The 72,089-nt window shown below is 39.3% G+C and overlaps 1 protein-coding gene and 1 long non-coding RNA gene across 2 annotated transcripts; both read left to right on the top strand.

Moving 5' to 3' along the window:
• The first annotated feature begins 29,055 nt into the window (after positions 1 to 29,055).
• LOC138905796 (uncharacterized) lies at positions 29,056 to 55,842 on the top strand. The gene is made up of 3 exons (XM_070194313.1): positions 29,056 to 29,536; positions 29,639 to 29,769; positions 55,558 to 55,842. The coding sequence occupies exons 1-3, from the start codon at positions 29,056 to 29,058 to the stop codon at positions 55,840 to 55,842; spliced, it is 897 nt and encodes a 298-aa protein (XP_070050414.1).
• A 13,151-nt stretch (positions 55,843 to 68,993) lies between these two features.
• On the top strand, positions 68,994 to 70,837 carry LOC117275951 (uncharacterized). Its single transcript, XR_004506173.2, has 2 exons — positions 68,994 to 69,096; positions 70,599 to 70,837. It is a non-coding gene; the product is annotated as an uncharacterized lncRNA (long non-coding RNA).
• Positions 70,838 to 72,089: the final 1,252 nt, after the last annotated feature.

The following is a 72,089-nucleotide window of genomic DNA, read 5'->3' as shown; positions in this document are numbered from 1 at the left end:
CTCCATCATTTGTTTGAACATATTTTCAATATATCCCATCTCATTGTTGGAAGAATTAGAACCTTGAGACGGATAAGGAGGCGGGTTTTTTAGTTGTTGATACATCGGGGGCCTTTGAGAGCCCGACCCCCGATTCCCTTAGTTACCGTTCCAACCCCCTTGGTTGTTGCCTCCCTAATATCCTTTATTGTTTTCACCCCAATTGCCTTAGTTTCTTTGATTGTTCCAATTGCCTTGATTAGTGTTATTATTCCAATTACCTTGATTGTTGGTACCACCACTCCAATTGCCTTGGTGGTTTTGATTGTTCTAATTTCTTTGAGATCGCCATTATTGTTGATTCGGGCCATGAGAGTTGTTCCTTTGACCTTGCTAGTTATTCATATATTGCATTTCTTCCTCTTGCTCATTGTATGATTCGTCTTGGTCGAACCCACTATCATCTTGCACAAATTGTTCCACACGGTTTTGCACTTGTTGACCCTTTTGCTTTCGCTTGTTCACCATCATATTGACACCTTCCATTACATTTACTTGCTTAGGACCTTGAACCTGTTAAAGTTGAGCTTTGGCCAATTGATTCATTGTAGTGGTCAACTCGGCAATTGCTTGCACATGATCATGCAATTCTGTGTAGGTGAATCACATCGGATTACCTTGAGGAACATTTGCTCTAGTTTGCCATGTCGATAAAGTATCTGCCATTTCATTTAAGATTTCACAAGCTTCGGCATATGGTGTTGTCATGAAATTTTCACCGGCAAGTTGGTTGACCACGCATTTATTGGTAGTATTGATCCCCCTGTAGAAGGTTTGTTGTATCATAGCCTCGGTCATGTCATTATTCGGGTATTCTTTCACTATAGTGCGGTACCTCTCCCATATCTCGTGCAAAGGCTCATTGGATTCTTGTTTGAATGTCAGAATCTCGTCTCTAAGAGTGGCCATATGCCCGGGAGAAAATAACTTGGCAATGAATTTTTCTGCCAATTCATCCCATGTATGGATAGAATGGTTTGGCAATCTTTCTAACCAGTCCAAGGCTTTCCCCCATAGAGAAAAGGGAAATAGTCTCAACCTTAAAGCATCCTCGGAAATTTTGGTCTATTTACTCCCCAGCAAGTGTCCACAAATCCTTTCAAGTACTTGTACGCATCTTGATTCGGAGCCCCGGTGAAGAATCCCCGTTGCTCAAGTAATGTAAGAATAACATTTGTGATTTGAAAGTTGCCCGCCCTAATATGGGGTGGGACTATGGCACTTGCGTACCCTTCATTCGGCAACACCCGGTGTGGAGCCGCTCTTTGTGGATTTAGGGGAGGAACGAGAATGTTGTCTTGAGATTCAAGAGGAACCTCTTCAACTGGGTCATCTTTCATGTCCACATCCCCCAAAGGCATGTTTCCGAGAGGATCATTGTTGAGAGCCATTTTTGTACCTACTATTGATTCACAAAAAGGTTAGTAACCCGAAAGCAAAAGAAGACAAGTCACACACAAAACCAAATATATAGCTAAATCCGTTTTCCTCCACGGCAACAGCGCCAAAAATTAATATCGCGCAAACTCACACCACTAATTTAGGTTGCGAGGCGGTCGATACAATAATAAAAACCCAACGCGAGTCGGGGTCGATTCTACAGGGAGCTTGATGTGGGATTAGGTATATACCTAGTGTGAATGTATGACGTGCCTAAGATTACACTTCCACAGTTTCAATTGTTGTTTCAACTTCTACTTTTACGCTAATGCTTGTAATTGTAAAGCTAAGAGACAATGTTTTTGGTTTTGGTTGTTTTTAAAGTTATAAAAGATCTAGGGTTGCGACTTCCGCCTAGTTGGTTACCTAACGAATTTAAAGCTTTAGGGCATGCTTGGTTGATCGGGATACAATATAGCAATCACACACAATTACTCACTCTATACCTCTCGGTAGTTTGAATAATTTTTCCCAATTTGGCTTTCTCAAGTTCAAATGGATATCTCACGAAACAAGTAATAAATGCTCAAGTCGGGTCTTACTATCTCTAGATTCGACCCTTTAATTGGGCTATTAATTTCTTCAGTTCATTCCAATTTCTTGTTAGCCAAGTTTTCCTAGACTTAGTCTCACTTTCTCAAGTATAGACTAAGTCAATTAGGCATCAATCAATGTTTGTAACCATCAATTCTCAAATTCAAGCAATAACTAGGCTAAATATCATATACTCAATCATAAATAAGCCCTAAATCAATCACCCATTAAGTACCCATACTGGGGTTGGATCACAACCCTAGCTAAGGGTTTAGCTACTCATAAAAAATGAAAAAATTAAAGAAGAAACTTAGATAAAAAAAATGCATAATAATTGATAAAGGAAAGAAAATTTAATGTTCAAATGCTAAACTAGTAAAAGGTTACCCAACACAGTAAATAAAAACGGCTCTAAGTGTTCAGGTGCACCAAACTTAACCTAAAAATGACAAAAAAGATCTACTTATACCCACCTAAAAATATCTGACAAAATTGCCCCTACGAAGGTTGTGCGGTCCGCACTTTGAGGCTGACTGATCAGGTTAGCTTTCTGCGGTCGCATAAAAGTGAGATGCGGCCGCACTTCCTCTAATTGTGCGGATCGCACATTTCTGAGTGCGGCTGCACTCTTGCTCTTAGACTGGATCTGGGCTTCATTCTGCAGACCGCACATTTATGAGTGCGGCCGCATTTTGGGCATCTTGCGGCCACACAATAATAGTGCCGTCCGCACATCTTCAAGCTCCTAAACTACAAGTCTCTGAATCTAGTCTTCTGCGGCCGCACAATAATTGTGCAGTCCACACTCTGTGAACAAATTCTATCAGTGCATCTTCAGAGTTTGCGGCCGCACACAGTATTGTGCAGTCCACACTGTAGCCCTTTTTACCTTGTTTTGGTTCTTGTCTAATTTTACTCCTTTTTGAGTTGATTTTCACTTCTTTGGCTCGTTTCCCAATATTCATGCAAGAAAACACATTTCATTATTTCTCGAGAATACCCTTAAGCGTTTTTGAGCTAAAACGTAAGTAAAAGAGCAAATAAGCGGTCAAAATCCTTACTTATCAGGGCACCAAACTGTTTACCCGTAAAATGGTACAATTGAATTTATACGTGGTTTATAGACAAGTGAATCGATTTAATCCAAAAATAATAGATAAATTAGAAAAAATATAAGACTTACCCTTGAAATAAATGGCTGATATCTTAGTCCCGGACGCAGAGCTATCGGAGGCAGTAAGAATAGTATAAATAAGCAAAGTAAAATATTATTTGAGCTTTTAATAGAATATAGTGTATGCTTGCCAGAAAATTCGTGTGTCTTACAATGATGGTAGAGTTTACTATTCATAGCTACACCTAAGGAACAAGGTTCTAGGATCAAACTCATCTTAAATGAAAATTATGAGGACCATTGAAGAATACTCAACGGTGGTTAGTGAATGCCATATTCTCTGTAACGGATCATGCACTTAATGTTGTAGAATATTCTTTATTGAATGTTACCGGATGATAGTCATTTATTTTGTCTTTATGAATATCATTCTCTCCGATGACAAACGAGATCATTGCCTTCGGGTTCGATTATCTTCTGTCTTCGGCTCCACGTGTCGCTTTTTCATGCCATCATTAAATATGAACATATTTTAACCCATAGTGTTTACATGAAATCAATATATACACACAAATTATTACTTAACTATTGCTAAATAATGTGCATTATTACATTGTAAAATTATTAAGATTTAATTATTTAATTTTGTGTAAACAATAAGTAAATATTTACCTTGTTGATGGAGCTAACAACCAAATCTAATCAATCATATTGTGTATCAATTGCTTCAAAGTCAGTTCCCTGGAAGAAAGAGCAGCAGATTTTGAGTATGTTGCCATCCTGTCTAGGCAGTTTTCTTGACTCGACCTGTTTTAAATATTTCATTTTCTTATAATTCAATTTCCTCATCTGATCAATCTAATGTATAATTCTCAATTTATAAATTATAGTGCTGCTTAAAATTGAGTTTGAATCGAATTAGCTCACACATCGATGTTAACTATGGTCACATCTAATTAGCAATTTATTAAGTTAATAAAAGAAAAGACAGTTTTTGAAAGTACTAAATAATGTAGAGAAAAGAAAACTTAAGCATATGAACATGACATTTGAACAAGGTATTACAAAAAAAATAATTTAGAATAGATAGAAATCGTGTTATTCCCATGCGCATTCATTGAGCCTCTAACCATAATATTTAAAAACTTGTTTATATGTCTGTTTCCAACATCGAATTCACAAAATACATTTCTACTTGTTCCTCACTCCACGATGTGTACTGGTACTTAATTGTCAACCTTTATTGGTACTTGTTTGACCAAGAAACATAATCTCCGATTAAACTATTAAATTTATACAATGAATGATCAAATCTAGTTAAGGATAATGATTCTAAATATTAAGCGTAGGGATGCACGCTAGATGAGACTGAGTTCGCATATAATTGATGACAATAAATATGAAATACTTTTGCAACAAGAACATTAAATGAAATATATCTAGCAATAAATACAAATAAATGGCATTTATCTAAATAAAAAGAATGGTTCACCCGATAACGAATGGACAGGGTAAATATTCTGCCTGACAACGGTGAATGACAGATAGATCCAAGATTTGCATGAACAATCCTTGTATCTGGTGGAAAAGTGAAGAATAATATGAACGAGAATCTTTATGAAAAGGTAGCCTTTGTGTTTTTATCCGAAGGGGAGTCTTCTTCTCAAAAATCTTCTTATCAGAAAAATATTATATGCCCTTATCATTGTCTCTCCTTTATATATATATGGGCCTATTTTCTTAGAAAACCTTAATAGTATATAAATACCAGGAATATTCACTAGAATATTCCTCTTTTTAATACCATATTCTGACAAATTAGCCGTTACAAGTTTTATCTCTAATAATCGATCACGACCTAGACCCTTGTTGACATTTTGACTGCGATCTCTATTGATATCTCGACCACGGCTTATATCGACACCGCGGCCATTAATCTCGCTATGGCTTAGGCGAGATTGACCGATGAGATTCATTAATGCCATTTTATGCTAAATATTCCAAAGGTAAATTTTTGGCCTATACAGTTAGTCCGTGCGCTTATGAAGGCCGAGTTCGGGTGACCTTGGTGAGCGGACTCCATTTGTCGTTGTTGATGAAATCAGGCGAGCAAGTAGGGTAGCGGTGCTTTAGGCGGGGTGGCAACCTGACTTTTCGTAAGTTACAAGCTTTGGGGATGTGTCTTTTCAAAATGACGTCATGACATCATGCGTCATCATGACACGTTTTCCCGACGCTCTGCATCATTTTTTGTGCCTCTGACGTTTCGATATCTGCACTAGATAATGATGGCTTGATTTCTTGGTTTTGGTGCTCGAACTCTTATAAATAGGTATATGAGGCCATTTGTGTTTGTTTTTCTTTTATCTGATATCAAATCCCCTGCGTTTCTCTCTTTCGTTTTCCATATTGAATCCTAGTCTCTATTCTGCTACGTCGTTGCGTGCCCATTCCTCTGGTTCTAGTGGCTGTTGCTTCCAACTTCTGTGCTTTAGACATCGTCCTTCAAGACCATGGTTAACTAAACTTCTTGCTCCAGTGCGGTGTCTAATCCTGCTCCCCTGGCGGTGCGTGTGCCTCCCCACGGCGACAGCGCTTCTGTTACCCTCGAGGATGAATGGTTCCCTATGGTGAAGGAAATAATTCCTCGTAGTGAAAAGCCTAGAGCTGATTTCTCGAAGTTACCCGAGGACGACCCTGAGGCCTCGGAATCGGTGATGAATGTGGTTGCTTTTGCTGATTTCAGGGCGAAGTTCAAAATTCCGGCCCACATCGATTTGGTCCCGGCGGGGCGCGACGTGGTACAGAGTCATCGGCCCGGATACTGCGCATTCTACGCATATCCGTTCTACGTAGGCTACTCCTTTCTCCTTCTCCCATTGGTGGAGGAATTTTGCCACTACTACGGTGTCTGCCTGGCCCAACTTTCACCTTACATCTACAAACTTATCCGCATGTTGATGAAATACGCGGAATTGACTAGCTTTGGGATCTTTCTGCGCCACCTAATGCACCTCTTCGTACCTAATTTATATAGAGGGATGATATTGCATCTTTGCCATCGAGGAAGTAAGAGTTTGGTAGTGAAGATGGACGATAAAGCAAATTGTCGATTCTGGCTCAGCTACTTCTATGTCAAGACCGAGGACGTGGTGCCCAACGCGAATGGATTTCCTGAGGCATGAAATTATACTCGTAAGTATCTTTTGCTAAGTGCTTAATTTGACCGCTTTGATTGTAGCCTAACATTCTGCCTTTTCCTCGTTCAGCTGAGACTTTGTCCCCTCATTTGGTTTCGAATATTCATGACTGGGTTAGCCAGGTCTTGCTTCATAAGAGGGGATACGTGAATGGCCGGCCTTTATCAAGAAGTTTGGGCCCAAGCTTTCAGTGACCGGTGAGTCTGTCCATCCGTATTCATCTATACAGTGATCTTTTACATATGCCGTTCTAACCTTGTGTTCGCTTGCTCATTACGACTTTAAGTAAGAGTTGATGTTCTAATCTCTTTTGTAGCCCAAGGGTCTTCGAGGAGGCAGAAGGATCCTACTCCGGCATTCCGCAAGAGGAAAACTATTTCTATTCTTTCTGCTACAGTAAGGCCTGCTCGGTCGTCGACTACTTCCGCAGTGGGGCTTTTGACTTCCCCTCTGCATTATCTAATTGACGAGGACGATGAGGAAGGATCGTCGCCGAATGGTGATAATTTGCTTCCCCACAAGAAGCAATCTGTAGATATTGACGAGGGAGTTATTCGTGTGGGGAGTTCGGCGATGGAGGATTTCGTCGTCAGAGAAACGACGACCATAGACCTCAGAGATGATGCCGATCTACTGCCCACAATTTCGCCGTCGTCGGGGGCCGAGGGATGTACATTGCTCCCTGAGGCTGAAACGGATTTTGAAGGGCCGTCAGCGAGAGTCCCTGATGCCCTACAAGGGGGTGAGCCATTGACCTCGTTACCAGCCGAGGATCCTTCCTCTCGGGTTGAAAGGGAAGAAGTGTAACCGAAGAGGGTTATGAGAAGCGCTTCGATATGGACGCTAAGTAGGTTAGGATGATGGGAGAAGGACTCATCCGGCTCGAGGTGAGATTGGAGGGGACAACGCGGACTATTGTGATCCCTCTGGACCGGGATCTGCTAGTTAATACGGAGGATGTGGTCACTTCTCTTGGTCCCCTCTGTTCCGATATGGAGGGTAAGACCCTCGAGAAACTAAAGGACTCCACTTTGTCGAAGAGCATAGCCGGCCTTTCTCTTAGGATAAGTTTGGTATTTTATCTTTATGTTTGTTTTTCATGTCGAACACGATTATTTTCTTACTCACTTTGACTTTCTTTTCAGACCGTGATCTTGGAGATCGAAATTTCCCGCCGAGAGGAGAGGCGTAAGACCATTTTCCAAAAGATGGAGCGAAAATATCGCGAGTATCGTGATAAATACCACGAGCTTTGCAGGCAGCTTGATGGAAGTATCAACTTCTGGGCTCTCCGAAATGAGCTAAAGGAGAAGGATGACGAATTGGTAAAGGTCATCAGAAAATGTAGTGAGCTCGAGGGTGCGTTGAAGGACAAAGAAGAGGAGCTCGAGGTGAACAGGGGAGTCGAGGCCCAATGCGCCAACCTTCAGGCCCAAGTGGTCTCATTGTGCGCCGAGCTGGAGGAGTGTCAACTCCGAGTCTTCTCTTTGAGTAGCGAGGTCGCTGAGAAGGTGGCGGGTTTGGAGAAGGTAGAGGCGACCGAGTTATCAGCTGCGAGAAAAGCAGAAGCTTTAGAGGACATGATCCGCGTTCTTCGTTCTGAGCGAGATTGTGCTTTGGAGACGGCTAGTCTTAGAGAGGAGCGATTTGATGAGCGGATATGGTAGTTAGAAAAAGAGGTTGCGAGCCTTAGTGATCAAGTTGTTGCCCTCAAGGCCGAAAAGGCACAGTTATTGGCTCAGCCGTCCTCATCCCGCACTTCTGCTTTTCCTGATGTTCCTCGAGATCTGTACGAGGAATAGATTCACACCGAGGCCCAGCTGGATATATTCAGAGATCTGATGGGGGCGGGGGCTGTTTCAGATGCCGACTTTGAGAATGCACGTGCTAAGGCACGTAAATCTCGGTTTGCTTGTGGCTATGATCCCGCTACACCGAAAGTTGGCGATGACGAGGAGGGTACGGGCATGGACAGAATTGACCAAGATGCCTGGTACGGGGATGAATATCCTATTGGTGATGGCGATGAGGTGGGTGAAGACGGTCTTAATGATCAAGCGGGTGACGCTGCTGAGCCGGGTGGTGATTAGTTCTTATTTTTCTTAGCCGCGGGCATGTGAACTTTTTGTAGGCGTGCAACCTTTGTAAAAACTATTCTTAATGAAGTGTTGGTTTTGTTGTTCGTACCTGACTTCTTTTCTTTGTTCGGATTTGTGCGCTTTTCTGATTTTATTGCTTGATTGCCTTTGTCGTAACATACTTGAGTGGGTTGAACGGTGTTGAAGTTAGCCTTTATTTGGTTAAGGTCATGGGCCGAGTAGGTAGTAATTCGAAAAGAGGTCAAATGTACTTTAATTAATTGAGGCCGTGGGCCAAATAAGTGTTAATTCAAACGAAGTAGAATGTAACCTTTAATTAATTGAGGTCGTGGGCCGAATAGGTGTTAACTCGAACGAGGTCGAATGTAACCTTAAATTAATTGAGGTCGTGGGCCGAATAGGTGTCAATTCGAACGAGGTCGAATGTAGCCATTAATTAATTGAGGTTGTGAGCCGAATATGTGTTAATTCGAACGAGGTCGAATGTAACCTTTAATTAATTGAGATCGTGGGCCGAATAGGTGTTAATTCGAATAAGGTCGAATGTAACCTTTAATTAATTGAGGTTGTGGGCCTAATAAGTGTTAATTCAAATGAGGTCGAATGTAACCTTTAATTAATTGAGGCAGTGGGTCGAATAGGTGTTAATTCGGACGAGGTTGAATTTAGCCTTCACTTGGAGAGTAGAGATAAACTTTCATGTACTCGTGCTTTATTCATACTTTTGGAGAGATTTACATATTTTCCGAGCACTGGCCGGTAGTTCAGTCCCAGTGCCGATCTATCTAGTCCCTTCATTGGTCGAGCTGGAAAGATAGTGAGAGATTGAGCAATGAACTGATCGTCCGGTGCTTTCCATCTGTGCACTTCAATTCTAAAGTAACCCCGTCATCTCCTCGCTAAAAACCTCCTCGAGAAAACCCAATTGGGACAAAACTCGAGCGAGGGAAAAAGAGTACGACTTTGGGGACCTCGTCCTTTTAAAAGTTCAAGTACTTGAGGTGTGTAATGTTCCAGTTGTCTGGTAGTCGCTTTCCTTCCATTGTTTCTAGTATGAATGACCCTTTTCTTGCTGTTGCCGTGATTTTGTAGGGGATGTCCCAGTTTTTTCCCAGTTTGCCTTCTCGCGTGTCTTTGCTTGCTTGTGTTTTGGCTTTAAGCACGTAGTCCCCGACTTTAAGTGGCCTGATTTCCCCTCTTGTTATAGTAGCGTTCTGCTTGTTGTTTTGGGCGACCACTCTTACGTAAGCCATATCTCTTCGTTCCTCGACTTCGTCGAGTTCTTTCCTTCTACTGTCATCGTTTTGGGATCTGCTCTCATAGAAGTACCTTAGACTGGGCTCCCTACCTCGACTGATATTACTGCATCAGTCCCATAGACAAACGAGTATGACGTTTCCCCGGTGCTCGCTTTTGGCGTTGTTCGGTAGGACCATAGTACTTCTGGTAATACCTCCGGCCACAGTCCCTTAGCGTCTTCAAGTTTCTTTTTCATGATGTTCAGTATTTACTTGTTGGAGGATTCCGCTTGCAAGTTACCTGCGGGGTGGTAAGGCGTTGACAGTATTATTTTGATGTGCCATTTTTCAAAACATTCGGCGACCTTCTTTCCTGCAAATTAAGGTCCGTTGTCGTAGCTGATTTCTTTGGGGAGACCGAAGTGGCATATGATGTTTTTCCATATGAAGGAGATTACTTCATGTTCACGTATCTGGGCGAATACTCCTGCTTCCACCAATTTAGAGAAATAATCAGTTAAAACCAAGAGAAATCGTACATTACCTCGTCCGGCAGGGAGGGGGCCCACGATATCCATTCCCCATTTGATGAACGGCCAAGGGGAAGTCACTAAGTGTAGTTGTTCGTCCGCTTGGTGGATCATTGGGGCATACTTCTGGCATTGCTCACATATTTTCACGAAATCTACGACTTCGTTTTTCATGGTGGGCTAATAGTATCCTGTTCGTATGAGGCAGCTGACAAATACTCGATTGCCGGAGTGAGCTCCAGTGGACTTCGTGGACTTCTTCAAGGACGCGCCGCGTCTGATTTGGGCCCAAGAATTTCGCTAGGGGGCCGCTATATGTCCTTTTGTACAGGTCGTTGTGAGCGATGCTATACCTGGATGCTTGCATCCGCAGTTTCTTGGCCTCTTTTTTATCATTGGGGAGTATACTGTCCTGCAAATATATAGCAATACGGTTGCGCTAGTCCCAAGTTAGGTTTACGGTTCTTACCTCAATTTGGTCTATCGATGAATTGAGGAGGTGGACCACACTTTGATCTCCGGTTGTGATGTTTTTGGTGGCTGCCGCCAATTTGGTCAAGCTGACATTCGTCGAACTCGGGTAGTAGTTTGCAGATTTTGGTCTGGTATTTTTGTAACCCCTGCTCCTTGATTTGGAAAGTCCCTGTGACTTGGTTGACCACGAGTTGAGAATCACAGCGCAGCCTTAGCCGTTTCGCCTCGTATTTGAGTGCTAGTCTTAGTCCTGCAACTACGACCTCATACTCGGCCTCATTGTTAGTCATGTTCGGGCACCTTATGGACTAGCGAATCACGCATTAGATGCGCCATCGGTGTATAGGACCCATAGGTCGTGTGTTTGAGAAGTGTGTAGGACTTCCTTTTCGACTTCGGGCAGTATGTGCTCACTGAAGTCGGCGAGGACCTCAGACTTTATCACCGTTCGCGGTCGATATGTGATATCATGCTCGCTTAGTTCGATGGCCCATTTGTCCAATCTTCACAAAAGTTCAGGTTTGTGTAAAATGCTTCTTAAGGGGAAAGTCGTGACGGCCGAGATGGGATGGCATTGGAAATACGGTCTAAGCTTTCGTGAAGCTACGACTAAGGCCAGAGCCAGTTTTTCAAGGTGGGGTACCTCGTCTCGGCGTCGACTAGTGTCTTGCTAATGTAATAGATGGGATATTGGTGTACCTTTGCTTTCTTGGACTAGGACTGCGCTCACAGCTACTTCGGATACAGCAAGATAGACGAGGAGATGCTGTCCTGGTTCCTGTTTTGAGAGCAACGGTGGCGAGGATAGGTATACCTTCAACTCCTTCAATGCTTGGACACATTCATGGGTCCATAAGAGGTCGTTTTTCTTTTAAAGTGCGCCAAAGAATTTATGGCGCCTATCGGAGGATCGCGAGATGAACCTTGACAGGGCGGCGATACGGTCGGTTAGCTTCTAGACTTGTATTTTTGTGGTCAAGTGCTTTTTTATACCCTCGATGGCCTTGATTTGGTCGGGATTGACCTCGATACCCTGCTACGACACTAAGAAACCCAAGAATTTTCCTGAGGCCACGCCAAATGTGCACTTTTCGGGGTTCAACTTCATGTCGTTTTGCCTGAGTATGCTGAAGGCTTATCTTAAATGATCAATGTTATCTTCTTTCTATTTGGATTTGACCAGCATGTCGTCGATGTATACCTCCATCGTCTTTCCGAGTTGTTCCTTGAACATTTTCGTACCAGTCTCTGGTAAGTTGCCCCTGCATTTTTCAGTCCGAAAGGCATGACCCTGTAGCAGTACGTCCCCTGGTGGGTGATGAAGGTGGTCTTTTCCTAGTCTGCTTCCTCCATAAGGATCTGGTTGTAGCCCGAGTAGGCATCCAGGAAACTCAACAAATCATGTCTGGCTATCGCATTGATGAGTTGGTTGATATGAGGCAGTGGAAACGAATCCTTGGGGCAAGCTTTGTTCAGGTCTGTGAAATCCACGCACATATGCCACTTGCCATTTTTCTTTTTTACCATGACCACGTTGGCGACCCATTGGGGGTACTTCGACTATTTGATAGAGCCATTTTCCAATAATTTTTCCACTTCTTCGTGCACCGCGTCATTGATTGCTGAATTAAACTTGCGTCGAACCTTCCTTACCGGGGGGATAGAGTGGATCGACGTTCAATCTGTGTGTGGCAATCTCTTTTGGGATACCTGGAATATCTACATGACTAAAAGCAAACAAGTCAGCATTAGCAATTAAGAATTTGCGAAACTTACCTGGCTCTTGGAGTTTGTAGCCGATGTAAGCTTTCTTACTGAGATCGTTGACATCTAGCTGAACGGGGTCGAGGTCCTCTATAGTCGATTCTGCGGCCTCGGCCACATCGGGGTCTTTGATGACGTCTTTGATGTCGTTGTCTACCGACCTCGACCCTGTTGATTTCTATGGTTCCTTCTCTTTGTCTTTCATTTGTTGAGTGGTCGTGCAGTCTAGGGCGATGCGGTAGCATTCTTGAGATGTACATTGTTCCCCGCGTATGGTGAATATCCCCCATGGGGTTGGAAATTTGATGACTTGGTAAAAGGTGGAGGGTATAGCTCTCATGGTGTGTATCCACAGTCGCCCTATTATAGCGTTGTATGTCGTGTCCTAATCTATGATATGGAATATGGTCTCCAGAGTGACGCCACCCGCTAGGACGGGGAGTGTGATCTCGCCAAATGTTCATTCAACTGCATTTTTAAAACTCGTTAGTGTGATGCAATATGGTACTATCTTGTCCTTGAGTTTCATTTGTATGAGTACTCAGGGATGGATAATACACGCGCCACTTCCGTCATCTACCATAGTCCGTCTTACATCGGTATCTAAAATTTGTAAAGTAATAACAAGAGCGTCATAGTGAGGGAATGCCAAACCGTTGGTAACTGACTTATCGAAGATGATACTTTCTTTGAGTTCGTCATACCGTTCGTGGGTGATCGACCGTTTGAGCTTGTGGTTCGTGGTGAACTTTACGCTGTAATGGAAGCGTCGTCTTCACTACCGATGATCATGTGGCTGGTGAGGGCGGCTTTGGTAGTCCTTGATATTGTTCGCGCCCCCTGGCAAAGTTAGTTCTTCCCCAATCGCTCAGCAGTTCTTTGAGGTGCCTCTGTCACAGCATATTTACGACCTCCTATCTTAGGGCGATGCAATCTTTGGTTTTGTGTCCTCGCTCTTGATGGAACTCACAGGGAGCGTCTGATTTTCTGGTACTGGGTCTAACCTCATCTTTTGCGGCCACTTCACCTTTGACCCGAGCTTCTCCGGGGCGTAGACGATCTCTGTAGGTGACACACAAAAATTGTGAGCGGATAATAAAGGGGGCATACCTCTTTCATTCCGGTGAGTCCCTGTCCTTGACCCGGGTGGGCCTTCTTCATGGAGGGATGAGGGTATAGCGGTAGTTCTGACATATGGAAGATGTCGGTCCTAGTTTGGCCGTGAGGTTGCCAGATCTCTTCTGATATCACTTCTCCGATCTTTTCTAGATTCTGCTTGTACTGAGGTCAGTCGATGAGTTGGCCCATTGAGGTCATCTTCGTCTGCTCGAACTTCGGCACAATATGCATTATGTATTTCATCCCAAGTTGTTTGGGGGTATTTCATAAGCCGGCTCAGTAATTTTCTTGTCGCTCGAACCATTTCTGTTCAGTCCGTTTTGAAAAGCGGCCACCGCCATTCCTTCTGATACATTGGGCAAAGTCATTCTCGCTCAGTTGAAAAGAGCGAGGAAATCCCTAAGTCCTTCTCCTGGTGAATGTTTGATAGCAACTATATCATTCACTCTTGCCTCGGCCTTTTTGGCTCCGACGTGGGCCGTCACGAATTTATCGGCCATTTCCTCGAAAGTTTCGATGGAACGGGCTGGTTAGTTGTAAGTACCAGGTTAGTGCTCCTTCTGTAAGGCTTTCGCCAAACTTCTTTAGCAGAACGGAGGGTACTTGTTCCTTTGTGAGGTCGTTGCCTTTCACGACGGTGACGTAGTGGGTCACATGATCTTCGGGGTCGGTCATGCCATCATATATTTTCAAGTAAGAAGGAATTTTAAAAGTCTTCGGTATGGCGTACGGGGCAGCGCCGTCATTGTACGGCTGCTCGACGAACCGACCGGTATCTCTCTTCGGTAATAACTTAGGAGCGCCCGGTATTTTTTCGACCCTTTCTTGGTGCTCTCTCATTTGCTCCCGAAGTGCCTTGTTCTCGTTTTCAATTCCTTCTATCCTTTTCAAAATGGTTGTGAGGGCGTCATTACCTGCATTATTAACAACATTGTGAGTGATACTTGTTGTTGCGGGGGAGGGAGGGGGAGGGAGTTGATCATGTTGCTCGTTCTATGGTGGCGTAGCACAGGTTCTCGCAGTCGCTGCGGTCGCGCCCTGAATGGACTTATAGAGGATGTTGGTCAGTGTATCAGTTATCCAGGCTTCAAGGAGATTCTTTATCGCTGGCGGTGCCTCATCTCCCATGGTTGTGGAGGCTGTCTTGCCAAGGGATTTTGTGATGCTGCAGTGGGGAGGGGATGATCCACCTCACATAGGAGAGGCATTGGGCGTTGTGTTCTCGTCCACTACTTTTGAGCTCTCGTGGATGATGTCCATGAGGTTGGTTGGGAGGTCACTCATAATTCTTACTCTTTCTTCTCTGTTACCTGCCATGTTAGATCTATGCAAGCGGAGAGAAAAAGGTTTTTTTTACATCAGCAATCAGTGCCGGTTGTAGATCTAGAAGAAACTAAAAAGCTTAGCTAGAAAATTCCCATAGACGGCGCCAAATTGTTTGACCAAAAAATATAATTTTCGGTTAAACTATTAAATTTATATAATGAAGGGTCAAATCTAGTTAAGGATAATGAATCTAGATATTGAGCGCAAGGATGCACGATAGATGGGACTGAGTTCGCATATGATTGATGACAATAAATATGAAATACTCTTGCAACAAGAACATTAAATGAGATATATCTAGTAATAAATGTCAATAAATGGCATTTATGTAAATAAAAAGAATGGTTCACCCGATAACGAATGGATAAGGTGAATATTCTGTCTGACAACGGTGAATGACAAATAGATTCAAGATTTGCACGAACAATCTTTGGATCTGGTGAAAAAGTGGGGAATAATACGAATGAGAATCTTTATAAAAAGGTAGTCTTGTGTTTTTATCCGAATGGGAGTCTTCTTCTCAAAAGTCTTCTTATCAGAAAAATATTACATGCCCTTATCATTATCTCTTCTTTCTATATATATGAGCTCATTTTCGTAGAGAACTCTAATAGTACAAACACCAGGAATATTCACTAGAATATTCTTTTTTTTAATACCCTATTCTGACAAATTAGTCATTACAAGTCTTATCACTAATAATCGATCTCGACCTCGACCCTTGTTGACATTTTGACCGCAATCTCTATTGATATCTCGACCACGGCTTATATTGACACCGCAACCATTAATCTCACTATGGCTTAGGCGAGCTCGACCGATGAAATACATTAATGCCATTTTATGCTAAATATTCCAAGAGCAGATTTTTGGCCTATACAATATAACTTATATATGCGGAGAAGGTGAAAAGTTTTTGTAATATATATATATATATATATATATATATATATATATATATATATATATATATAAGGACAAATACTTGTATGAACCTTTTAAGAGATGATAGTATAAGCTCCTATCATAATATGGTTCTTTGGGTTTATCCAGCGAACCTCCAAATAGACCTTTCTTTTAATCTTGATGTCTTAATTACAACGGCACAAAAAATTGTTATGATGTATATACTATGGGCTAACTTTTAGCTTCTTGATAGCCTGTTTGGCAAAGCTGAAAAAATCAGTTTATTTTGAAAATTATTTTTTTTTAAATTTGAAAAAAGTACTTTTGGAGAGAAGCAATTTGTGTTTGACTAATCAATCTCTAATCAATCTGAAAAGTACTTTTAAGAAGTAATTTAAATTTCGCCGATCTTTTCAAAAAGTGTGTTTAAATATCAAATTACGAATAAAGAAATAAAGAGATTTACTTCAAATAACTACTTTTGGTGCTATCCTATTATCGATTGCTGGAACTTATAGCCTGTTTGGCCAAGCTACAAAAATCAGCTTATTTTAAGAAGTAATTTTTCTTAAAAATATTTTTCTCAAAAGTACTTTTGGTGAGAAGCAGTTTGTTTGGCTAATTAATTTGAAAAACACTTCTGAGTAGGAATTAGTGTTTGGCCAAACTTTTAAAAATTGCTTCTAAGTGTATTTTTCTCAAAAGTGATTTTCAAAAAAGTGCTTTTTAAGAGAAGCTACTTTTTTCTACTCCTCAAAAATACTTTTTTTTCTTCCAAAAGTTTGGCCAAACACTTCAACTTTGAAAAAAAGTATTTTTTTTAATTAAAAAGTACTTCTTAAATTGGAGAAGCTTGGTCAAACAAGCTATTAGTTAGAGTAGACTAAGGCTGTCCGACGGGACGGGCCGTCCCGTCCCGGTCCTGTCTTGCATTCCGTCCCGTCCCGTCTCACTTAATTCTAAACGGGATGGGCCCATATTAAACGGGACATGGGATGGGACGGGATGGCCATTTCGTCCCGTTTGTCCCGTCCCGTCCCGTGTCCTATATTTTTGTGCATTATATACAAGAAACTTATAATCCTGCTTTTCAAGGTTTTCTTAAGACCACAGTTAGAAATGATGTTTTAAAATTTCAAACCGAATATCTTCAGTATATTCGTTATGTGTTTTTTTACTTAGATTGTAACGTGTCTATCACATCTGATATAGATCATAGTCCTAATGATTGTGATTATTTAACTGTTACATGTCATTGGGTTGATCATCACTAGAACATGCAAAAACGTATTATTGGTTATAAATTTGTTGATTCAAAACGCACTGGAGCATATATTGCAACTACTGTTCTACAAATTGTTAATTTTTATGGACTCATTGATAAAATTTTAACTATCACCTTAGATAATGCTTCTGCTAAGTGCTAACACAACTGCAACAACTAGCTTAATGAAATGATTGCAAAATTAATCCAACTTATGCACCGGCCATTAATAAAATAATTGCAAAATTTAAAAAGTATTTTTTTCCTATTCCCCAAGTTTATTTAATTTCTACTATACTTAACCCATCTTTAAAATTAAGTGGTGTAAATGGACTTGTTTGTAGAATTTATGAGAATTTAGCAATTCAGGAAAATGAACAACCATCTCTCGATGACTGCCAAGCTAACAATATTCTTATGTTAGATTAATGTTTGATAAATATAAATTTATGAAAATAACAGGTGGTGAAACTAGGGAAGAAGAAGAATACAATGAGATACTTAGCAGTGGGAGCTATGACGGCATGGAACTCATGGAACATCAATCAACATTGCCAATTCCAGAACAATGTCCGAGAGAAATTATAGATAAGTTACAACGAAGTTATATAGGAGCTTACAAATATTAGTATGATAATTTATAATTGGCTACTAAGAGGCCTAGTTCAAACAGAACCCTTCCTAGAAGGTGGCTGCGTAGATTATGTGCTATTCAAAAGAATTATATTTGTATGTGAGATTTGAAAGTTCTATTAATAAAATTTAAGGCTCTAAGCGTTGAATGTTTTTATGAATTGTCTTACACTCTTACTTAGTTACTTAATGGTGTAAAATTATAATAAATAAATTGTAACTCTATTATAAATTTATAATTATTAGAATATTTCATTACAAGTCTTTTGTTTTAATATTTTATAATTCTTTACTTAGTTTCCTAATTTTCGTTTAATTTTTAAGTTTATTAAATAAGTCAAAAAACTAGCTGTTGCAAATTTTAAAAACTTAGTCATTGCCAAAAGAATAGCCGTTGCCAAACTCAATGCTTAAATAATATTTTTTTTTAAAACGGCACTTAAGGCCCGAGAACCCGTTCCGTCCCATCCCGTTTGTTAGCGGGACGGGATGGGTCTACCGTTTGTCCCGTCCCGTCTCGTCCCGTTTGTTAGCAGGACGGGATGGGCCTACCGTTTCATCCCGTTTGTTCCGTCCCGTTTCGTCCCGTCCCGCCACCGTTCCGATTAAATGTCGTCCAGTCCCATTAATTTTGTCCCGTCCCGTTGGAGAGTAGACTACAATTATTTGGGAATTCCAGCGGATAGTAATCAATTATGGACAAGTTCTGCATGTGCATACCAATATCCTTTACGCGACGATTTTGTTTTTTTGGTACGATTAACAAATATTGTATAAATTGTGTAAAATTCTTTACTAAAATGACTTTTCTTAATGCGGTAAACCAAATCAATTATGGACAAGGAGTGGGGGGACCATATGCTTGGTGTTATAGAATGTTAACGCTTTTCTTTTTATTTAAAAAGAACACCAAGTAATAGTTACGGCGCGCCTTAAGGCGTCTATCCCTGTAAATCTACAACATTAATTACTATTCTCTAATTGCTAGTAACCGACACACCTCAAGTTTTGGCCTATAAATTCTCTCGATCAAGCCTTTTGATATGGTAAAACTTTTTTTATTAACTAAAATAACATCTAAAATCGCCAAAGAGCTGTTCAAGTGAAGATCCTGGTTTGGACATATATTAATTCCTAGTGTCTCAGGAACCAACTGTTTGTGTATAATAAACGTATAGAAGGTTTTCTTGTTCATCTATGGCTGTGTGAAGGGTGAAATTAAAGAGAAAATCTAAAATGAGTTTATTTTAGGTGATGGTTTGCTTTTGTAAAGAGGAGATAAGTAACGAGCAGATATAGGTGATGGTTGAATTCTTGGCCGACTGATTTCCACTCGAATCATGCTTAGTATTGTGATAGAATGTTGGAACTGATGAAGAGACTAAAAACGATGATCAAAGTCGCGATGAACTTTAGCTTCTTGCTACGTTACATTACTTTCTTATTTTTCAGATTACTACTTCCATTTGTTATAGATGTTTATTTGTATTTTCTATCACATTTCATTGTATCACAATTAGAAGCTATAAGTGTATGCGGTTAAAACCGATCCTCGATCATGAAGATCGATCGAGGATAGCATTTCAGTCAAGGGGTATCTTCATGGAGAACCCGAACGAATTCCGAGATAGGGGCGTCGAGTTCGGGGCGTTCGAATCGACCGAGGTAACATCGACCGATACAGGTCCCGAACATCGATGCCCGAAAGTGATCACCTAGCTCGAAAACAAGGCCGAGGTTCCGATCCGATACCGAGCTCGAGTCAGTATCGAGTTCACAGACAAAAAGCTGTTACAACCGCACCAAAGGAGAGAATCTCGGCGAGAATTAAGGAGGAGACACACCATCATGGGTCCTCCACTAGTAATATTATTCCATCATGTTGCTATAGATAAAGTAGTGATCCTTGGCTATAAAAGGCAAGATAGATTGTAATAGAAGGCATCTTCGCTGGGATTAAGAATTCATTGTGTTTATCTTTCTAAAGCTCACTAAATCTCTTTGTTCATCATTTTCTATTTTTGCACCATAAATACGTGTATTGTTATTTTCAGATCAAAGGAATCTACTAGCCCTTAGAACCATACATAAATTCAACGTTATTCGATTTTTCGGGTAAACAGTTTGGCGCCCACCATGGGGCTAAGGATAACAAGTGATTATTTGATACAAATATACAGTACACTCCAGCTTACAACTTTATACCAGCAATGGCTCCGCCAATCGACCTCGAAGCCGGCCTTCAGGATGAAACCAACAACTTGGTGCCCGTGGCCGAAAGGCTACCCAACAACGTCAACGAGGCTCGAATCGAGGAACCCGAAATTTGAGCCGAAGTACCAGTAGATATCAATACACGAATAGCTCTAGAAGCGAATCAACGTTCCAAGCAGGAAAGAAGCGTTCAGGGTAGCGCTCGACCCATAGCCCGAGACACCCACAACACGGGGAAAATCGGGGTCAGCTTGTGTATGATTTTCGAAATGCTACAAGCCCAACAAGTAGCGATAGCTCAGTTGCAGAGCTAAACTCATATGCAAAGTAATCCTAACTCCAATCCACTTCTTCGAGAAGTAACCCCCAGAACGGAGCCCGACACAGTGAAATCGAACGAGCGAAAATCAGGAACCGCTCCTAAAATTGCTAAACTGCTCGAGGAACTCACAAAACGAGTCGAAGCCAACGACAAAAAATTCAAAACATATGATGCTAGGATCGATCAGATCCCGGGGGCTCCGCCCATGATGAAAGGGCTGGATTCGAAGAAATTCATACAAAAGCCTTTTCCATCAAGCGCGGCCCCAAAACCGATCCCAAAAAAGTTCCGTATGCCCGTAATTCCCAAATATAACGGTACGACCGATCCTAACGAACATCTCACATCCTATACATATGCCATCAAAGGCAACGATTTGGAAGACGATGAGATCGAGTCCGTATTATTGAAAAAGTTCGGAGAGACCCTCGCAAAAGGAGCAATGATCTGGTATCACAACTTGCCACCGAAGTCTATCGATTCTTTTGCCATGTTAGCAGATTCGTTCGTAAAAGCACATGCTGGTGCCATAAAGGTTGCAACGAGGAAATCGGATCTATTCAGAGTAAAACAAAGGGGTGACGAAATACTGAGGGAATTCGTATCCCGGTTTCAAATGGAACGCATGGATTTGCCACCAGTCATAGACGACTGGGCCGTACAAGCTTTCACCCAAGGGTTGAACGGACTGAGTTCGATAGCATCACGACGGCTGAAACAAAGCTTGATCGAATACTCTGCAATAACTTGGGCGGATATACACAATCGGTATCAATCAAAAATCAGGGTCAAAGATGATCAATTGGGATTTCCGTATGAACCCACGCATCAGAACCGTGCAACTACTAAAATTCTGAAGGAAACCAACAGAGAACAAAGGTCAAACAGAGATCGATACCAGCCGTGTGTCACAGATCGGGTGAACCACGGTTCGGCACATGAGAATGTTAGGAATAACCGCAGGTAAATGTGCCGATCCTATAGAAGATGCAGATCCTATAGAAGTGCCGATCCTATAGAAGATGCAGATCCTATAGAAGTGCCTGAACATCGTTATGATGTTGAAGTTATATTCCGATAATTAAGGAACTTCTATAGGATCGGCACATTTATCAAAGCCTCTCTTGCTCATAAGTCCCCGAGAATTCAAGATTACACTCCCTATAAGATGCAGGTAAATGTGCGATCTCGATTTCAAGATTACACTCCCTCAGGGACTTTATCGTTCAATGATGAAGATGCAGAGGGAATCATCCAACCCCATAACGATGCACTGGTAATATCTGTACTCATGAATAAAATTAAAATTAAGCGTGTGTTAATTGATCCAGTTAGCTCGGCCAATATCATCAGATCGAAGGTCGTAAAACAGCTCGGCCTACAAAACCAGGTCGTATCCGCAACTTTGGTTTTAAACGGATTCAATATGGCATGCGAAACCACCAAAGGCGAGATAACCCTACCGATAAACGTCGCCGGAACAATTCAGGAAACAAAGTTTCACGTGATCGAAGGCGATATGAGATATAACGCCCTTTTCGGAAGGCCATGGATCCACAACATGAGAGTTGTACCTTCGACCCTACACCAGGTCCTCAAATTCCCAACACCGACAGGTGTCAAAATAGTGTACGGAGAACAACCAGCCGCAAAGGAACGCCAAATAGCAACCAAAGACATCAGCCCCGACCCAGCCAGATAAGCAGAGCATCGAAGAAGATAATGATCAGTGGATCCCTCGATCCTTCGTGACCCCCGATGACTCCGATGCCACCAAATCAACTATTGAGGAATTGGAGCAAATCATTTTGATCGATCACTAGCCCGAACGAAAGGTATACCTGGGAAGGGGTTTGAGACCCGAACTCAGGAAGAAAATCATTCAATTTCTTATCGATAACATCGATTGCTTTTGCTTGGTCCCATTTAGATATAACAGGAATCCCGCCGGACATAACGACACATCGACTAAGTGTGTCCCCTAGATTCAGACCGGTGAAGCAAAAAAGAAGACCCCAATCGGAGGTGAAGCACGCATTCATAAAAGATGAGGTAACTAAACTGCTCAAAATAGGATCCATTAGAGAGGTAAAATACCCCGAATGGTTATCCAATGTGGTCGTAGTACCTAAAAAGGGAAACAAACTTAGAATGTGTATAGACTACAAGGACTTGAACAAAGCATGCCCCAAAGATTCTTATCCACTGCCCAACATCGATCACTTGATCGATGCCACGGCCGGCCACGAGATCCTTACTTTTCTCGATGCCTATTCCGGGTATAATCAAATCCAGATGAACCCGGAAGACCAGGAAAAGACTTCGTTTGTGACCAGATATGGAACATATTGTTATAACGTAATGCCCTTCGGGCTAAAAAATGCAGGAGCTACTTATCAACGCCTAGTAAATAGAATGTTCGAAGAACAAATAGGTAAATCAATGGAAGTCTATATTGATGACATGCTAGTCAAGTCCCTGCGCGCAGAGGACCATTTGACCCATTTGCAGGAAACATTCGATATTCTGAGGAAATACAACATGAGGCTCAACCCCGAAAAATGTGCTTTCGGAGTCAGCTCGGGTAAGTTCCTCGGCTTCATGGTGTCAAATCGGGGAATCGAGATTAACCCAGACAAAATCAAGGCCATTGAAGACATCACCATCGTGAACAGCATAAAAGCTGTACAAAGGTTAGCAGGAAGAATAGCAGCCTTAGGCCGATTTGTTTCGAGATCATCAGATCGAAGCCACAAATTTTTCTCTCTACTCAAAAAGAAGAACGACTTCGCTTGGACACCGGAATGCCATCTAGCGTTACAAGAACTAAAACGATAACTATCGAACCCACCACTGCTGCACACTCCAAAAATCGACGAAAAACTTTACCTGTACTTGGCAGTATCAGAAGTCGCCATAAGCAGCGTCCTGGTTCGAGAAGAGGAAGGTACGCAATTTCCTGTTTACTACGTAAGTCGGACCTTAGGAGAAGTGGAAACTAGATATCCGCACTTGGAAAAATTGGCGCTTGCGCTGGTTAGCGCCTCTAGGAAGTTACGACCGTACTTCCAATACCACCCCATAAGCGTATTAACCACCTGCCCACTTCGTAATATTTTACATAGGCCTGAACTATCAGGCCGATTGGCCAAATGGGCCATCGAACTCAGCGGGTATGATATCGAATATCGACCTCGAACGGCCATCAAGTCTCAAATTTTAGCAGACTTCGTGGCCGATTTCACGCCAACCCTTGTACCCGAAGTCGAAAAAGAACTACTGTTAAAATCAAATTTATCGACGAGGGCATGGATCCTCTTTACGGATGGAGCTTCGAACGTAAAGGGGTCCGGGCTAGGCATAGTTTTAAAATCTCCCACGGGTAACATTATTAGGCAAGCTATTAAAACTATCAGGCTAACTAACAGCGAGGCCGAGTATGAAGCCATAATTGCAGGTCTCGAGCTAGCTAGAAATTTGGGAGCGGAGGTCGTTGAGGCCAATTGAGACTCTTTGCTAGTGGTGAATCAAGTAAACAAAACCTTCGAAGTACGAGAAGGCAGAATGCAAAGGTATTTGGACAAACTGCTTATCACTTTGAACCATTTCAAACAATGGAGTCTACGACATGTTCCACGAGAATAGAATAACGAGGCCGATGCGCTTGCTAATTTGGGATCATCGGTCGAGGTGAATGATTTGAACTCGGAAACTGTCGTTCAACTTTCAAGATCTGTAATCGAAGAAGGGCACGCCAAAATAAATTCTACTAGCTTAACCTGGGATTGGAGAAACAAGTATATTGAATACTTAAAAAACGGAAAGCTCCCTTCAGACCACAAAGAGTCCAGGACCCTTCGAACTAAAGCTGCTCGATTTACTCTGCGGACGGAACATTATATCGAAGAACATTCGATGGACCGATGGCGGTATGCATAGGTCCGGGAGATACCAATTACATCCTCCGGGAAGTACACGAGGGCACTTGTGGCAATCACTCCGGTGCCGACATGTTAGTTCGAAAAGTGATCAGAGCAGGGTATTATTGGATCGATATGGGCAAAGACGCAAAAGAATTTGTTCGTAAATGCGATAAATGTCAAAGGTTTGCTCCAATGATCCATCAGCCCGGAGAACAACTTCACTCGGTCCTATCGCCATGGCCATTCATGAAATGGGGAATGGACATCGTCGGCCCCCTACCATCGACCCCAGGTAAAGCCAGATTTATTTTGTTTATGACTGACTATTTTTCTAAATGGGTTGAAGCGCAGGCGTTCGAGAAAGTAAGAGAAAAAGAGGTTATCGACTTTTTGTGGGATCATATCATATGCCGATTCGAGATACCATCCGAAATAGTATGTAATAATGGGAATCAATTCATTGGCAAGAAAATCACAAAATTCTTCGAAGACCACAAAATAAGAAGGATACTAGCAACCCCATACCACCCCAGCGGAAACGGACAAGCCGAATCAACAAACAAAATTATTCTTCAAAACCTGAAGAAGAGATTGAACGACGCTAAGGGAAAATGGAGAGAAATCCTGCCCGAAGTCCTTTGGGCATACCGAACAACATCGAAATCCAGTACAGGGGCGACCCCATTCTCCTTAGTATATGGCTTCGAAGCATTGATACCAGTCGAAGTCGGAGAGCCTAGTCCCAGATTTCGATTCATGACGGAAGAATCAAATAACGAGGCTATGAACACCAGCCTTGAATTATCGGACGAAGGACGAGAAGCTACCCTCATCCGGTTGGCCGCACAAAAGCAACGAATCAAAAGGTATTACAATCGAAGAACTAAACTTCGTCACTTCAAGCCAGGGGACTTGGCGTTAAGGAAATTCACCATTAATACTCGGAATCCAAACGAAGGAAAACTAGGACTAAATTGGGAAGGACCGTACCAGGTGCTCGAGAACTTTGGGAAAGGATCGTACAGGCTCGGCATCATAAACGGCAAACAGCTATCAAGCAGTTGGAATGTATCACATCTAAAACGGTACTACTGCTAAGGTCCGACCTTTCCCATATTTATTCAACTGTCCCGTACAGAAGTTCGAACAAAGAACAGAAGTATTCTTTTACTCAAAAGCACGTGTTGCACTCTTTTTTTCTTAGACCGATTTTTTCCCAAATGGATTTTTTGCGGCAAGGTTTTTAATGAGGCAACCATCGATCATGATGCGCTTTCAAAACAGTATCCGAGGCTTTCGACCCTTAGCCTGAACGGCCTCGAATACCGGGCCGGGGGGCACCAGGGCCTCAAATACATCGAGTTCAGATGCAACAAAGTTTTCTCATAACAATAGAGGAAAAATTGTAAGAGCCAAAATGGTCAAAATGAACCATGCTCATATTAGATATGAACCATACTTCTATATCGAGTTCGAAATAATCACTCGAATATTAAGCCTACGGGCTACCACATTATCTCGAGTTCGAAATAAAAACTCGAGAATTAAGCCTACGGGCTACTTCTATATCAAGTTCGAAATACTCAGTCGACCGTTGAGCCTACGGGTTACTTCAACATCGAGTTCGAATTAATCACTCGAATATTAAGCCTACGGGCTTCCACATTATCTCGAGGTCGAAATAATCACTCGAATATTAAGCCTACGGGCTTTCACATTATCTCGAGTTCGAAATAATCACTCGAATATTAAGCCTACGGGATACCACATTATCTTGAGTTCGAAATAAAAACTCGAATATTAAACTTACGGGCTACTTCTATATCAAGTTCGAAATATTCAGTCGACCGTTAAGCCTACGGGTTACTTCAACATCGAGTTCGAAATAATCACTCGAATATTAAGCCTACGGGCTACCACATTATCTCGAGTTCAAAATAAACACTCGAATATTAAGCCCACGGGCCACTTCTATATCGAGTTCGAAATAAACACTCAAATATTAAAGCCTACGGGCTTCCGAGTTCGAACAAGGACCCAATCGAATTTGAAACATTGAAAAAGCTACGTTTACTCAGAGTTTACGTTAACCACCACATTATCATCAACTCAACAAACAAAACGTCACTCCAAATCTGATCGATCAAAATCGACCTTAGGGAAATCACATCGTTTCTCGTCATCTCCTTTCCAAGAAACGAGGGGGCTATCTGTATACGGTTAAAACCGATCCTCTATCATGAAGATCGATCGAAGATGGCATTTCAGTCAAGGGGTATCTTCATGGAGAACCCGAACGAATTCCGAGATAGGGGCGTCGAGCTCGGGGCGTTCGAATCGACCGAGGTAACATCGACCGATACAGGTCCCGAACATCGATGCCCGAAAGTGATCACCTAGCTCGAAAACAAGGCCGAGGTTCCGATCCGATACCGAGCTCGAGTCAGTATCGAGTTCACAGACAAAAAGCTGTTACAACCGCACCAAATGAGAGAATCTCGGCGGAAATTAAGGAGGAGACACACCATCATGGGTCCTCCACTAGTAATATTATTTCATCATGTTGGTATAGATAAAGTAGTGATCCTTGGCTATAAAAGGCAAGATAGATTGTAATAGAAGGCATCTTCGCTGGGATTAAGAATTCATTGTGTTTATCTTTCTAAAGCTCACTAAATCTCTTTGTTCATCATTTTCTATTTTTGCACCATAAATACGTGTATTGTTATTTTCAGATCAAAGGAATCTACTAGCCCTTAGAACCATACATAAATTCAAAGTTATCCGATTTTTCGGGTAAACAATAAGATAAGTAGTAAACGCAATATGCTTAGGTTATTGAACCTTTAAGCAAAAAGAAAAACAAAAGCAAAAATACTTTTCTCTTGCATTAAAATTCTAAATTCACCGAAAATATTGTCCAAGAGGGTTATCGTTCATATTCAAAATATGGAGTAGGTATTGTTTCCCAAATGTTAAAAGTGGAATTTACTCAATTATTTACATCAACCTGCGAGAATCACTGTCGTCTAATTAATTTCCAATAATACTTCAATTGCTATTAGTAAGGCCTTCAGTAAAATTGTACGAAATCAACTGATAATCAATTTAGTATCGAAGGCCATCTCATAATTAGAAAGAGGTGATACCGAAAAAACAGGGAGGTAGAAAAAATGGCATATATGTAGCGTTAAAATGCCTCGTACGTTCATTGTAGAATTAGAGGGTGGCAGGCAGGGGCAAAGCTATGTTCAGGCTATGGAATTAATTAAATCCTTTTCGTCAAAAATTTATATTCTGTAAGTAAGTAAATTTTATTTATTTATATATAAACTATTAAATAATTTCTTTTACATAAGAAAACATTCTAGTATATTATGAAAGATGGTTCAAAAACTACTTTAGCTCATAGATTCAATTCTTTGGTGATATTCTAGTAATATTTTGAATCCACTTTTATGAATTTCTTAGTTCCGTCGCTAACTAGTAGGACTGTAGGAGCAATGAATTACATAATATTATTTTCTTAAAAGGACTTAATTAAGCTAATGGGGTCCACTTGACTTCTTGGAGGTTGCATTTGGGACATAAACTTCTAATTAAGAATCCAATTAGGATCATTAGCCCACCTGATCTTTCCTTTCAAGGAATGTTTATGTTTTACTAATATGGTAAACTACAACTTTAGTCCTTTTAATTACGTGACAAAGACTTAGAAAGTAAAGACAAACCCATCTTTCCAGAGGGATATGGGGTTAGAAACTGACTTTTCACCTTTGTCCAAATGTTTTGATCAATTAAAGAGAATGAGCACTGTACTAATTTTGGGTCCAAAAGTATAGAAATCTGATGACACATAGTGTAAAGTTGATAACAATTGCACTGTACCCTTTTAGTCTGTTCTAGTTTCTAAAAGAAGAAAAAAAAAGCAGTGAATTTACTCCTCTCATTTACAAGTCAGTTAATCACTGACAAGTTTAAATTTTATTCATTTAATTAATGCATGGTGCGAAAATATTTATATAGTCAAGTTATGGAATTATAAACCAAATTCAGATGAGTGTTTATACTAAATATAGATTGACAAACTTAAGAAGATTGTTGATAATCTGCTGAGTCAATTAATGTACACAGTGATCATACAAAACACATTCATATTGTTAATACATAAAACTTGGAAGGAAACGTCATCTAAAGTAACGAGTCTAGTAGCTCAATTTCGAGTCCTTAAATGTAATTTTGTCACTTTGTATGCTTCTAACTAGGAAACCAACGCACCGCACCGAACTGATAATTCGAGTCAAATCGTGAGAAAAAAACTTGACTATGATTCGGTTTGATTTGGTTTGGTGTTGGAAGAAATAAAACCCGACCATAATTGGTTTGGTTTGATTTTAACTAAAAAAAGTCAAAGCGAAACCAAACTAACCCGACATTACATATATAGAAATTTTAGATATATTTAATACATAAATATACTTATGATGATGTAATTTATAAATATTTCTTAAACTTTTTCATAATTTTATCTTTTAAGGTATTATTTCAAGGTTGAACTTAGAACTTTTGAATGTTTCAATAAATTTTATAGTCATTAATATAAGTAACTAAAATAATGCTAACAAAAGCCAAAACCAAAGTCAAATCAATACCAATGCTAACAAAAGACATTCAATTCAATACTAGGAATGACAATGTATTGAATATCTATTTTTTATTTTGCAATGATTTAGATAAAAATACACAACCTATTTTAATTTTTTCTTTAGCGTTTAGTCATGTAATTAATACTCCCTTATTAGTATACTTATTTTAGCATGATTTAATACTTTTAGATTATATTTATTTTTATTATGGCTTTTTAATTAACAAAATCTATATTACGTGATTTTATTGTCTTTATTGGAGCGGGATGGATGAAGTGGAGGCTCGCTTCCGGTATTTTGTGTGGTAGGAATGTGCCGCTAAGACTTAAGGGTAAATTTTATCGAGTGGTGGTTCGACCGACTATGCTGTATGGGGCTGAGTGTTGGCCAGTCAAGAACTCCCACGTGCAGAAGATGAGAGTAGCAGAGATGAGGATGCTGAGATGGATGTGTGAGTATACTAGGAGAGATAGGATTAAGAATGAAGCTATCCGGGACAGAGTGGGAGTAGCTTCCGTGGAGGACAAGATGCGGGAGTCGAGGCTGAGATGGTTCGGACATGCTAAGAGAAGAAACATTGATGCTCCTGTTAGGAGGTGTGAGAGGTTGGCCTTGGAGAGTTTGAGAAGAGGTCGAGGTAGGCCTAAGAAGTACTGGGGAGAGGTGATGAGGCAGGACATGGCGCTGCTTCAGCTCACAGAGGACATGACCCTTGATAGGAGGGTGTGGAGGTCAAGGATTAAAGTAGAAGGTTAGTAGGTAATTTATAGTTGTTCACCGATAGTCTTAGTAGCATGCATGTCCCTTCATATTCTTAGATTTTTATTACGTTATGTGGTTTTGTTCGCTTCAGGTATTGTATTTTATGTTGCTATTATTTGGTACTACTTATCCTTTATCTCTCCCTTTTTCTTTTCTCTTCCATCTTTCTTCATTCCTTGCTTTCCTCTTCTTCTTCTTCTTCTTGCCCTTTCTGAGCCGAGGGTCTATTGGAAACAATATCTCTACCTACATTAGGTAGGGGTAAGGTCTGCATACATACTACCCTCCCAGACCCCACCTGCTGGGATCAAACTGGGTTTGTTGTTATTGTTGTTGTTGTTGTTGTTGTTGTATCTTTATTTTTGAATATTTTAGGATAATGCCATGACACATCTCATATTTTGTATTATTTTATTGAAAAACATCTTATATAGTTGTATCTTATTAGGATTGAAAAAATATTTGGAGTACAAGTTATATGTTTTGTGCTACGAAAATTTTACCGGAAAACCCCGAAAACCCGAGAAAGGTCGAGATTGAAAAATTCGAGTTTTATTGGTTTAATTTGGTCTTTAAATTTAATAACCCGACACAATTGATTTGATTTAGTAATTGCATAACCCGAACCAATCCGACCTATGTATGCCCCTACTTCTAACACCTTCTTGCCCATGCCTTTATGTATTAGATGTTAGAAATACTATTGGTATACTTAACCCTTGGCAGTAAAGGGATAATTAATTTGATGTAATTTGTCATACAACACTTGAATTTGCGAAGAGCTAAGTTCATCTTAGGAGTAAATTTCTCAGATATTCTGTACTTGTTCGAAAAAATCAATTTCACACTTAATTTTTAGGGCATCCTATTACCTTTCTATACTTGTCCAAAGTGAATTTAATACCTATTCAAAAGCTGATGTGGCAAAAATATAAAATAAAAATAAAAAGACGTGTATTATTAGAATTAAAATTTTAAAAATCATTTTTGTTATTTTGTATAAATAGACTTTCTTGGACCCTCCCCAACTCCTTTCTTCTCCATCTAAACACTCACTCTCTTCTTCTCCAATTTCACATTCACCAATTTTTTTGTCTCTCTTTCTTTCTTCATCTTCACGGCCCAACCCTTTTTTCTTCATCACCATTTATTTTTTTAGTTTTTGTTGTATATTAAATTGATTTCTAAAACACAATTTTTCTTCAAGCCAATTAATGTCTTCTAGTGAAAAGCACCCAAGGTTTTAAATTGAACCGGTAAACTTAAGATTAGGCCTAAGATTCTATGTTTGGATGGCTGAGTTAGTGAATTGATGAGAGGTTTTCTTTGAATTTTAGCTGAAACCAATTTGAAGGTCATAAATTTTACTCCTAGTTGTGATGGAGGTTTTGTAGTGGGTATGGAAGAAAAGAAAAAAGGAAAAAATGTAAATGAAAAGAAAGAAGAAACTAATAGTAAAAAATATAACTTTATTATATTTCTGACCACGTGAGACGCGAGTGGAGCACCTCATGAAAGTAGAATTATGCTTCATGGGCTGATATTAAATTCACTTTGAATAAATATAAGCTAGTAATATGGCGCTCATAAAGATTAAGTGTGAAACTATTTTTTTCGGACAAGTATAAAATACATCTCATGTATTTGCATTATTTGTTACTCCAACAGGCTCGTCTACATGGCATCGGAAAGATACAACAAACACGTAAAACATACTAGTCTCTCTCTACTGTGTCAAAAGTCTCACAAATATCTCATCAAATCACAAAATGAGAACTGTAAACCGAGTTACCCATAAAATTTAGTACCACCTCTACAGTAGTACTGGTGATATCTCACAAGGTGCAGTGACGTAAAAGCAAAATATCGTCTGGTATGGCGTTTATGACAATGGTCATGATGAGCAGGTTCATTTATATTTGAGATTTGTTTTTTGTGGTATTGCAGTTGGTGTCAGGTATCTGCACTAGACTTTAGGTTAATCTAGATTTGTACCACGTTAGACTCATTAAAGATGAAAGCGTTCCTTACCAAAACGTTTCTTGCACCAGGAGCTCGAATACAAGATTTATGATTAAGGATAAAAAAATCTTATCCATCTTACTGTTGAAATATTCAGATTAATCATAGAGATTCTTCATCTTTCAATGAGATATATTATGGGTTCTTTAGAGAGGCAGATTCAGGCAGATCCAGGATTTGATATCTACAAGTGCCAATATTTTAAAATAAACTGACCAATAGGGAAGGAGATTGAATTAGGGTGTACATTTAGTCGATTCGATCCCCTTTGAATTAATTTAGTTTGGTTCGATCCATTTTAAAATAATTCAATTTAATTTGAAAGATTTTTTATGCATAACTAAATACGTAATACGCCCCTTCAACATACATATAGCTGATTAATATTATGTCTTTGACGCATCACTCTAAAATTATATCCAAATAAAATTTGAAGATAAAAAAAATAAAGGAAAAAATATATAATTTAAATAAATAATAAAACGGAATTGCACAAAAAAGTGAATAACAAAGAAGAAGAAAATAAGAGAAACTAAGAAAATGATAAGAAAAGAAAATAAAAGTAACAAAAGAACAACTAGTACGCCGATTTCCGGCAGGACTCGGCCTTTGGTCTTGCATGTGGGATTTCAATGCTTTAACTATGGCACCTTCATTCATTTTATGACATTAGCTGCCACTCATTATTTATGTAGGATAATTTGAGGAAGATACTAATATATATATATATATATATATATATATATATATATATATATATATATATAAAAGATTTTTTCCGCCCCTGGTTCTTTATGTGAATGAAGAATTTATCATTAGGGAGTTTTTACATTTCTAGTGCGCCAATACAATGGCTACGCAGGATTCATAGTAAGCAATGTCACATAACAATGAACAAATTATTATAACATCATATTAAAAAAAAAATCTAAATTATATCAACAAAAAACGATTCAAGTACACTAATACAACTTTCTTCGGCAAGTTTTATATTCTTTTTAGATGAATTTATAATAGCTTTTTAAAAATAAATAGTAATATTTTATTATTTTAACACTTTAACTGTTACTGACAGCTTTGGTCCACTGGTATTGCTATTTTAACAAATGAAAACGCTAGCATTTTAACAAATGACAGTACAAAAACTGCAAACCGAAAACCGTATACTTAGAACTCGATCGCGCGATCCGCATTAGGTGAGATGACCCGGCGAACCAATTGGACCACAGAAAGCCAAGTGAATCATTTTATTGATTATATATATTATTTATATGTATTTCTGATGTCACTTTCCGGTGAGCGATGTCATGTGACACCACTTTCTCTAAGATGCCTCCGTCCCTGCGCCTATATATGCAACGATCAAATTTGAATTAAGCAAGTCAATAAGTTTTGAATATTCGAATGGTTAAATAAAAGTAACACACGCAAAACATATTAGACACACAGTGCCCATCAATATATTTCATCACGGGCCATCTCACGAAACGAAGCCGAAATATGTTGACCCTCATGCTTTTATATATGTCCAAGGATAAGTAATTTTCTTCCCTGCACCAGCTAATTTCATCTGACAATTATTATTAATTGACATACCCAAAAGAACAAAGAGCAAAATGGAAAATTAAAAGTAATATAATGGAGTTCTACTACTGCAATCACAACTAAGCAAGAACTCAAATCCAACTAAAAGTACTCCCACTGAAAAAGACATGGCACAAAATAGATCTTATACATTAAGTTATAATAACTACATTAAGAAGAATGATAATTCTCTTATTATTATAAGTAAATGATGATTTTTTCAGTTCATCTCTACCTCATTTGTCATCTCAATACTAAGTCTCTTTTGCTCTCTATTCCAATTCGTTAAATTTTGGATGTAGCCATATCAGGTTCGGCAAAGGGTCAAATATATCCTTGTATTATGAGAAAGATTTAAATATACCTTTTTTATATTTTGGGTCCACGTGGCAAGCCACGTGACACCCACCTCATCAAATGTCAATGCCAAGAAGGATTGGATATTCACTTTGGACAAACTTAACGGAAAAAGAGTATATTTGAACCAATAGTATAACGACAAAGGTATATTTGAACTCAAAGTATAACGAGGAGTACATTTAAACCTTTTTTGATAGTACATGGGTATATTGGCCCTTTTCCGTATCAGGTTTGGAGTACCTTATTATGTAAGAAATAATTAACTAATTCAATTTTTATTGTCTCTCTCTAAACCTTTTACGTTCCCTACTTAATATGGCTTCGTGATTTAGGAGGATATTATTGTAATTCTCATACTGTACGTTCTAGAGAGTATACTGTATACCATTCTGAGTTCTGACTATCCAAAAGGTTAAGGACAATAACTGGAAAGCTGATCTTTTTAATTTTTTGTGTTGAAAGAAACATCTTCCAAATTAAATTTGGCACGTTGGTTATTTAACTAGTATATTACATATCTCCCTTTTGTTTGGCACTCAAAGATACATGGTCTTGTCGCCAATAAAGTAAGTAAAACTTTAGCAAAAATAATAAAAGTATTAGATGATTTCATCTCACTTGCCTAAAATTACTAAATATCTATACCAATAAAAGATACCTAGCTATAGCAGGTACCCAATAATATAATCAAGATATATATAAACAGACTCGAACACCACTGTTAAGAATACTCCTTTCTTTTTTTAATTGAAATAGTAGAGCTCAAGGGACAATCTGATTCACAACCTATAGAAGATGAGGTTAGGCATAAAGGCCTAAAAATGGCAAGAAATGATATAATACCATGTGGATATATATATAGCTCCATGTGTCAAGTGTAATATGTTAAGGCTACCAAATATGTTGACAACTCGGGACAAATTCACATGAAGAGTTTTGGCAAGATAAATAGGGTTACCCTATTAATTGATCTTATGGGCACTTAACAAAGGTCTGCCATTAAAAGCTTCATGTGCACATGCTCTTGGAACATGTTATTGCCAAGATATTGGGTTTCCCTTATTGACAATGGCAAGGAGACATGCTACAGAATTGCCCCAAAATCAACCATATGAATAGCCATGCATGATGCATTTGACCGAAACCTTACGATCCAAGTAATTCTAATACTTATTTTTTTTTAAAAAGGGAAAAAAAGAAGAAAAGGTCATGTCATTTTCTCCATTATGAATGAGCTCATCTAAAACTAACTTACATGTCTGGTATTTGGTCAGTAAATAAAAAATAATATTATCTCAAGAGCATTTATATAATCTAAGCAAATACTATAGAGACCGAATAAATTTTTCTCACGTTTTTCTCCAACTTTTGTGATAATCAGAGGTAGAGGCGGATCCAGGATTCGAAAGTTGCGGGTGCCACCATGTTATGCATACAGTATACATGTCAGTAGCTACAAAGACAAATTATGGATAATGGGTCGGTTCAGTTAGTTTTTGGTTAATTTGAATAGTCCTTTCATTCAAAAAGCAAATAAGTTCGATTTTAGTTCAAATTTGTAACGCTTAATTTAAACACATTCTAAATAAAAATACAAAAGAAAAATAACATTTCATGAAAGAGCGCCTCCAATATAAATATTTACTTAAAGAATACCTTAACTACACTATATATTCATTATTTGACTAGATTAATTTACTTGTATTGTTCTTTATTTATTTTTTCATCTTAATTGTTGAGTTATATAACAATTATTTTCAAAGAAAAACCTTCAATATTCAACCTATGATATTCGATTCAAAAAACTATCAATCAAGCCATTTAATTTTTTTCAAAACCCAATAGAAGATATTGCTCAAATTATATTCCAATATATAAATTAATATCGTTTCATTAAAAATAAAGAAATTATATGCTAATTAAAAACAATTCAAATTACCTATAGAAAATAATTGTTCATAAAGTAAAGTATAATGATAGAAACAAAATGAGGACTGAAAGTTAAAAAAATGAAGAAGAGAGACTTAGCAAGTAATAAAATGAGGGAAAGAATAGAAAAGGAAGGAAAAGAGGTGAGGCCCTAGGGCTCAACTGAAAATAAAGGAAATCTTAATAAATAGAAAAAAGGAAAAAATCAAAGGAGCTGCTCCAACAGGGAATTGAACTTGCATTCACGAGGCCAAGAAAAGCCTTCAAAGGGAAGGCTGAACCAATGGCACCCGCTTCCACTTTGTGGCTTTTGGGTGCCATTCTATCCATTTATACGTTTCTTCACAGAAATATTATGTACATAGTAAGAATTTTAGCGAAGCGAGCAGGTGCCGTGGTACCCCTACCTCGTAAGGTAGATCCGCCCCTGATCAGAGGGGTACTTATAGTCATACAAGCAAGTACTAAGTGAATGGAAGTTAATTTACTCTTAATCTCAATATTTTTAAATGTTCTCCATAATCCTCCACATATGAAAATAGATAGTAAACCTATTTATAATACTGCAAAATTTATTTTAACTAAACACTAAAAAACCTACACTACTAAAAAAATAGGAATTAGCGATAGATAAATTTTGTAGCGAAACAAAAAAATTCATTGCTAATCCTATTTAGCGACTAATTAATTATCGAGAAATTCTTTAGTTACGAGTGATTTAGCGACAGATAAGTGACGAAGTTTGTAGCTAATTCCAATTTTTTTTATAGTGCTAATTTAATATAATCTAAAATACAAAACCAAATTAGACATGAATAAAATAAACTAGCAAATATCAAATCTTAAGTAATTTAGGTACCTACTACAACTTTGAATTATTCTTCTAAATTTCTCACGAACTTGACAATGTAAAATACTTTTCTTCATCAGTTGACGGACTTCTCATAAACTTCCAATTGTTGATGCGCTTGTCACCAACTTTCAATTTGTTTGGTGCGCTTGTAACGGACTTTTATTAATTTTTTTTATTTTACTTATTTCCAACTCTATGAGAAGAGTTTCTTCCTCTTGTGTTATACAATATATGTTTTGTTCTTATTTTTAAATTTGTAATATTTCTTTTCAATCTTTCTCAACATAATTATTTTTCTTGCATATGTTATTGGCCCAGCAGGCAACACATGTTGGCATACACCTGCCAATAGCGGAAGCTATTTAAATTTTTACCAAGATCTTAAAAAATCTGATATCAATTTGAATAATACAATTATCTCACAAATTGTTTGCTCATAATATCATGAATATCATTAAGTCTCAACGCGCGATCTCAAAATTTTCCATATTTCTCATTAGTGCATCTATCTTCATCATCATTAAATGCTCCATCAAACAATGAGACATTATTACAATAAATAAGTTTGTCCTTTTTAAAATACATAGACGATCGAGAGACTATTACAATACATAAATTTTCTGTCATGCAACATTTCACATTGGACACAATAAGTATCATCTATGGTTTTGTCAATCAGTTGTTGATGTATCTCTAACTTTCTAATACTTCTACATTAAATAATTTATTAAAGATCAGCTTCCTAGTTTGGCACATTCAAAATATGATCCTCGACGAATGCAACCGAGTCTTTACTAAAATTTTAGTAGCTCTAATACCAATTTGGATAATATAATTATCTCAAAAATAATTTACTCAAAATTTCATTAATAACACTATATCTCAATGATCTCAAATTTCTCCATACTTCTCATTAGTGCATCCACCTTAATCATCATTAAATGCTCCATTATATAATGAGATATCATTCCAATAAATAAGCATGTCCAATATCATCAAGAATCTTCCTTCTTTAAAATAACAATAGGTTGACCACTACAATAGTTTCCACCCAAGCAACATTTCACATAGGACAAATAAGTATCATCTAGGGTATTATCAGACCCAGTGCATGGAGAAATCTGTGGTTAGGCATGACAACTGGCGGTATTGGTTTTCACCCAACGAACGGTAACTCCATGAAGCTGGTAATCTCCTTCAGTGTTGGCATCAACTCACGGTCGACAAACTTAAAAATCACCTTAGCTGGGTCACAAAACTCTATCCGCAGCCTAGTAAGAACTTTGTCGGCCCGAATATTCATCAAGGCGGTCAGTGCTCCCAGGTGTGTTCTGATCTCGTTCCCGTGCTCCCATCAAATGTTCCTCCGCCAGTGCTTCAGCTTGTGTGGTGCACCCATGACCATGTTAATCTCGGGGACGTTGCAGTTAATTTCTATCTAAAGAGATGAAAGGTTTGGTAAGTGTTTGCTCCAGATCTTTAGTGTCTTATCTGGACTGGTTAGTCGTTTTACAAAATTCATGTCGCTGGGTGCATGACCCATTGACATTATTTAGGTAGCTTTCTTAATTGTAAATCAATACCAAGGACTGACTCACCTAAGGTTTATGCAGTATGACCTATGTTTGTTAGAGTAGAGTATTTCCTAATTTTAGAGTTGGACTGAATAACTGCGAGACGTCATGACAGTTGACCTGACAAAGTCGTTCTCTGAAATTAGAGAGTTTTAAAAGAAGGTTCGGAGGAGTGTAAAAGACGATCCTTGCATATGATTTGTGTGTGATTGTGTATGGTCAAGACTTGATAGGAAAGATGTGATGATAATGTGTAAAGCAATAACAAATAATTGTGGTAAAGCAATAATAAATAATTGTGGTAAAGCAGTAATAAATATGTAAGCATGTATCAACATGTTAGAAAGCATAAGCAAATAGGATAAAGCGAGTAAACATGTATCTACATGTTAAACATAATTAAAGCAAAATATAACAAACATCCCCAAAGTTCAAATCTAGTCTAATTCCGCTAAGGTCAGAACCTAAGTGTAAAAAATATCCCCAACAGAATCGCCATGTTGTTGCTCCTTATTTTGCACTAGTCAAAAAAAAAAATACAACTAATGGTTAATCTGAAGTTGATAAAGAGAGTCGCCACCTAATATTTTAAGGTATATTAGGGTACTTATGGGTCTGTAAGATTATATATCCTAATAATCTGCTAACTGGTGAGATTTAAGTAAGGGTTCTAGTTAGTCTAAGGGGAAGGTGTTAGACACCCCTCAAAATCTACCTAAGATAGCTCCTTAGGATTATGCTAGGTTTTGAGGAAAGAATGGTCTATATTTTGCTTAATCGGGTGTTTAAAGTCTATAAAAATATTTTAAGTCTCTATCTAAAGTTCACTATTTTATTAAAGAGGTGTATATGTATCTTGAAAAGAAGTCATGAATTTTGGGATTTTATAATAGAAATCATCTTTGAAATGTATGTGCTCGTGAAGTTGAAAAGTAGACATGCCTTAAAATCTTGTAAAGAATCCTTGTTTGAAAGGAAGTTGAGTGTGTGTGCTATAAAGGTAATTATTTGTGTGAAACTTAGTGAAGTAAAGGACTTATTCAAAAATATACCTTAAGTTAGAATACTCTACTTAGAAATCAAATTGTAGAGGAACATTGCTGTAATGACCCGATCGGCCGTTTTACTTTATAGATTCTTATTCCCATATTTAAGACTTTTCGTATGTCTTTTTATAGTTTTATAAATTGCGGGGATGATTGGTTCAGTTTTGGAAGGATCCGGGTTGAATTTGAAACACTTAGTTCCATAATAGTGGCCTAAGATGACCAAGTTTGACTTGCGTCAACTTTTTTAGTAAACGACCTCGGAACCGGAATTTGAGGATTCCAATAGATTCGTATGATGATTTTTGACTTGGGCGTATGTTCGGATTAAGTTTCGGGTGGGCCGGGAGCATTTCGACGCTGAATTTTCTAAGTTTGACTTGAAGTGGATTTTGGTATAATCGATGTCCGTTTAGGATTCCGAGCCTTGGAATAGGTTCATATTGTGATTTGTGGCTTGTGCGTAAAATTTGGCGTCATTCCGAGTTGTCTAAGTATGTTTCGTCGCATTCGGAGTTGATGGAAATGAGTTTGAAACTTAAAAGTTGATTAATGAGGTTTTGAGGTGCGATTCTTGATTACGGTGTTGTTTTGTGTATTCCGAGACTTCGAGTAAGTCCGTGATATATTTATGGACTGGTTGGTATATTTGGACGGGATACCGGGTGGCTTGGGTGTGTTTCGGACCTTCCGGAGCAAGTTAAAGTTGGTTGAAAACTACTGGTGTGCTTCGCGATCACAAAGAAGGAATTTAGGAGGGGCAGCTGGTTGCCCTATGAGAACGCGAAGGGTGGTCCGCGAATGCGAAGGAGGACCTGGATGTGCTTCGCGAACACGAAGGCCCAATCGCAATCGCGAAGAAGGAAAATGTGGAGCTGGGCAAGAAGGCCTTTGTCTTTCGCGAAGGCGACCAGGGTATCGCGAACGCGGAAGGCTGGGAGGTGATTCATCATGAACGCGAAGGGTATTTTTGGTCAGTGGAAGATTGGCCTTCGCGATCGCGAGGCATTTTCCGTGATCGCGAATAAGGAATCACTAGGCAGACTTGGATTTATTACGGGACTTAGTCTCTTTTCTCTCATTTTTAACTTGGTCTTGGACGAATTTGAGAGCATTTTGTGGGGGATTTTCATCAACATCACATGGTAAGTGATCCCTATCAATTCTTGAGTTAAATACACGGATTATGGGTAGATTTAACATGGAATTAGAGAAAATTTATGGGATTTTGTTGGAACCTAGGGTTTTGGGAATAAATTAATTATGAAATTGAGAATAAATTATATATTTGAGTTCGTGAGGTCATGAGTAACATTTATCTTCAAATATTTTCGGAATCCGGGCATGTGGGCCCGGCGTGACTTTTATGGACTTTTCGAATTTGGTTGAAAAATTAGTCTAATAGTTAAATTATGAACTTTTGAGCATATATTTATTAGTTTATACGACTTTTGAATAGTTTCAGATTGCTCGGCGTCGCTTGGGGAGTTCTAGTGAGGTTAAAGAGCCGGATAGTGAATTTAGAAGCGAGGTAAGTCTCTTGCCTAATATTGTAAGAGGGAAATTATCCCCTTAGGTGTATTAATTATTGTGTGCTACTTGTTGTAGGATCTACGTATGCACGAGGTGACAATAGTCCGTATGTAACTATATTTATGTTATGTCCGGCTAGACTTAGATTTACATCATGCCTTAATTATGCTATTTGTATTTATCCCGCGTACTTGATTTCCTTAATTTATGACTGATATTGAGGTTAGAATAAAATATTGATTGAGCCTCTTACTTTAGAAATTTGTGAAATATTTGATGAACTATAGATCTGTGTCTTCTCGACTCCCATATACTTCCGCGAGCGAGGTAGTTTCTCTACCCTTATGCGATCGGGCCATTCGCCTCGGCAGTATGGTAACACTATTCTTATGGGATGGGGCCATTCGCCTCGGCGGTACTGTATATCACTATTCTTATGGGATATGGCCGTTTGCCTTAGCATTACTGTGTATCACTATTCATATGGGATCGGGGCAGTCGCCTTAGCAGACTCGTGCTTAATACTTGAGATTTTATTTGGTTCTTGATAACAGCCGAGTTCATGCCTTCGAGACAGGCTATGACATTTTAGTGACTTTATATAGATTCATGTTGGTAATTTACTATATGTTTTATCTGCTTCATTGTTACTTGTTTTACATCCTCCATGTCTACTTTATGTATGTTATTACTGTTTGACTACTAGTAAGTGTCAAGTCGAGCCCTCGTGTAATGACCCGACTTGTCATTTTATGTAATTTCACCCCGTTTTACCTTTTGATACTTCATACATGTGTGTTTATGGTTTTATGACTTTCGGGGTTGATGGGTTTCATTCCGGGAAGACTTCGGGTTGATTTGGATCGTTTGATTCTTGGCTTAGAGGCCTAAGTTGCTTATGTTAACCAATGGTTAATTTTGTAAAAACGACCCCAAAACGGTATTTTGATAGCTCCAATAGCTTCGCATCGTAATTTTGCACTTGGGCGTATGTCCGGAATTGAATTCGAAAGTCCGTAGGTTGATTTGAGTTATTTTGCCAAAAATTCACAATTTGAGGTTTAGAAGTTTGACCATAGGTTGACATTTGAGTATTGGGTCCGTAATTTGATTTTGGGACTTGGAATAGGTCAGTTATGCTATTTAGAACTTGTATGCAAAATTTGGTATCGTTTGGAGTTGATTTGATAGGATTCTGACGCTTAGTTGCAATTCTAATAGTTCTTGAACTTTACTTGGAAATTCATACATTTTGGTGTTCGATTCGTAGTTCTAGATGTTATTTTTGTGTTTTGATCGCGCGAGCGAGTTCGTATGATATTTTTAGACTTGTGTAGATGCTTGGTTTGGAGCCCCGATGGCTCGGATGAGTTTCAGTCATATTTTGGAATATTTTGGACTGAAAACAGGAAAACTAGTGTGCTAGTGCTCTGATGTCGCGATTGCGAGCACCAGCCTCACATTTGCGAACATAGAAGGGGGGTCTCAGGTGTCTCAATTGTGATACCTTGTTCGCATTTGTGAAGATTAGTCCTGAGCTGGGTAGTTCACATTTGCGATTAATCTGTCGCATTTGCGAAAGGGACAGGGTTCGCATTTGCGAACCCATTTTTCATATTTGTGAAGTCCCTGTAGGCTGGGCAGTTGCCGCAATTGCGAGGCATTATTCAAAATTGTGAGGGTTCGCAATTGCGAACGCAGTGTCGCAATTGCGACATCTGGAACTGAACAAATGGTTAGAAAAGTCGGGATTTCATCCCATTTCTCACATTTCAGAACCCTAGACTCAGTACGAGGCGATTTGGAGAGGGAATTTTCTTCTACAAACATTGGGAAGGTGATTCTAATCAATTTTCAATTATATTTCATGATTATATCTTAGATTTAATATCAAATTTATGTGAATCAAAGAGGAAAAATTGGAAAATTTTGTCAAGTTTTTGAAAAATGAGAATTTGAGAGTCGATTTTGTCTCGAATTTTAAAACTAATCACATATATGGACTCCTGAGGTTATGGATAGTTGGAATCTACCCTTGGACTCGGATTTTGACCGGGCGGCCCCCATGTTGACTTTTGTTGACTTTTTTAAAAAAAATGTAAAGATCATAGCTTTATCTATTGTAATTATTTTTTCTTGCATTGTTTGATGATATTAAGTCAATTTTGGTTAGATTTGAGCCATGTGGAGGTGAATTTTACGGGAAAAGCTATTTACGAGGGTTGAGTTAGCCTAGTTGAGGTAGGTGTCTTGCCTAACTTTATGTAGGGGAGCTATCCCTTAGGATTTGGTATTGATTGTGCTATTTGTGTTATGTGAAAGTCGTGTACGCAAGGTGACGAGTGGGTACACGGGTTATATGTGGTATTTGATCGGTTTAGGTTATTTAGACTCTTTTCATGCCTTTAATTGAATTGTCATATTATGTTATAATTCTCATTGTGGATGTACTCTTACTTTTGTTAGTCTATCCTTACATGCCTTATTTGACTTTGTTAACACTTGTTCTACTTCTTGCTTGATACTTTGCTCTTATGCTTTAGTTGAAGTTATTGCTTTCCTTATTGCCTTGTTACATCCTTAACTGTTGAATTTCTTTTACTTGAAGTCGTTATTTCGTGAATTATCTTCCTGTTGAATTATTGTTGTTGAAGTTGCGAAAGCCGTTATCACATTGAGGTAAAGTTGTTAATTGTTGAGATATCTTACTTGTCGAGCAATTCTTATTCATTGTTATTGTTGATATTCTTGTACATATAGTAGTTGAGCCATATGCTATTTGTTGTGGAAATATTGATATTGTTGATTTTGGCAAGTTGTGGTACATGGACACTTGTGGTGCGAGTTGTTGTTTTGTTGTGATATTAACGCGCATGTGACAGTATAAGGATATGGGTTAATATGCATGCGGCGGCATAAGGTGGGATTTATGTGCGCGTTGCTCGTAAGGGAATTATTTGAAGCCACACAGCGACATAAGGTGGGCTAAGTTCGTGTAGCTATTTTGGGAAAAATGTTTTCAAAACTATCTAAATGTAAGGCTCACGCTGCGGTATAAGGAAAGATTGTGATTGAAATTGAGAAATGTGAATGCGAGGCGGTACCTAGGTTGTGATTCTTGTTGTGCATCTCATGTTGAAAAGAGTTATTGGTGGAATAGTTCTTGTTGCTTTTATTCTTCCTTGCCTTATACGTTTTGTCCGTATTTGACTATTGTGGTTCTCTTATTTGCTTCCATCTTATTATCTCTATTCTCACTTCTATCATTAGTCTAAGTTATTTGCCTGCTTCGTTATCATTTATTTCTCCGCTTTCCATTACTTCTCGTTATTACATTTTCGTTTTGTTTGGTATGTACTAGTAGGTGTCTTGAACCGGCCTCGTCTCTACTCTACCGAGGTAAGGCTTGATACTTACTGGATACCGTTGTGATGTACTCATACTACGGTTCTGCACATCTTTTTATACATATTCAGGTACGTCTGCCCGTGTTGGACATTAGTGATTGATTGTAGCTGTTTCCCGTAGACTTTAAGGCATACCTGCTCGGCGTCCACAGGCCTCGGAGACACCCTCCATTATCTTTTGTGATGACCCAAAATGTCATTTTTAAATATAATAATTAATTCTATGTTCTAAAACCTTGAAAAATACTATTTTCCACTTCTCGACTTGCGTGCGAAGTCCGTAAAATTTTCCGAAAAGTTTTTATGTGAAAAATAGATTAAAATATGAACTAGAGCCTTAAAACTCAACCGAGTTAACTTTGGTCAACATTTTGAGCAAACGGACCCGGATCAGTATTTTGACAGTTCCGGTAGGTCCGTATCATGATTTGGGACTTGAGCGTATGCCCGGAATTTAATTTGGAGGTCCCGAGCTCAAGTTATGACCGTTTAACGGAAACTAGTAATTTAAAGGCTAAAGGTTTTCAAGTTTGACCACGGGGTTGACTTTTTGATATCAGAGTCGGAATCTAGTTCCGAAAATTTTTATAGCTCCGTTATATCATTTATGACTTGTGTGCAAAATTTGAGGTCAATCGGACTTGATACGATATGTTTCGGCATCGAATGTAGAAGTTGGAAATTTCATAAGACTAAAGTTTCAAGTGAGTTCGCACAAGACCTAAGTTCAAATGAGTATAACTCTCATGATACGAAGTGTTATATAGTGTATTACCTATCAAATAAAAGATCTTTGAGTCTAGTTTCTAACACTTCAAACCTCGTCATTTGGACATTCCTACAAGAAGTTAGGACCAAATTACCAAAAGCTGAAAACATGCGATTATGCGGCAAATTGTGCGACCCCAAATCAATTATGTGAGCCGCAAAACAGGTTTGCGACCCGCAAAATGGTCGCTGATCTGCCCAGCGCACACCACTTCTGGGCATCAGTTTTGCGATCCATTGTGCGACCCGCATACCTATTTGGCGGTGCATTGTGCGATCGCCTACCTGTTTTTGGAGGGGTAATTTTCTATTTTCATAACCCGACCCTAATTTGATAAATAGATTTTGGGGCATATTTTGGGGCAATTATCTGATGAGTTTAGAGAGAAGTGAGAGTGTTCTAGAGAGAGGAAGTAGATAAAGTGTCTTGTTCATCAAATTCTTGTCCAAGCCTTGAAATCTAACAAGAAATTCCTCAAGTTCTTCATCAAAGAGGTAAGGTTCTAACCCCTAATCTTCAATTTCGAGTTTGGGTAATGATGGGTGATTAAGAGTATGATTCTTGGGGTAAGTATTCCTTATCCTAGATTGATTATATTTCATGATTCCATACACATTTTTATCATGAATCAGTGAATTTAGGGAAGAAAAATCAGATTTTTATAAAATCTTCCAAAAATAAAAATTTCAGATTTGAAGGTCCATTTGATATCGGAATTGGATAATTTTTGTATGGTTGAACTCGTAACGGAACGGGTGTTCAGAGTTCGCGAGTTTTTTTTTTTAGGGATTTGAGACGTGGGTCCCATTGTCGAATATTTAAATAAATTTCGAATTTTTATCTGAAAAATTGCTAAATTCATATGGAATTAATTCCTATGATTCGTATTGAGTATATCGAATTGTTTGTGAATAGATTTAAAGCTTTTGGAGACAAATTTAAAAGGAAAAGTTGTGGTCGAGTAATTGATTAGAATTTGCAAAGCGAGATAAGTGTCATGGTTAACCTTGACTTGAGGGAATAGAACCCTTAAATTATTTGTTATGTGAAATGCATGTGAACGACGTATAGGCGAGGTGACGAGTGTCTATACGTCGTAAAATTAATTGTTTGCCTACTTACTTCAAAAATCATAAATTATTTTAAATCATGAATTAATTATTAAAATAATTGTTTCTCTCCTATTCTTTGTCAAATATTAATTGTTGAATTCCTGCATTAATTGTTACATGCTATTTGAATTATGTTTCTTAATTATTATTTGACATTTAGCATATTAAATATTAAACTGCCTATTTTCTCCCTAATTTCCATAATAACTTGCTATTTGTCATTGTTTATTTCATAATTAAATCATAATTATTGTATGCTTGTTGTCTTATAATTTTATATTAATTGTTGTATATATTGAGTAAATTTCTTCTATAAGAATTGGTAAATGAATATGTTGGAGGAGCGGGTTGCACGCCGCAATAACATTGAATTGGTAAATGTATATATTGGAGGCGCGGGTTGCACGCCGCAACAAAATTGGTCGAAATGAACATACTGAAGGATCGGGTTACACGCCGCAACAGACTTATTAAAAAATCCATATTTTGGGGATCGGATTGCACGCCGTAATAGACTTATTTAAAAGTTAATATATATACTTGATTAAAAATAATTATATGAGAGGATTAAAAATGAAGATATTGTGGAAGCGGTTTGCACGCTATAACGGAAATTAGTTGAAATAATAATGGATTATGACTGCTGAGTTGGCTTCAATTATTATAAATGAATTACCTGATTTATTTCTATTATTTGTTGTTGTTACTAATATTGCGTACAAATTAATATAAGTGAACCGCCTTAGCCTCATCACTACTTCGTCGAGGTTAGGCTCAACACTTACCAGTACATAGGGTCGGTTGTACTGATACTACACTCTGCACTTCTTGTTTAGATTTCGGAGTTTGTCCTAGCGGCGTACCATAGACTTGCTCGGATTTCAGCTATCAGAGGAGACTTGAGGTATAACTGCACTGCGTCCGCAGTTCTGAAGTCCCCTTCTACTTTACCTTAGCTGTGTGTTTGTTTTCAGACAACTTTATTTTATTCAGACTTTTATTTGTATTATTCTAGAAGCCCGTGCACTTGTGATGCCAATTCTGGGATGAACATCGTTGCTTTTATGGATTATTCACTACATTTCAGACTTTACTTCCTCATTTGTTTCTTTGTTATTAATAAATTTAAAAATTGTTTTAAAATGGATAATATTATTCTAATGTTGGCTTGCCTAGAAAGTAAAATGTTAGGTTCCATCACGTTCCGAAGGTGGGAATTTTGGGTCGTGATAGTTGGTATCAGAGCACTAGGTTACATAGGTTTCATGAGTCACGAGCAAGCTTAGTAGAGTCTGAAGGATCGGTACGGAGACGTCTGTACTTATCTTCCAGAGGCTACAGAGTTTAGGAATAATTTCACTTCTTTCATTCCTTATCGTGCGGCATTTATTTAGCTTGAAAAATATATCTCATATTCCTTTGTATCCATTCGTGTATGACATTGTGCACTCGGTATTAGTTGTGCGTCGACGGTTCATGATGCCGTAGATGGACTACAAGGGAGCCATAGATGCTCAAACATTTCCATAACGTGTGGTTCCGACTGAAGATGCAGACGTATTGAGAGATCACCCAATGAATCATGTGGGAGATGCAATGGACCTTGGTATCTGGTTGATTTATACGAGCTGTGAAGGTTCTTATTGTGGATCATCAGACATGGTGAACTATGACTTCGCGCCAAGTGGAGGGAAGCCCACTATCAATGGATGGATTGTGGGGGTCATGTGTTATATCAGTTTTATCCTGAAATGTATATATGTGTTACTGAATGGTTCCCCAAAAATTTACACATGTTTAAGGCTTGAGATTTTGTAGAGGATAAGGTTGGGAATTGCGGTATGTACGCCTACTTAATAATTATATACTTCAGTACCAAAGGAGTTAGAGAAACAACTTTAAATTTACAGAATGTCTACTCAGCGTGGACATCATGGTTGCGGATTTTGGGGGTGCTTCGGAGGAAGTACAGTGGTTGACGAGATTCTGGACTATGTGGTTCATGCTAAGATTTGCCTGTATGGAGCTCTACTTTTGTGATCGTTGTGTATAAATAGGGGTAAGGGTTACCCCAAAGAAGATTCAAAGAGTATGTTAAGAAATGGGTCAGCTCAACAGTGTTGAGTAAGCATAACAAAAGAAGAAATTGGCCTTGGGAGAGATAATTCTCCACAGGTGTCCGTGGCAAGCCTATGAAGAGGGTAGACCATCCAATGCAATACTGCCCACTTGGCTCAGTTCTCATAATGCTTTTGAAAGAGTTTGTTTCCCAGACTCTCCGTAATGTGTGGCGCATAGGGTTTGAATGGTTGCGTCAAGTCACCATGACGGTGTCATAATATGCCATCAGGTTCAATAAGTTAGCCCGTTATATTCCTACTTTGCTTCATACATCCAGAGAGCAAGTCCACAGATTCATTAAAGGACTCAATTATGATCGTAAAAGTTTGTATGACTCGGGAGTTACAGGTTGATACTTCATTTCCACTAGTGGTAGAAATTGCCAAGATATTAGAATGTGTTCGGGGTGAGGAAAAAGGAAACTAAGGAGACCAAGACGTCTCGAGGTTCTGGGGGATTTAGTGGATTCTACTCTGCGAGTATAAATCATTATGGCGGGGGCTCAGGTAGTCGACCAGCCCAGTTCGCACATCAGATTAATCGAGGTGCTCCAGTAAGTTCTTTTAATGCACCACTGACATAAGTGTCCTACAATGGTTATTCCAGTTATCTGGCATAGACTCAGTATGAGCAGCCAAACCTGCAAATGGGTTGTTATGAATACGGTGATACTAGGCACATCATGCGAAAATTGTCCCAAACTTGGGAGAGACATATTTCATCAAAGCACTCAGGCTACGTGCCCCATTGCAGTTACTACACCACCCACACGACCGGCTAGGGTGGAGGGCATACGGGTAGAAGGCGTCCTAGAGGTGGAGACCCAGTCGTTGATATAATTATTTTATGGTATGGTGGAGGTCGATACATCAGATGGTGTCGTCACAGGCATGACCTCGATTTAATATAAAGGAATAATTTCCTTAACTTGATTCGGTTCTGAGTATCAAGACGAGTCCTCCTATTGTGCTCCACTTATGAGTGAGCTTCGTAATTTTATAATCTACTTATGTGCTTACTCCTGTTGGGAGATTCTATGGAGATAACTACGCCTATCATTCCATGTTGGTCATTAATAAGAGCTGTGAGGCTAAAGGTGGCTTTCTATTACTCATATCGAAAAGTTTTGATGTAATTTCCGGATAATTAATTACAAAATTGTGAATTATATGCCCTACCGGTGTGGGGTTCATTATGTGTTGTGATTTTGTGTAACAAAAATTATTTAAAAAGAGAAAATGGAAATTTTTGATTGGCCCGATGTGCATATTACTTGTGATTCAAAACTGAGGACGAGATCCTCGCATTTTAATATAAAATGATATGTTTAAACCGGGCTACGAACTGCGGTGGAATTTATATAAGGACGAGATCCTTGTGAGGAAAATTCTTGTGTTTAAGTTCTCCCTTGTGAAATTAAATTTGTACTATAACAATAATAGGGAGTCATGCCTGTTAGGCTTATTTAAAAATTCTTGTATGAAATTCTCTGTGCATACTTGCCAAATTAGTGTTGTCATTATTGAGTTTAACCTACGAAGTAGGTGCCCGCCCAGGTGGCGTTAAATGCGACCCGTTAATTTGGGTAAATAATTATGAGGTCTGGTTACCATCAATTGAAGATTAGGGCATTTTATGTCCCTAAGATAACTTTTCGGACTCGATATGGGCATTACGAATTCTTAGTAATATCATTTGGGCTTACCAACGCCCCAGCAACACTTATGGATTTGATGAATCGGGAGTTCAAGCCCTATTGAGATTCTTTTGGTGGTTGTATTCATTGATGATATCTTGATTTACTCCAGCATTCGAGAGGAGTATGAACAGCATCTTCGGAGTGTGCTCCAGACTTTGAAGAATAATCAGTTATATGCCAAATTTTCAAAATGTGAGTTTTGGTTAGACTCAGTTGCCTTTTGGGGCATGTTGTATCGGCAGAAGACATAAAACTAGATCCTAAGAAGATTGAGGCTTTTCAGAATTGGCCTAGATCTACTTCAGTTACAGAGATCCAGAGTTTCCTGGGTTTGGTAGGTTATTATCACTGGTTCGTGGAAGGGTGTTCATCTATAGCAAACCCATTGATTAGACTGACCCAGAAAGGTGTCCCATTTAGATGGTCAGACGAGAGTGAGTTGGGCTTTCAGAAGCTCAAGACTACTTTGAATATGGCGCCAGTGTTGGTATTACCCACAGGTTCAGGATTTTATACGGTGTATTGTGATGCATCTCGCATTGGGCTTGGTGCAATATTGATGCAAGATGGCAAGGTGATTGCGTATGCGTCGCGACAGTTGAACGTTCACGAGAAGAATTATCCTATTCATGACTTAGAATTGGCAGCCATTGTTCATGCGCTGAAGATTTGAAGGCATTACCTCTATAGTGTCTCGTATGAGGTATTTACTGATCATCGTAGCCTTCAGTATCTGTTCAAACAAAAAGATCTTAAATTTAAGGCAGAGAAGATGGTTGGAGCTGTTGAAGGACTATGATATCACTATTTTGTATCACCCCGGAAAGGCCAATGTGGTGGCCGATGCTTTGAGTAGAAAGGCTGTGAGTATGGGAAGCCTTGCGTATATTCCGGTTGGTAAGAGACCGTTAGCTGCAGATGTTCAGACTTTGGCCAATCAGTTCGTGAGGTTAGATGTTTCAGAATCCAGTCGGGTTCTAGCCTGTACAGTCGCTCAGTCTTCTTTATATGAGCATATCAGAGGGCGACAATGTGATGATCATTATTTGCTTGTCCTTAAGGACACAGTGCGGCGTGGTGGTGCCAATCAGGTTGATGTGGGAGATTATGGAGTTCTGTGGATGTAGGGTCGTATTTGTGTTCCTAAGGTGGATGGGCTTCGTGAATTAATCCTTGAAGAGGCATATAGTTCTAGGTATTCTATTCATCCAAGTACCACCAAAATGTATCAAGATTTGCGGCAACATTATTGGTGGAGGAGAATGAAAAAGGATATAGTTGCATATGTAGCTCAGTGGCTGAATTGTCAGCAAGTTAAGTACGAGCATTAGAGACCTGGTGGTTTGCTTCAGAAGTTAGAAATTCCTGAGTGGAAGTGGAAGCGTATCACTATGGATTTTGTTGTTGGGCTCCCACAGACTCAGATAAAGTTCGACTCAATATGGGTCATTGTAGAAAGGTTGACCGAGTCAGCACATTTCATTCTAGTAGCAGTTACTTATTCTTCAGAGCGGTTAGCGGAGATTTACATCCGCGAGATTGTCCGCCTTCACGGTGTGCCCGTGTCTATCATTTCTGATCGAGATACACAGTTCACCTCGCACTTTTGGAGGGCTGTACAGTGTGAGTTAGGCACGCGGGTTGGTTGAGTACAACATTTCATCCACAGATAGACGTACAGTCAGAACACACTATTCAGATATTGGAAGATATGCTTTGCGCTTGTGTTATAGACTTTGGAGGTTCTTGGGATCAGTTCTTGCTACTTGCAGAGTTTGCCTATAATAACAGCTACGAGTCGAGCATTCAGATGGCTCCATATGAAGCATTATACGAGAGACGGTTTCGTACGCCAATTGGCTGGTTTGAACCAGGAGAGGCTCGGTTGTTAAGTACCGATTTGTTACAGGATGCCTTGGATAAGGTCAACATTATTCAAGATCGACTTCGCACAGCTCAATCTAGGCAAAAGAGTTATGCCGACCGTAAGTTTCATGACATTGCATTCATGGCAGGAGAAAGAGTATTGCTCCGAGTTTCACCTATGAAAGGTGTATTGAGATAGGGCAAGTTGAGCCCTAGGTATATCAGACCCTTTGAAATTCCTGAAAGGGTGGGTGAAGTAGCCTACACGCTTGCACTACCACATAGTTTATCAGTAGTTCATCCGGTATTCCATGTATCCATACTCCAGAAATATCATGATGATCCGTCCCATGTGTTAGACTTCAGCTCAGTTCAATTGGACAAAGATTTGACTTACGAGGAGGAGCTGGTGTCTAGCCCAGAAGGTTCGTCAGTTGAGGTCTAAGAGTTATAATTCAGTTCATGTACAATGGAGAGGTCAGTCGATTGAGGCAGCTATCTGGGAGTCCGAGTCGGACATGCGGAGTAAATATCCACACTTATTCACTAGCTCAAGTACTTTTTCTAACTTCGTTCGAGAGCGAACGTTTGATTTAGAGGTGGAGAATGTGATGACTCAAAATGTCATCTTTAAATCTAATAATTAATTTTGTGTTCTAAGACCTCGAAAAGCACTATTTTTCATTTCTCGACTTGCGTGCGAAGTCCGTAAAATTTTCCGAAAAGTTTTTATGTGAAAAATGGATTAAAATGTGAACTAGAGCCTTAAAACCAAATTAAGTTGACTTTGGTAAACATTTTGAACAAACGGACCCAGATTAGTATTTTGACAGTTCCAGTAGGCCTGTATCGTTATTCGGGACTTGGGCGTATGCCCGGAATTTAATTTGGAGGTCCCTAACTCAAGTTATGACCATTTAACAGAAACTAGTAATTTAAAGGCAAAAGATTTCCAAGTTTGACCACGTGGTTGACTTTTTAATATCGGAGTCAGAATCCAGTTCCGAAAATTTTTATAGCTCCGTTATATCATTTATGACTTGTGTGAAAAATTTTAGGTCAATTGGACTTGATTCGTTAGGTTTCGGCATCGAATGTAGAAGTTGGAAATTTCATAAGACTAAAGTTTCAAGTGAGTTCGCACAAGATCTAATTTCAAATGATCATAACTCTAATGATACGAAGTTTTATATAGTTAATTACCTATCAAAGGAAATATCTTTGAGTCTAGTTTCTAACGCTTCAAACCGTTCGTCATTTGGACATTCCTACAAGAAGTTAGGACCAAATTACCAAAAGCTGAAAAGATACGATTATGTGGCAAATTGTGCGAGCCGCAAAACAGGTTTACGACCCGCAAAATGGTCATCGATCTGCCCAGCACACACCACTTCTGGGCATCAGTTTTGCGATCCATTGTGTGACCCGCATACCTATTTGGCGGTGCATTGTGCGATTGCCTCCCTATTTTCGGAGGGGTAATTTTTTATTTTCATAACCCGACCCCATTTTGATAAATAGGTTTTGGGGCATATTGTGGGGTAATTTCCTGATGATTTTAGAGAGAAGTAAGAGTTTTATAGAGAGAGTAAGTAGATAAAGTGTCTTGTTCATCATATTCTTGTTCAAGCCTTGAAATCCAACAAGAAATCCCTCAAGTTCTTCATCAAAGAGATAAGGTTCTAACCCCTAATCTTTAATTTCGAGTTTGGGTAATGATGGGTGATTAAGAGTATGATTTTTGGGGTAAGTGTTCTTTATCCTATATCGATTATATTTTATGATTCCATACTCATTTACATCATGAATCCGTGAATTTAGGGAAGAAAAATCAAATTTTTATAAAATCTTCCAAAAACGAAAATTTAAGATTTAAAGGTCTATTTGATATCAGAATTGGATAATTTTTGTATGGTTGAACTCGTAGCGGAACGCGTGTTTGGATTTCGTGAGTTTTTTCGGGATTTGAGACGTGAATCCTACTATCGAATATTTAAATAAATTTCAGATTTTTATCCGGAAAATTGCTAAATTCATATGGAATTAATTCCTATGATTCGTATTGAGTACATCGAATTGTTTGTGAATAGATTTAAAGCTTTTGGAGACAAATTTAAAAGGAAAAGTTGTGGTCGAGCAATTGATTGAAATTTGCAAAGCGAGGTAAGTGTCGTGGTTAACCTTGACTTGAGGGAATAGAACCCTTAAATTATTGTTATGTGAAATGCATGTGAATGACGTATAGGCGAGGTGACGAGTGTCTATACGTCATCAAATTAATTGTTTGCCTACTTACTTGAAAAATCATTAATTATTTTAAATCATGAATTAATTTTTAAAATAATTGTTTCTTTCCTATTCTTTGTCAAATATTAATTCTTGAATTCCTTCATTAATTGTTACATGCTATTTGAATTATGTGTCTTAATTGTTATTTGACATTTAGCATATTAAATATTAAACTGCCTATTTTCTCCCTGATTTCCATAATAACTTGCTATTTGTCATTGTTTGTTTCATAATTAAATCATAATTATTGTATGCTTGTTGTCTTATAATTTTATATTAGTTGTTGTATATATTGGGGAAATTTCTTCTATAAGAATTGGTAAATGAATATATTGGAGAAGTGAGTTATACGCCGCAACATCATTGAATTGGTAAATATATATATTGGAGGAGCGGGTTGGACGCCGTAACAGAATTGATCGAAATGAACATATTGGAGGATCGGGTTGCACGCCGCAACAGACTTATTAAAAAGTCCATATTGGAGGATCGGGTTGCACGCCGCAACTGACTTATTAAAATGTCCATATTGGAGGATCGGGTTGCACGCCATAACAGACTTATTAAAAAGTCCATATTGGAGGATCGGGTTGCATGCCGCAACAGACTTATTAAAAGTCAATATTTGGGGGATCGGATTGAACGCCACAATTGACTTATTTAAAAGTCAATATATATACTTGATTTAATATAATTATATGAGAGGATTGAAAATGAAGATATTGTGGAAGCGGTTTGCATGCTATAACAGAAATTGGTTGAAATAATAATGGATTATGACTGCTGAGTTGGCTTCAATTATTATAAATGAGTTACCTGATTTATTTCTATTATTTGTTGTTGTTACTAATATTGCGTACAGGTTAATGTAAGTGAACCGCCTTAGCCTCGTCACTACTTCGTCGAGGTTAGGCTCAGCACTTACCAGTACGTGCGGTCAGTTGTACTGATACTACACTCTACACTTCTTGTGCAGATTTTGGAGTTGGTCCCAGCGGCGTACCATAGACTTGCTCGGATTTCAGCTATCAGAGGAGACTTGAGGTATAACTGTACGGCGTCCGCAGTTCTGAAGTCCCCATCTACTTTACCTTAGCTGTGTGTTTGTTTCCAGACAACTTTATTTTATTTAAACCTTTATTTGTATTATTCTAGAAGCTCGTGCACTTATGATACCAATTCTGGGATGATATTTAGATACCATTATTTTTATGGATTATTCACTACATTACAGACTTTACTTCCGCATTTGTTTCTTTGTTATTAATAAATTTAAAAATTATTTTAAAATGGATAATATTATTCTAACGTTGGCTTGCCTAGCAAGTGAAATGTTAGGCGCCATCACGTTCCGAAGGTGGGAATTTCGTGTCGTGACATCTTTTCCTTCTGTTGTATTTCGTATTCAGATAGTGTTGTAGTAAACATTATAGATTATTCTGTAGAGCTTATGACTCAGTTTCACCGGTACTGGGAGGAGTGTTGTTGAGATCCTATTTTGGAAGGTTATATAAGTTTACCAATTTTACTTAAGTATTCCCTGTTTGATTTATTTTTGATAAGCTATTATTAAATGTTAGGCTTACCTAGTCTTAGAGACTAGGTGCCATCACGACATCCTAAGGTGGGAAATTGGGGTCATGACAAGTTGGTATTAGAGCTCTAGGTTCATACGTGTTACGAGTCATAAGTAGGTTTAGTAGAGTCTTATGGATCGGTGCAGAGACATCTGTACTTATCTTCGAGAGGCTATGGAACTGTTAGGAAACTTCCATTTCTTTGATTCCTTATTGTGCGAATTTGTTGACTTCGAAATCTAAATCTTTGACTTTCTATTCTATCATAGATGGTGAGGACACACACTACTGGATCCGACGATCAGACACCCGTGCCCCCTGCTAGAGCCGCAAGTGGCCGGGGCCGGGGAAGAGGCCTAGGAGGGGAACGTGGTGCAGCTAGAGCACCTGCCCGAGGTGCGACTGAGGAGCCACCAGTAGCTCCAATTAGTGGCCAGGCACCCGAGGCGCCTGTTGCTACCCCTGCACTTCAAGAGACCATCGCATACTTCTTGATCATGTTTGGTACTTTAGCCCAGGCGGGGTTGATTCCACTTGCACCAACCACATCTTAGACTGGGGGAGGAGCTCAGACTCCTGCGGCTTGTACTCTAGAGCAGCGGATCTATGTTGATCAGGTCCTATAGTTTATGCCAGCTCAATCTGTTTTTCCGGTTCAGCCCGTGGTTAGGGCAGTGATATCTAAGGAGGAGCAGCGTAGATTGAGAGGTTCAATAAGTACCATCCTCCTACTTAGAAGTATTTCTAGAGAAGTACCAGCGCATTCTCCACACCATGGGTATTGTGGAGACGAGCAGAGTTGCTTTTACTACATTTCAGCTGTCAGGAGCAACATATCAGTGGTGGCGGGTTTACGAGGTGGGTAGCCCAGCCGATGCAGCTTCACTTACATGGACTCAATTTTCAGAGATGTTCTTGAGAGAGTTTGTTCCCTAGACCCTTGGGATACATGGCGCACAAAGTTTGAGCAGCTGCACCAAGGTACTATGACAGTGTCAGAGTATGTTGTCAGATTTAGTGATTTGTCCAGCATTAGAGACAGATACCCCATATCAATAGGTTGTAGAGATCGCACAGAGGTTGGAGGGTATGTAGGGCTGAGATAGGGAGAGGACAGGGAGGCCAAAAGGCCTCGAAGTACTGGAGGATTTAGTGGTGGCCACGCTGCATCTACAACCCGTCATAGTAGAGGCTATGTGAGCCGTCCAATTCATTCAGCACTTCCAGCACCTAGTGGTGCTCCGACTATTCCGAGGTCTCAAGTTGTACACTTTGCTCAGCCACTCTCTAGTGCACCTCCTGCACGAGGTTCCTTCAGCGGTTAGTCTAGCCGACCAGGAGAGGGTCAGTTCCAGCAGCCACGCCCACCGAGAGCATGCTTTGAGTGTGATGATACCCGTCATATGGTGAGGGCCTACCCCAGGCTCAGGAGGGGTGCACCTCCACAGTCTACTCAGGCTCCACGGATTGTGCGACGTCCACAAAATTTATAGGTCATGGTTGTCGCTCTAGTTGCCGCTCCACTTTTATAGCCAACTAGGGGTGGGGGCCAGACGTGTAGATCCGGGATCCAATTATCTTATGTCACATCTTACTTTGCTCCGTATTTTGATATATCTCATGATTATTTGAGTTCTTCTATTTATGTGTCCACACCTATGGGAGATTCCATTATTGTGGACCGTGTGTATCAATTGTGTTTATTTGTTATTGGTGGTTTTGAGACCAGAGTTGATATATTGTTACTCAGTATGGTAGACTTTGATGTTATCTTGGCATGGACTGGTTGTCACCCTATCATGCTATTCTGGATTGTCACGCCAAGATTGTGACATTGGCTATGCCTGGTTGGTCACGATTAGAGTGGAGGGGTACATTTGATTATGTTCCTAGCAGGGTGGTATCCTTTCTTAAGGCACATCGGATTGTTGAGAAGGGGTGTGATACATATCTAGACTTTGTGAGGGATGTCAATGCTGATTTTCCCACTGTTGAGTCAGTTTCGGTAGTGAGAGACTTCTTAAATGTATTTCGAGCAAATCTTCCGGGTATGCCGCACGATAGTGATATCGATTTTGGTATTGAGTTGTTGCCGGGCACTCAGCCCATTTCTATTCCACCCTATCGTATGGCACCAGCAGAGTTGAAGGAGTTAAAGGAGCAGTTGCAAGAGTTGCTTGATAAGTTCATTCGGCCTAGTGTGTCGCCTTGGAGTGCGCCGATTTTGCTTATGAAAAAGAAGGATGGTTCTATGCGCATGTGTATTGATTATCGGCAATTGAAAAAGGTTACGGTGAAGAACATGTATCCATTACGGCGCATTGATGACTTATTTGATCAGCTATAGGGTGCCAAAGTGTTCTCGAAGATTTATTTGCGGTCAGGGTATCATCAGCTGAAGATTCAGGATCCGGATATTCTGAAGACTGCTTTTAGGACCCGATATGGTCACTACGAGTTCCTTGTGATGTCATTTAGATTGATCAATGCCCCAACAAAATTTATGAACCTGATGAACAATGTAATCCAGCCATATCTTGATTCTTTCATCATTGTGTTTATTGATGACATCTTGGTGTACTCCCGCAGTCTCGAAGATCTTGAGCAGCATATAAGGATTGTACTTCAGACGTTGAGAGAGAAGAAGTTGTATGCAAAATTCTCAAAATGTGAATTCTGGCTTGATTCAGTGGCGTTTTTGGGTCATATGCTATCAAGTGAAGGGATCAAGGTAGATCCGAAGAAGATTGAAGCAGTTTAGAGTTGGCCAGACCGTCTTCAACTACTGAGATTCTGAGTTTCCTTGGTCTGGCCAGGTATTATTATTGTTTCGTAGAGGGTTTCTCATCCATTGTTGCACCTATGACTAGATTAACCCAGAAGGGTGCTCCTTTCAGATGGTCCGAGGAGTGTGAGGCGAGCTTTCAAAAGCTCAAGACTACTTTGACTACATCCCCAATGTTGGTGTTGCCTATAGGTTTGGGGTCTTACACTGTGTATTTTGATGCATCACGTGTTGGTCTTGGCGCGGTGTTGATGCAAGACGCTAAATAATTGCCTACGTGTCTCGACAGTTGAAGGTTCATGAGAAGAATTATCTGGTCCACAACTTGGATTGGCAACTATTGTTCATGCATTGAAGATTTTGCGGTACTATTTGTACGGTGTCTCATGTGTTGTCTATACCGACCACCAGAGTGTACAACATCTGTTCAAGCATAAAGATCTTAATTTGCGGCAACGGAGGTGGTTAGAGTTTCTTATAGACTATGCTGTTAGTATTCTATATCATCCCGGGAAGGACAATGTGGTGGCCGATGCCTTGTGTCGAAAGGCAGAGAGTATGGGTAGTTTGGCATATCTACCATCAATAGAGTGGCCACTAGCCATGGAAGTTCAGGCCTTGGTCAATTAGTTTGTTAGACTTGATGTTTTGGACCCCAGGCAAGTTCTTTCTTACGTGGTTTCTCAGTCTTCATTATATGATCGCATCAGAGAGCGTCAGTATGACGACCCCCATTTTCTTGTCCTTAAGGACACGGTACAGCTCGACGACGCCAAGGAGGTTTCTATTGGAGATGACGTGTGTTGCGAATGCAGGGTTGGTTATGTATGCCCAATGTAGATGGGTTACGTGAGTTGATCCTTCAGGAAGCCCACAATTCGCGGTACTCCATTCATCCGGGTGCCGCTAAAATGTATCAGGATTTGAGGCAACACTATTAGTGGAGGAGAATGAATAAAAATATAGTGGAGTATGTTGCTCTGTGCCTAAATTGTCAGCAAGTGAAGTATGGGCATCAGAGGCCGGGCGGTTTGCTTCAGAGACTTGAGATTCCCGATTGGAAATAGGAGCGTGTTACCTGGACTTCGTTGTCGGGATCCCACAAACTCAGAAGAAATTTGATGTGGCATGGGTGGTTGCGGACAGGTTGACCAAGTCAGCTCATTTCATTCTGATGGTGACCACCTATTCTTTAGAAAAGATGTCTTAGATCTATATCTGCAAGACTATTTGACTTCACGTTGTGCTGGTATCTATTGTCTCCGATCGAGGTACGTAGTTCACATCGCGTTTCTGGAGAGCTGTGCAGCATGAGTTAGGCACACGGGTTGAGTTGAGTATAACATTTCACCCCTAGACATACGGACAGTCCGAGCACACCATTCAGATATTGGAGGATATGCTTCTTGCTTGTGTTATAGATTTCAGGAGTTTTTGGGTATCATTTCTTGCCGCTTGCAGAGTTCACCTACAACAACAGCTACCAATCGAGTATTCAGATGGCTCCTTACGAGGCCTTATATGGGAGACGGTGTTTCTCTCCAGTCGGTTGGTGTGAGCCGGGAGAGGCTAGGTTGTTAGGCATAAATTTGGTTCAAGATGCCTTGGAGAAAGTCAAGTTGATTCAGGATCGGCTTCGTACCAGTCTAGACAGAAGAGTTATGCTGACCGGAAGGTTCGTGATGTGGCATTTATGGTTGGAGAGCAAGTTTTGCTCCGGGTTTCAACCGTTGAAGGGAGTGATGAGGTTCGAAAAGAAGGGCAAGTTGAACCCTAGGTATATCGGACCTTTTGAGATCCTTGAGAGGGTTGATGAGGTGGCCTACAAACTTGCATTTCCACCTAGCTTATCCGCAGTTCATCCGGTGTTCCATGTATCTATGCTCCAGAAGTATTACAGTGATCCGTGTCATGTGGTAGGCTTCATCTCGATCCAATTGGAAGTTGATTTGACGTATGTTGAGGAGCTGGTAGCTATCTTGGACAGACAAGTCCCAAAGTTGAGATCAAAGAATATTGCTTCAGTGAAGGTTAAATAAAGGGACCATCTGGTCAACGAGGCGACATGGGAGATCGAGCACGACATGCAGAGTCGTTATCCTCCTCTATTCATCACTTTAGGTATGTACTTATGCACGTTCGAGGATGTACGTTTATTTTAAGATGGGGAGAATGTAACGACTCGACCGACCATTTTGTGTAATTGCGCCTTGTTTCCCCTTTTTATGCTTCACACATGTGTGTTTATGATTTTATGACTTTTGGGGTTGATTGGTTTCGTTCTGGGAAGCTTTCGTGTTGATTTGGATCCTTTGGTTATTTGCTTAGAGGCCTAAGTTTCTTATGTTGACCAATGGTTTAATTTTGTGAAAGCGAGCCCACAATGGTGTTTTGATGGCTCTGATAGCTTTGCATCATAATTTTGGACTTGGGCGTGTGCCCGAAATCGAATTCAGAAGTCCGTAGATTGATTTGTGTTATTTTGACAAAAATTGGCAATTTGAGGTTTAGAAGCTTAACCGTAGGTTGACTTTTGGCTATCGGGTCCCGTAATTTGGCTTTGGGACTTGGAATAGGCCCGTTATGTTATTTAAAATTTGTCTTCAAAATTTGGTATTGTTTGCAGTTGATTTGCTAGGATTTGGACGCTTAGTTGCAATTCTAGTAGTTCTTGAACTTTACTTTGAAATTCATGCGTTTTGGTATTCTATTCGTAGTTCTAGATGTTAGCTTTTTGTTTTGATCGTGCGAGCGAGTTCGTATGATGTTTTTAGACTTGTTTAGATGCTAGGGCTCGGATGTGTTTTGGACATGTTTTAGAATGTTTTGGACTAAAAATAGAAAATCTGGTGTCCTGACACTCGATGTCGCAATTGCGAGCACCAGCCTCTCATTTGCGAACATAGCAGGGGGGGTCTCAGGTGTTGCAATTGCAGCACCTTGTTCGCATTTGTGAAGAATAGGCCTGAGCTGGGTAGTTTGCATTTGCTATTAATCTGACGCATTTGCGAAAGGACAGGGTTCGTATTTGCGAACTCACTTGTCGCATTTGTGATGTCCCTATAAGCTAGGCAGTTTCCACAATTGCGATTGCCTTCTTCGCAATTGCCAACCCAGTGTCGCAATTGCGACATCTGCAACTGAAAAAAGGTTAGAAAACTTGGACTCGGATTTGAGTTTTGAGAGTCGATTTGGACTCGAATTTTTAAACTAATCACATATATGGACTCGTGGGGTTATGGGTAGTCAGAATCTATCCTTAGACTCGAGTTTTGACCGGACGGGCTTCAGGTTGACTTTTGTTGACTTTTTGGAAAAAGTATAAAGATCATAGCTTTATCTATTGTAATTGTTTTTACTTTCATTGTTTGATGATATTAAGTCAATTTTTGTTACATTCTAGCCGTATGGAGGCTAATTTTAGGGGGAAAGCTATTTTCGAGGGTTGAGTTGGCCTAGTTGAGGTAAGTGTCTTGCCTAACTTTGTGTGGGGGAACTACCCCTTAGGATTTGGGATTGATTGTGCCATTTGTGTTATGTGAAAGCCGTGTACGCAAGGTGACGAGTGGGTGCACGGGTTACCTTATTTGACTTTGTTAACACTTGTTCTACTTCTTACTTGATACTTTGCTCTTATGCTTTAGTTGAAGTTATTACTTTCCTTATTGCCTTGTTACATCCTTAACCGATAAATTTCTTTTACTTGAAGTCGTTATTTCGTGAATTATCTTCATGTTGAGTTATTGGTGTTGAAGTTGCGAAAGCCATTATCACATTGAGGTGAAGTTATTAATTGTTGAGATATCTTCCTTATTGAGCAATTCTCATTCATTGTTATTGTTGATATTCTTGTACATATTGTGGTTGAGCCATGGGCTATTTGTTATGGAAACATAGATATTGTTGACATTGGTAAGTTATGGTACATGGGAACTTAAGGTGCGAGTTATTATTGTGTTGTGATATTGATGCGTATGCGGCGGTATAAGGATAGGGGTTAATGTGCATGTAGCGACATAAGGTGGGATTTATGTGCGTATTGCTAGCAAGGGAATTACTTGAAGCCACGCAACGACATTAGGTGGGCTAAAGTGCATGTAGCTATTTCGGGAAAAATATTTTCAAAACTATCTAAATGTAAGGCTCACACGGCGGTATAAGGAAAGACGGTGATTGAAATTTAGAAATGTGAATACGAGGTGGTACCTCGGTTGTAATTCTTGTTGTGCATCTCATGTAGAAAAGAATTATTGGTGGAATAGTTCTTGATGCTTTTATTCTTCCTTGCCTTATCCCTTTTGTTCGTATTTGACTATTTTGGTTCTCTTATTTGCTTCCATATTGTTATCTCTATGCTTACACTTCTGTCATTAGTATACGTTATTAACCTGCTTCGTTATCATTTATTTCTCCGCTTTCCATTACTTCTTGTTATTATATTTTCGTTATGTTTGGTATGTCCTAGTATGTGTCTTGACCCAGCCTCGTTACTACTCTACCGAGGTTAGGCTTGATACTTACTGGGTACCATTGTGGTGTATCCGTCTGCCCGTGCTGGACGTTAGTAATTGATTGTATTTGTTTCCCGGAGACTTCAAGGTATACCTGCTCGGCGTCCGCAGGCCTCAAAGTCACCCTTCCTTATCTTTTCATTCTGTTGTATTTCTTATTCAGACAGTGTTGTAGTAGACATTATAGATTATTCTGTAGAGCTTATGATTCAGTTCCACCGGTACTGGGAGGACTATTGTTGAGATCCTATTTTGTAAGGTTATATGAGTTTACCAGTTTTACTTTAGTATTCCTATTTGATTTTTTTCTATTAAGCTATTCTTAAATGTTAGGATTACCTAGTCTTAGAGAGTAGGTGCCATCACGACATCCTAAGGTGGGAAATTGGGGTCTTGACACCTCGTCACTACTTCTACGAGGTTAGAATAGATAGTTACTGGGTACACGTTTTACGTACTCATGCTACTCTTTTACACTGATTGTGCACGTTTTGAGACAGGTACTTCTCGTGGTCACACTGGCGCGTAGACGCACTTCCACAGAGACTTAGTGGTGAGCTTCTTGCCTGCCTTTGATCTGCAACACCAGAGTCTCCCTCTATCTTATTTACTATTTCTGTTTGTTTTACTTCAGACAACTGTTGTAGTAGTTTTGTATATCCCCTAGATTGCTCATGCACTTGTGGCACTGGGTTTTGGGGGCTACTAAGCATTAACGAACCATTGTACTTATTATTACTATCATCTTGGTTTATGTATTATTCACACTTGATATTTTTGGGAAAGAAGTATGTACAGTTCCATGAGATTTTACTTCTATTCGGTATATTTAAGAAAGTTTCAGTTTTTAAAAGTTAAAAAAAAGAATAATTAAATTGGAGATTCACGTATGGGCTTACATAACGGCAGCGTTAGGCGCTATCACGATATATTATAGGTTTTGGGTCGTGACAGTTTGGTAACAGAGCTCTAGGTTCACATAGGTCTCACGAGTCATGAGCATGCCTAGTAGAGTCTTGTGGATCGGTGCAGAGACATTTGTACTTATCTTCGATAGGCTATAGGGTATTAGGAAATTTCTCTTTTTTCTTTTCCTATCGTGCAATTGATGTTGTGCTAAGTATATTTCTCTTATTCCCTCACAAATGGTGAGAACGCGCCTTACAGTTGTACCCGGCGGTAGAGGGGCTGCTCCCCCAGTTATCAGAGGAAGAGGCAGAGGCAGAGGGAGGGCCACAACTCCTGGGAGAGGACGAGGATGTCCTAGAGTTTCTCTAGTAGTACCACCAGTGGATCCGGTAGAGGATCCTATTATCGAGGAGCAGGTTGAGGTACCTGCTGCTGAGCCGGCCCAAGTGGATTTTATGACCACACCGGGCTTCCAGGAGGTCATAGGTCGTATGTTGTGGTTCATGGATTCTATGACGTAGGCTGGTTTATTTCCAGCGGATCCATCCATATATCAGGCAGGAGGGGGAGCACAGACCCCTACCGTTCAGGCTCCCAGGCATGTTGCTGCCTTTTATCAGACCCTAGGTGCACTACCTATGGGCAGGGTCCAACTTGTTGCAGCGGTCTTGCCAGAGCCCAGACCATCCGTGACCGTTGAGCAGCAGAAGCGGCTGGACAGATGGACTAGCCTTCGTCCTTCTGTCTTTGGGGGAGTGATCAGATGACCCACAAGATTTCATTGACCGGTGCAAGGAAAGGCTATGTAACATGGTGATATTAGAGTCCAACGAGGTGGACTTCACCACATATCAGCTTGAGGGCAAGGCCGGCAGATGGTGGCAGGCTTACCTCCATAGTAGGATAGTAGGTTCACCTCCCTTGACTTGGGATCAATTTACGCATCTATTCTTGGAGAAGTACATACCACCTTCTGAGAGAGAGGAGCTTCGGGGTCAGTTCGAGCGGCTCCGTCAGGGTCATATGTCTGTGACCGACTACGAGGAGCGATTCACTAACTTATATCGCCATGCAACTATTATACTCCCCACAGATGTAGAGAGGGTGCAGAGGTTTATTGCTGGTCTGCACCCTGAGATTCAAATTTCTATGGCCCGTGAGGCAGAGATGGGGATTTCCTTTCTATGGCCCGACATTCTGGTTGGTTTAGTGGCGCCCTACCTAGGGGCAGAGGTCAGTTGAGTTATCTCTTTCTTGAAGGCTCGACATATGGTCGATAAAGGTTGTTTGGCCTATTTGGCCTTTGTTCGAGATACTGCTGCAGAGACCCCCACGATAGATTCAGTGATGGTGGTACGAGAGTTTTCTGATGTATTTCCTGCCAATCTAACAAGTATGCCACCAAAACAGGATATCGATTGCGGCATTGATTTGGTTCCAGACACCCAACCTATCTCTACTTCGTCTTATCACATGGATCTAAAGGAGCTGGGGGAGTTAAAAGAGCAGCTTCAAGAGTTGATTGAGAAGGGGTTCATCTGGCCAAGTGTGTCGCCTTCGGGCTCACCAGTGTTATTTGTGAAGAATAAGTATGAGAGTATATGGATATGCATTCATTACCACCAGTAGTCACCATCAAGAATAAGTACCCATTGTCGCGCATTGATGATTTTCTTGATCTGCGACAGGATACTAGAGTGTTCTCGAAGATTGACTTGAGATTTGGGTATCAACAAGTGAAGATTCATGCTTCAGATGTTCCAAAAATGATTTTTCGGACCAGATATGGGCACTATGAGTTTGTAGTGATGTCCTTTGGCTTGACTAACGCTCCAATGACGTTTATGGATTTGATGAATCGGGTGTTTAGGCCATATCTTGACTCATTTTCCATTGTCTTCATTGATGACATATTGATATACTCACATAGTATGGAGGAGCACAAGCAGCATTTGAGGCTAGTGCTTCAGACCTTACGGGAATAGAAGCTATATGTGAAGTTCTCCAAGTGCGAGTTTAGTTTAGACTCCATGGCTTTCTTGGGGCATGTTGTATCGGGTGAGGGTATTAAGGTGGATCCCAAGAAGATTGAGACAGTTTAGAGTTGGCCTCGTCCTACCATAGTGACCAATATCAAAAGTTTCTTAGGTGAGCAGGTTTATCGTCAGTTTGTGTAGGGCTAATTGTCTATTGCAGCTCCTTTGACTAGATTAACCCATAAGGGTGCTTCGTTCAGATGGTCCGATGCGTGCAAGGCGATAATTCAGGGACGTATACTGTGCATTGCGCCAGTGTTTGTTTCCCTCTAGATCAGGGACGTATACTATGTATTGCGATGCTTCATACATTGGCTTGGGTAATGTATTGATGCAGGAGGGGCGGGTTATTACATATGCTTCACTTCACCTAAAGCCCAACGAGAAGAATTAGCCTGTGCATGATTTTAAGCTGGACGCGATAGTTCATGCCCTAAATATCTGGAGGCATTATCTTTACAGGGTGTCTTATGAGGTTTACATCGATCATCGTAGTTTGCAACATTTGTTTAAGCAGAGGGATCTTAATCTGAGGCAGCACATGTGGCTTGAGTTACTGAAGGATTATGTTATTACTATCCTTTATCATCCGGGCAAGGCGAATGTGGTAGCGGATGCCTTAGGCAGAAAGGCTGAGAGTTTGGGTAGTTTGGCATTCATTTTAGCAGAGGAGAGGCCATTGGCTTTGGACATATAGTCCATAGCCAACTGAATTGTGAGGTTGGATATCTCTGATCTCAGTCGTGTTCATGCACGTGTGGTAGATCAATCTTCTTTTTTCGAGCAGATCAAGGCTTGCCAGTATAATGATCTGCACTTGTTAGTCCTTAGAGAGACGGTACTACGCAGTGATGCCAAAGTGGTTACTATCTATGATGATGGTGTTCTACGACTCCAGGGTCGCTTATGTGTTCCTAATGTTGATGATCTGAGGGAGACAATTCTAGAGGAGGCATACAGTTCCCGGTATTCTAATCATCCAGGTGCTACAAAGATGTATCGTGACCTGAGGTAGCATTCCTAGTGGTGCTAGATGAAGAAGGACATAGTCGAGTATGTGATGAGGTGTTTGAATTGCCAGCCGGTTAAGTATGACCACCAAAGGGCAGGTGGCCTACTTCAGCGAATGGTTATACCGGAGTGGAAGTGGGAGCGCATCACTATGGACTTTGTAGTTCGGTTGCTGTGGATGCTGAGGAAATTTGATGTCATTTGGGTCATTTTTGACAGGCTGACCAAGTCGGCACACTTTATTCCGGTTGTGACTATGTACTCTTCAGAGAGGTAGGCCTATATTTATATTCAGGAGATTTTCTGGCTGCATGGTATGCCTATTTCTATCATTTCAAATAGAGGCCCTCAGTTCACTTCACATTTCTGGAGAGAAGTACATAGTGAGTTAGGTACCCGGGTAGAGCTCAACACAACCTTTCATCAGCAGACCGACGTGCAGTCGGAGAGGATAATTCAAATTTAAGAGGATATGCTCAGAGCATGTATTATTGACTTCGGAGGGTAGTGGGATCAATTCTTACCATTGTCCGAGTTTTCTTATAACAACAGTTATCAGTCTAACATCGAGATGGCTCCATTTGAGGCTTTATATGGTCGGTGATGTCGTTCCTTCATCGGTTGGTTTAAGCCCGGTAAATCTCGGTTATATGGTACTGATTTGGTAAAGGATGCCTTGGATAAGGTGAAGTTGATTCAGGAGAGACTTTGCATAGCACAGTCCATACAGAAGAGGTACGTGGATTAGAAAGTGCGTGATTTATCATTTATGGTGGACGAGAAATTTCTCTTTGAACTTCTTACCGATGAAGGGTATCATGAGGTTCGGAAAGAAGGGCAAGCTGAGTCCGAGGTTTATTTGCCTATTTGAGGTGTTGAAGCGAGTTGGGGAGGTTGCTTACAAGCTTACTTTGCCTCCCAGTCTATAGGGAGTTCATCCGGTTTTCCACGTGTCTATGCTCCGGAGGTACCATGCTAACATGTCGCATGTGTTAGATTACAGTACAGTACATCTTGATGAGATCTTGGGTTATGAGTGGAGCCAGTTGCCATTGTTGACAGGAAGCTTCGTAAGTTGAAATCTAGGAAGATTTTAGTAGTGAAGGTCCAGTGGAGGGGTCGACCAGTCGAGCAGGCAACTTGGGAGGCCGAGGAGGGCATGCGGAGCAGATATTCACATTTATTCAACACTCCAGGTATGATTCTAGACCCGTTCGAGGATGAACGTTTGTTTAAGAGGTAGAGAATGTAACGACCCGACCGTTCATTTTGCTTTATGGATCCTTGTTCCCCTATTGAAGACTTTTCGTACGTGCTTTTACTGTTTTATGACATGCGGGGATTGTTGGTTTTATTTTGGAAGGGTTTAAGTTGAATTTGGAACACATAGATCAATAATACTGGCCTAAGGTAGCAATGTTTGACTTGAGTTAACATTTTTAGTTAATGACCTCAGAACTGGGATTTGAGGGTTCCAACAAGTTTGTATGATGATTTTGGACTAGGGCGCATGTTCGAATTGAGTTTCGGGTGGGCCGGGAGCATTTCGACACTTATTGTTGGAAGTTGGTAGTTTGAAGGTTTTAGAATTTCCTAAGTTTGACTTGAAGTGGATTTCCAACAAGTACCCATTGCCATGCATTGATGATTTTTTTGATCTGCGACAGGGTACTAGAGTGTTCTCGAAGATTGACTTGAGATTTGGGTATCATCAAGTGAAGATTCATGCTTCGGATGTTCCAAAGATGATTTTCCGGACCAGATATGGGCACTATGAGTTTCTAGTAATGTCCTTTGACTTGACTAACGCCCAATGACGTTTATGGATTTGATGAATTGGGTGTTCAGGCTATATCTTGACTCATTTTTTATTGTCTTTATTGATGACATATTGATCTACTCACGTAGTATGGAGGAGCACAAGCAGCATTTGAGGCTAGTGCTTCAGACCTTGCGGGAACAGAAGCTATATGCGAAGTTCTCCAAGTGTGAATTTAGGTTAGTCTCCATGGCTTTCTTGGGGCATGTTGTATCAGGTAAGGGTATTAAGGTGGATCCCAGGAAGATTGAGGCAATTTAGAGTTGGCCTCGTCCTACCATAGTGACCAATATCAAAAGTTTCTTAGGGTGAGCAGGTTATTATCGTCAGTTTGTGGAGGGCTAATTGTCTATTGCAGATCGTTTGACTAGATTAACTCATAAGGGTGCTCCGTTCAGATGGTCCGATGCGTGCGACGCTATAATTCAGGGACGTATACTGTGTATTGCGCCAGTATTTGTTTCCCTCTAGATCAGGGACGTATACTGTGTATTGTGATGCTTCACACATTGGCTTGGGTGATGTATTGATGCAGGAGGGGCGGGTTATTACATATGCTTCACTTAAGCTAAAGCCCAACGAGAAGAATTGCCCTGTGCATGATTTGGAGTTGGACGCGATAGTTCAAGCCCTCAATATGATGTGTTAGAGAGTAAATACGCACATCTTACAAGTGTAGTATTTGATCAGACTTCATCACCATCTTCAAGTGAGCAATAGGTTGAATCATTTAACAGGTTAGTATATTGAAATCCTATTGTATTTTTTGATGCAATGCTCATGTAGATTGTTTTCTTTATGTTATTAAGGTTTATGAATAAACAAATATATAGTCATTGAAACAAGTGAATTTAAGTAAGAATGAAGTTTTAAATATTTTGTACATGTGTAGCTAGGTTACAATCTTTATTATCCTGTTATCGGGAAGTTTAGAAAATCTAAAGGAGATTTTCTCGGCAGCTTCTCATTTCACTTTATGTGAAAGTATATAAATTTGAATACACGGAAAGTTAAACACCAAGATTTCACTTTACGTCACTACATTGTTAGTAGCATCTCATTGTGAGAAATGTGTTGTTTAGGATGACAGAGTTACTTGTATGCCTTAGTTCTCATTTCATCCATAATGGTAGGCTCCATATAAATAACTATAACTTTACAGATATGTTTGCCATTAAGATAACGAGTATTATTGGGACAATGCTTACTTTTTTGACTTGCACACTTGTAAACAAAGATAAGAAAGAGAGATAAACACCATCAAGGTTTGAAGTTCTTGAGGACAGATTATCATGAATATTTTTTATCCTTTCTCTGGAGCAATCACACAAGAAAAATGAGTAGATGATTACAATATTTTGCACTTCTAAATAGAAAATCAGTTCTCTAAATTGTTTTGAAAGATCAAAAATTTTCTTTCTCCAACATATTGTCCTTTACACCAATGTAAACTCCCTGCTAATAGACAGTATGAGCTTCTTAGTTTATTCTCTGAATTGGAACATCTAAAGGCAAATTATATAGGATCCTAACATTTGAATCCAGAAGATTGTTAGGAAGAGAAGTTAAGAAGAGTACTCTTAAAGGAAACTTTGAAGGGAAATATACAATAATATCAATTCAATGAACCTCTGCAACCTGTAAATTGTTATACATCTCAAGAACATATATATTGAGTGCATTTCTGTGGATACTTTTGATCAGAATATCTTATGAAATATACTCCAATCCGCAAATTGTTATATATCTCAAGAACATATTGACTGTGTTAATATGTCTCAAGTGCAGTATTTGACTGATTTTTCTTGGAATGCTCATAATTCTGTAGACTGTGATTGTCTGTATGACTGTGCAATATCACCTTAAATTTTAGCTAATTTTTGCATTCTAACTCCACCTTCACAAGTAAGCTTTAGTGTCATTACGGTTAGAACTGCTTGGATTAGATGTAATAGTATGACAAAGTTTAATTGCCACCTACAAATGATATGCATATATTATGTCAATTCTGTTAATCTTCTTACATTTATTTGTTTCTATCGGCTATCTTCTACTGTGGGTTTTGGATTTTTTTTGTGGCATCTCGGCTATTTAAGTGTACACTTTATTATGAAAAATAATTTAATTTGTTATGTTAACAAATATGATCTTTCTTTATTAAACTGGAATATATCTGATCTTTTTTTTCTAGTTGTTTATTCTTTGTTACTAAACATGCATACATTTGTTATGTTAACAGATCAAACATTTGAATTCCGAAAAACCTATCCTTGAAGAAAGTGTAGAGCAAGTTGAAGTACAAGAGGTTTATGTTTTGTTAGGGATGGTTTAAAGACACTGTACATATGCTGCAATTTTATGTTTCTCTTGTAGGAATTATTAAAAATGATGTCATATGATTCAGATTGATTTCTGGTAAATATGATACTTTAGTTCTTTGTATTAACAAAGATATCAAGTATTTAGTTTATTTTTGAATGTTGGGTGTGTATGAAAGCATATAAATAATTATTTTTATTTATCTAATTTAAATTTTTATAATTTAAATTTGGTTCTTAACGAAGGGAATAACGGTTGCTAAAAGTACTTGTAATGACTAAATTAATTATTGTCATTACAGACTTTTAACGACTCGATAACAAATTTGTGAGGGGAAAATCTTGTCGTTAAAAGGGATATATAACAACCGAAAATTATGTTATCGCTAAAGGATCTTTAGCGATTGGATTATAATCCGGTCGTTAACTTTTAACGTCGGGACTTTTAACGACCGGTGGCGACCGAATTTTTTCTGGCCGTTAACAACTTATAACGACCGGATTTGGACTTTTAACGGCCAGATTTTCCCTCGCTAAAGGCCTATTTTCTTGTAGTGTAATTATCGAGAAATTCTTTAGTTACAAGTGATTTATCGACAGATAAGTGACGAAGTTTGTAGCTAATTTTAATTTTTTTTTTGTAGTGCTATTTTAATATAATCTTGAATTCAAAACCTAACTAGACATGAATAAAATAAACTAGCAAATATCAAATCTTAAGTAATTTAGGTACCTACTACAACTTTGAATTATTCTTCTAAATTTCTCACGAACTTGACAATGTAAAATACTTTTCTTCATCAATTGATGGACTTCTCATAAACTTCCAATTGTTGATGCACTTGTCACCAACTTTCAATTTGTTTGGTGCACTTGTAACGGACATTTATTAATTTTTTTTATTTCATTTCTTTCCAACTTTATGAGAAGAGTTTCTTCCTCTTGTGTTATACAATATATGTTATGTTCTTATTTTTAAATTTGTAATATTTCTTTTCAATCTTTCTCAACATAATTATTTTTCATGCATATGTTATTGGCCCAGCAGGCAGCACATGTTGGCATACACCTGCCAATAGCGGAAGCTATTTAAATTTTTACCAAGATCTTAAAAAATCTGATATCAATTTGAATAATACAATTATCTCACAAATAGTTTGCTCATAATATCAATAAGTCTCAACGCGCGAACTCAAAATTTTCCATATTTCTCATTAGTGCATCTATCTTCATCATCATTAAATGCTCCATCAAACAATGAGACATTATTACAATAAATAAGTTTGTCCTTTTTAAAATACATAGACGATCGAGAGACTATTATAATACATATATTTTTTGTCATGCAACATTTCACATTGGACACAATAAGTATCATCTATGGTTTTGTCAATCAGTTTTTGATGTATCTC

Source organism: Nicotiana tomentosiformis, chromosome 2 (genome assembly GCF_000390325.3).
Source record: "Nicotiana tomentosiformis chromosome 2, ASM39032v3, whole genome shotgun sequence".
Taxonomy (NCBI): domain Eukaryota; kingdom Viridiplantae; phylum Streptophyta; class Magnoliopsida; order Solanales; family Solanaceae; genus Nicotiana; species Nicotiana tomentosiformis.
The sequence above is the reverse complement of the archived record's forward strand: the minus strand, read 5'-3'. Positions and strand labels throughout refer to the sequence as shown.

What these genes read in the sequence shown, in the direction of transcription:
- LOC138905796 (XM_070194313.1), top strand. Translation starts at nt 29,056, where the DNA reads ATGAAGTGGAGGCTCGCTTCCGGTATTTTGTGTGGTAGGAATGTGCCG. An exon ending in GTCAAGGATTAAAGTAGAAG is followed by an intron (nt 29,537 to 29,638) that starts GTTAGTAGGTAA and finishes TGTTCGCTTCAG; the next exon opens with GTATTGTATTTTATGTTGCT. An exon ending in TTGCCCTTTCTGAGCCGAGG is followed by an intron (nt 29,770 to 55,557) that starts GTCTATTGGAAA and finishes ATTCTATCATAG; the next exon opens with ATGGTGAGGACACACACTAC.